The 70,519-nt window shown below is 52.5% G+C and overlaps 1 long non-coding RNA gene across 1 annotated transcript; it reads left to right on the forward strand.

Annotated features, from left to right (window-relative positions):
- The first annotated feature begins 21,357 nt into the window (after window positions 1–21,357).
- Window positions 21,358–38,743, forward strand: LOC131493585 (uncharacterized). Its single transcript, XR_009252765.1, has 2 exons — window positions 21,358–21,855; window positions 38,167–38,743. It is a non-coding gene; the product is annotated as an uncharacterized LOC131493585 (long non-coding RNA).
- Window positions 38,744–70,519: the final 31,776 nt, after the last annotated feature.

Raw genomic sequence — 70,519 nt, forward strand, 5'->3', positions numbered from 1 at the left:
TTTATATTTTATTTTTGAGAGACAGAGAGAAAGAAAGAGAGAGCACAAGCAGGGAAGGGGCAGAGAGAAAGGGGGACAGAGGATCTGAAGCAGGCTCCATACTAACCACGGAGAGCCTCAGGTGGGGCTCGGGGCGCCAACTCATAAGCCATGAGATCATGACCTGAGGCAAAGTCAGACAGATGCTCAACTGACTGAGCCCCCCCCCAGGCGCCCCTGTCCTTTGTTTTTTTTTTGAGGGGAACCTTTCAAAAAAAGGTTGATTCTTGGAACCAGGCATTTGTTGTTATCCAATTTGGAAAACAGTCAACCCCTCTTCCCTTAAATAATCTTTTCTGCCTTCTTCCTTCTTTTGCTCCTAAAATTACACATATCTTAGACCTCCTGATATTGTCCCATAGGTTCCTGGGGCTCAGTTCATTTTGTTTAATTTTTCTCTCCTGCATCAGTTTGTGTGGTTTCTACTGGTGTATGTTCAAGTTTACTGATAATCTCCTCTATACTCACTCCCCAATTTGCTTTTGAATTCAGGTAATCAGTCTTCCTTCCTTCCTTCCTTCCTTCCTTCCTTCCTTCCTTCCTTCCTTCCTCTGTATGTTTTAGGCTGGAGGTTTTATTTTGTTCATTTTTTTATTTGGTTCATTTTTCTATCTTCTTACTATGTTTATATTTTCATTTCAATGCTTGATCCTATTTATAATAGAACTTCTAGGTTTTACTGCTGATTCCACCATCTCTGTAATTTCTTGGTTGGTTTCTGTTCGCTGATCTGCTTTGTAATGGGTTACATTATTCTGCATTTTCACTGTCCAGTAACTCTTTGAATACCTGGCAATTAAAAAAAATTTTTTTTAAATGGTTATTTATTTTTGAGAGACAGAGAGAGACAGAGTGTGAACGGTGGAGGGATAGAAAGAGAAGGAAACACAGAATCCAAAGCAGGCTCCAGGCTCTGAGCTGTCAGCTGAGAGCCCGATGCCAGGCTCAAACTCACCAACCATGAGATCATGACCTGAGCTGAAGTCGGATGCTTAACCGACTGAGCCACCCAGGGGCACCTGAATAGCTGGCAATTTAAATATCACATTGTTGAGTGCGGATTTTGTTGTTTTCCTTTCAAGAGTGTTGGACTGTCTTCTGGCAAGCAATCAAGTTACTTTTCACCCAGTGTTATTCCTTTAGGGCTTGTTCTTAAGTACCGCTGGGGGTAGGTTTGGAGGGGCCTTGACTCCACGGCCAGGTGGGCCCTACAACTGAGGGGTCATGCCTCATGTCCAGTGAGGTCTCTCTGGCCCTTTAGAACTTGAGTGGTCCCTGTCGTCCAGGTGAACTCTGAGAATACTTCATTGTACAGATGCCCTGCCAAGTGGAGTTTTCCCTGCGTCTGTGCTGTTTGCTACTTTGTAGCGGTACCTGTGGCCCAGGAAACCTGTTCCACGTATTGTGTCCTGTTCTCCAGCTGTGTATGAGACGGCAGGTTCTGTATCCGCTTCCCCATCGTGGGAACAAGTGCAAGCCCTCATTCAGTGTTCTTAGCGGTCTCCTTCTCAACCTAACTGAGTTTCATGCCTTCCTACATCAATAATGGAAGGAATAAAGCACAAGACACACAAACAATTTAAAAACTAAGCTTTAAGAATCAGAAGGAATTCTAGAAAATGAGAGATTTTCAAATCCTATGATGCCCTTAAGCGTTACGTATTTTTGCCAAACTTGTTGACATGTATTTGGAAGCCTGGTTGGCGGCTTCATAGTAAAAGGACATGACTCACAATACTCTTGGGGAAGCTTTGTTCTTGCCACAGAGGTGAAAGGCCTGCAACGCTTCTCATAAAACAATGCAGCGGCAGCCAAGACGCATCTCTGTTGGCAAATACTGTTGGAAGATACATAGAAGACGCTGATGAATATTTGACCAAACAAGAATGGACCAGAGGAGACATTCTGTGGGAGGTGCCCTGTGCAGGTGCGTGAAACTCGGATGATTCTTGAGCTCTGATATTTATAACATTCAGCTTTAATTTAGACGTACATGAAGAACTCGTTCTCTTGAGTGAAGAAAAGAAAGATGTTCAGGAGAAGGTGTGTTTTCAGTAAGTGTCTTTCTAATGGAAATAATGTTTTGGGAAAGTCATTAGAATTCTAGCTCCAGATGGAGGGGTAGCTTGGACTAGTAACCAGCAGCAGGGGATCCTGGGCCAAGCTGTGGGGACTGGGCGGGGCATCTGGGGTGTTTGCCTTTTTGGTTAATGGGTGTCGGATCCCGTACCTCAGTTCGGCTCAAGCAGTTGACTCTTCATGTTTACCCCGTGAGCGTCTGGACTGCGTGGTGGAGAGGCACGTGGGGGGTGTGAGGAGCTCACAGAGGAACAGGGGCTTTGGGTAATCTGTGAGATGACGGCTCTGTAGACGGGTGGCCTGGGCCGCTGGCTTAACGTGGAGAGGGGCTTCTTACTCAGTCTGCCACCCTGGAACTGAAAGGGAGCAGGGGTGGGTCAAGGGGTGTGTGCTGGGGCCTGGGACTCACAGGCCAGGTGTGTTGGGGTACCTGGATGGTGGCAGGTCAGGTCACACACAGAAGAGATGAAACCAGGGAGGCCGTGGGTGGGCCAGGGCCCAAGGAGGCTCATTTGCTGCACAACGGGCTTTCTTCTGCCATCGGGGTGGTGGTGGGGGGGGGGAGGGTGTTGCTGACAGGAACATGTAGGAGTGGAGCAGATGTGTCTGTTCTAGAAGGATCTCTGTGTGAGTGAGTGTCGTTGCTGCAGGCTGGGAGCAGCTGTGGGACGCAGAGGGAGGGGGCAGGTGGGATATGGTTCGTGGGTCCTCAGGGATGGTATTATAGGTTAATTGTGTCTCCACAAAAGATGCTGAAGTCCTAACCCCAGAACCTGTGAATGGGATCTTATTTGGAAATAGGGTCTTTGTAGATGATCGGGTTAAGGTGAGGCCATCAGGCTGGGTCCCAACCCAGTCTCCCCCATACAAAGGAGGAAATCTGGTCACAGAGACAGAAGATGATGTGAAGGCAGCCATTTAGACACCACGGGATGTCTGAGGCCACCAGAGGCCAGGAGGGGGGCCTGAAACAGATTCTTGTCACAGCCCCAGAAGGAACCAGGCCTGCCAATGGCCTCCCCTCTGATGTCTGGCCTCTGACGTGTTTGCTGTTGAAGCCCCCAGTCTGTGGTCTTTGTTACAGCAGCTGAGCTGACTCATACTAGCATGTGAAGGGTGTGTGTGTGGTCAGAGCAGCCAGGCAGAGGGCTGTGGCCCTCGTGGAGGTGTGGACCAGGAAGAAGGAACAGGTTTGGGGGAGCCGCTGAGCTCCTTTTGGGGCAGTGCCAGTGTGAGGGGGTTACTGAGCAGAGAACCCCACTGGTGTTGGCTGTCCAGGTCTGGAAATGGGCCTGTGGCGTAATGAGGCTGGAGGGGCCCTGTGGGGTCCAGCCTTGGGGAGTGCGCATGGCGTGCACGGCGGGGGGGGGGGGGGGGGGGGGAGGGCCGCCTGGGACAAAGTGCGTGGCACCCTTGAGGGAGGGTTTGGGAGGGAGGGATGGGGGAGGGGGAGAGAATGAAGTTCTGAGAAGAGCGAGGGGTCAGGGGCATAGTCTGAGCGAAAAGCATCCAAGAGTCCACTGGCCGTGCACTTAGGGGGGGTGCTTTGTGAGCAGCTGAGTGAAGAGCTGGGACCCAGAGCAGCCTGCTGGCTAACAGTGACCTTTTCCTCAACTTGGACTCCCAGGACATGGGACCTGGAGCTCTCGGAGTCCAGGTGGCCCGCCTTGGTCTGTCCCGGTCTGTCTGGTCCCCTTGAGATGTGGTCTGAGAACCCAGCCAGGCCTCCTGCTGGACCCGCTCACACTGGACACTTGGTTTCAACATGCAAGTTTGTATACATACGATCAAACTTGTCCTGTCAGCCTGGATGGGGCGGGGGGGGGGGGGAGGGGGGCTGGACCTGCCCCAGAAACACCCAGAACCTGGGGGGCGTGGGGGGTGCCTAGCAAGTGTCACAGATGGGGCATCCCTGGGTGGAGATGTCCCCCCCTACGCCTAGTCTGGGCGGTAGATCCACGAGCTGTGGCCCTTCCTCAGCCCTGGGCCAGCCCTGTCGCTCCGGCTGCTTTGTGCCTTCCTGGGTCGAACCTGCTTGGACAGGCACGACCGCGGCGGTCCCGGCTCATTTTTCCGCCACACTTGTGTCTGGCCTGCGGCACCGGCACGGGGCTCGTCACAGGCAGAGAAAATTAGCTGGCGCTGCAACTGGGGTGTGAAACCCAGTCACAGAAATAATGGTGCCCCAAAGACAGGAGCCTGGAGACTGAGGGATACAGGAACATTCTTCAGCCACCAGTGCAAAGGGGAAAGGGGAGTTGAGGCAGGAGAGAGCGCTGAGCGTGGAGGGAGCCTGTTCGCCTCGCCAGAGGCTGCTCAGTTGGGGGCAGCAGAGCCCTCCTGTGGGGAGCCCCAGTGGGGGGGCTCTGCCAGTCCCCCCCCCCCCCCCCCACCATGTCCCATGCTCGCGTGCTCCTGGACATGGCCAGTGCTGGAGCAGCAGGAACGCCAGACCCTTCCCCGGCTCGGTGCTGCCCTCTGCCGGGGAGCCCTCCGGCCTGGCCACTGTCCCCTGAGTCCCTCGGGTTTTCTGTTTCAGAAACTGGCCCTCCCCCCCCCCCCCCCCCCACTTCCCAGCTGACAGAGCTCTGAGATTGTGGCCCCTGTGAGTCACTCAAAACGCTCATTTATTTTCTCCAATACAATAGCAGAATTTTAAAAATGTATTTAAGTTTAATATTTTTATCTGAAAAACAAAGATGTCTTCCTGGAAACCAAATTTCATTATGGCAGTGGAAAAAGCTATTTCAAAAGCATTTTGAAAACCCCGTTTTGTTTTATTTTATGTTACTTTCTCAACTGAGGATTAATTTATAATTAAAATGTTTTTGGAAGAGATGTAGCCTGGGTGGTTTTATGTTACTTAGAAGTGAGCAGAATTAGGGGAAAATGATTATTGATTTGGGGCTTCTGTGACCACATTATTATTTGATTAAATGACTAATGGCATGAACTTTAAAAATTGATTTATTGATGTTCTACCTTCTTTTGGATTCTGCAAATATTTTTGCGATCAATAGGTTGATACAAACTCTGGACACTTACATTTTTCATGTTTTGGTGGGAATTGTGCACGGCCACCCCAGGATTTGGGAGAAACCATTTTCTTTTGTGAAGAGTGTAGGTTCCAGTTGATGGGAGGCCCCCTGGCCCTGTATTTGTTTCAATTAATATTAACGAAGGTTGGTGATTAATACATGGCTTGGAATACAGAGGGACGTGAGTTACTTAGACTCGTGGAGTATTTACCAGTCTGTGAAGTCAATGGCATGGAAAACTGTGTGCTCTGGGAAAACAGAATGTGAAAGGCAACAGACAGTGCTGGGCTCCAAGCCAGCCCCTGGTGACGCGTCCCAGTTCCGGTTCCGTAGCTGTGTGCTGCCTGCACCTGCACCCCGGAGTGCCCTGGGACAGCCCGGCAGTTGCCTTCTTCCCTCCGGTGGGTGGGGGGGGGGGGGGGATGTTGGGAGAGCGAATGGTTTTCTTGATTTGCATCTCTTTCGTAGAGGGCTTAAATGGCTTGTGCAGGTGGGTAGTTGGGCTGCAGGGACAGCGAGGCGGGTGGTCCCGGCGACTCCCTCATTCATCCTTCACCCAGGGTCCAGCAGGTGCACCTTGTCTGCCCCTTCAGAAAGCCCACCATCTCCCTCCCCAGGGGTGAGCTTCAGAATTAGAATTGCATGCTTCTTGGGGCGCCCGGGTGGCTCAGTCAGTTGAGCGTCCTACTTCGGCTCAAGGTCATGATCTCACAGCTCGTGGGTTCGAGCCCCGCATCGGGCTCTGTGCTGACAGCTTGGAGCCTGGAGCCTACTTCAGATTCTGTTTCCCTTTCTCTCTGCCCCTAACCCACTCACATTCTGTCTCTGTCTCTCAAAACTAAATAAACATTAAAAAAAAAATTAAAAACAAAAAAAGAATTGCATGCTTCTGGCCCTCAGGCTAATGCCAGGAATTCTGAGGCATGGTGGACGACTCCAGGTTGATGGAAATAATTAGGTTTAATTAACAAATTTCAGGAATAACTATTGGAAAACCCTGAGGGCTCCAGAGGAAAGCGTGGCAGTTTCCCACGTGGAGCCCCCTCCTCCTGGCCTGTTTGTCGCAGGTAGATTATTAATGCCTTTTATCGCTTTGATAATAGAATCTTGTCTCCTTTGCTGTATTATCCTTTGATCATTGAAATGAAGCTTTGATCCTGTATTTCACTTATCACTGAAATGAGTCCTTGGACCTTTAGTGCCAGGAGGTAGATACCTTCAAAGAATCCTGCTTTTAGGGCAGGTTCCCCAAAGAAAGCTGAAGGTGAGTGGTGCTGTGGAGGAAGCCGCCCTCTGCACAGGGGAGTCCGGGTGTGGTGGGGGGCTGAGGGCTGTGGTGGGGGCCTGGGGCCACCTGCCTCCCGAGGCACCTTGCCTGTTTCCCTACAGTTTCCCAGCTGAGCTCGGCTCTGACTCCCTGGACTTTAGCACGGACCCCCCCAAGGTAGAGAGAAAGGTCCCCCATGACGGCCCTCTCCTGAATGCCACCCCCACATCTGTCCCACTTGGCTGTGAATCCCAGGGCTCTGATAATGCTCCTCGGCCTCCACTACAAGGACCCGTGGAGGTCGGGACAGCACGGTGCTCCCAATGGCCAGTGTATCTTGAAGGGTACAGTGATCAGCCAGATGTGGAAATGCCTAGGGCGAGGTCTGGAGGGGTCCCGGGTACACCACCTGTTCCCCAGCCAGGAAACAGGTTCCCAGAGAGTTTATGGGTGTCTCCGTGCAATGGGATTGGGTACACCATGGACCACATGACCGAAGCTCTGCCTCCACCCCTCCCCTCCTGATGACTGCAGAAAACTGGGTTCCTTTCCTGGAGCCCCGCCCCCGCCTGAAGCTCCCCGCTGAGCACACCCGAGTCACTCATTAGCATTACAAAGACTCCTATCACTCAAGATGTGTAAAGGAAGTTTGAAGCTGTGCACCAGAAATTGCTGGCACAGAACAAGAACTTTATTTATTTTTTATTTTTTGTTTTATTTTTGCGAGACAGAGTGCGGGCAGGGGAGGGGCAGAGAGAGAGCGAGATTCTCAAGCAGGCTCTGCACTGTCAGCGCTGAACCAGACTTGGGGCTCAACTCATGAACCATGAGCTCGTGACCTGAGCGGAAGTCAAGAGTCAGATGATCAACCAACAGAGCCACCCAGGCGCCCTCACATACCAAGTGCTTTCTTATCAAGCGGCGGGAACCCAGTCCCCCCTGTGCATTCATAGCTGATGGCCACGGCCAGCTCGAGTGACCCTGGCTGGGGGAGCGGCCCCCTTGATCTGGCTCAGTGCTGTGCTTCTGGGCGAGTCCCCGTTCCCCCTCCCCCACCCCCATCCCAGAATGTGGCTCTGGAGCTCAGAGTCTGGAGGCCGAGGTCTAGTCTGTGCCTGTTACCACAGTCTGCAGAGGTGGCTTCATGCTTCAGTTCACGCTTCCCACGCTTGGATGTAAAACACAGAACGAGCAAGAAACAGAAACATGGGAGTGACATTTCCTAGATATGACCTTGAAGGAGACTTTGGGGGAGGGGGAAATCTGTATTTGCTTCAAGATTTACACTTTGCTGTTGTAATCCGAACATCGCCAGGGAGTGTGCTTTGAGTTTCAAACGGAATTGTTGGACATCTCCCCCCCCCCCCCCACGGCACACGGCTGAGCACATGTGAGCCAGCGCGTCCCTACACACGCCCCTCCCCCGCCCACATTACCTCCTGTGGCCAAATGTGGCACCCCTCCCCCTCTCTCCAAGGCGGGGCCAGCACACCTGAGCCCACAGGTCAGATCCACTTGGTGCCTGTTTTTATGGGAAATAAATGGGAACACAGCCACGCACGCTGTTTGTGTGTGTGGAGGCTGCTTTTGTGATGTGAGGGCAGAGCCAGGCAGAGGGTGGGGGTGGTGAAACTGCCCTTCAGGGAAGAGATTGCCGGACGGCCCCCCACCCCCCACCCCACCGATGTCCTCTGCTGTCCCCCCGCAACCCCCAGCGCTGGCCGGCGAATCCCTTCACGTCACCGCGTCCCGCAGACCTAGCCTGTGGCCTCTCTCTCTAAAGCCAACGTGGCTCATCAAGGTGTTTTGCTTAAAAGCACAGACTGCTCTGAAGAGGGGCCGCGTTACTCCCTTAGGAGGAGGAGAAAGGCAGTCACTTTGGTTTTCAATTGCCTGTATTTCCTCTCCGTTACACTTGCAGTAAAGGCGAGCTCCTGGCAGGATTGGGCTGCCTCGGGAGAGTCTGATGAGGCAGGTGGCTCACCCAGAGTCGGGTTCAGCTGGGACACAGAAACGCCCGGCGATCTGCTGTCTTCTCCTTAAATGATACCGACGTGGAGGCAAGAGAACAAGGTTCAGGGAGCCACAGAGGCCTGGGGATCATTTAATCCTTAATTCACGTTGTCCCGTTTTCACGTTTGCCTGCTCTTTCTGCCACAGCTGTAATAACATTGCCTTTGGCACCCCCCCTCCACCGCCCAGCGTGTCCCCTCCCAGTGTGCCCCCCCTCCCAGCGTGCCCTCTCCCAGGGTGTCCTCTCCCAGCATGCCCCCCCTCCCAGGGTGTCCCCTCCTAGCATGTCCGCTCCCAGTGTATCTCCTCCCAGCATGCCCTCTCCCAGGCTGTCCCCTCTCCCAGCATGTCCCCTCTCAGGGTGTCCCCTCTCCCAGGGTGTCCCCTCCCAGCATGTCCCCTCCCAGTGTATCTCCTCCCAGTGTGCCCTCTCCCAGGGTGTCCCCTCTCCCAGCATGTCCCCTCTCAGGGTGTCCCTCCCAGGGTGTCCCCTCTCAGTGTGCCCCCCCCCAGGGTGTCCCCTCCCAGCATGTCCCCTCCCAGTGTATCTCCTCCCAGTGTGCCCTCTCCCAGGGTGTCCCCTCTCCCAGCATGTCCCCTCTCAGGGTGTCCCTCCCAGGGTGTCCCCTCCCAGCCTGCCCCCCTCCCAGGGTGTCCCCTCTCCCAGCGTGCCCCCCCTCAGCATGTCCCCTGGTCTTGGTCCTCTTTTGCTGACCATTTCTGAGGTCCTCAGACATGAGCCCTCTCTGCTCTGAGACACCAGTCACCACCCTGTGACTGTGCTTGGTGTCCCTCTCCCATCACCACAGAAGCCAGCGCAGGAAGGAGACATCACAGAGTCCATCCCTGTGTTTGCACGTGTGAAGCCCGTCCAGGCCTCGTTCTCGTGCTTTTGTTTTAGGTCTTGGACTTTGGAAACTATGGCTTAGTTTCCTTCTAATTTTATTGGGTTTTGGTTTTAGTTAGAACTTTAAGTTGGTCCCCCTCTTACCTTAATGGAGGGCCTTGATTTTCTCTGGCTGAAGGCATGGAGCATGAGCGCTCCTTCCGCCATTGCCACTGCCCGAGCTGGAGACCAGTGCCTGTTAGCGTGGGGGGCTTGAGCCGGGGGGGAGGGGTGAGCACCTGGGCTGTCCACGCTGGGGCACCCAGGACGGGAGGGCTCAGCAGGCAGGTACCAGCGAGCTCTCAGCCTCCCAGGCTGCGAGCATCACTCTGGACCCTTCACGCAAATCTCTGATCTCAGCCCACCTTGGCCAAGCTCCTCCCAACCCCCATCAGCTTCGTCCTTGTGGGGGGGGGGGTCATGCTGAGGGCCACACCTGTGCTGTCCCTCTGCCCTCATCCCTTCTGTCTCCAGGCATCTCGCCTGCCTTACTGCTGGGGGAGACCCGTCCACTTATTGTGTCAGGAGAGTGCGCTCCACTCCCGTCTAAACAGCAAACCAGAGTCCCGGCTGGCATGGCTCCTTACAGACTCTCCTCCAGGGCACGACGCCTTCCAGGTTAACATGACTCAACAGAATGCCTGTTTTAGAAGGATAAACTTCTCTCTGCCTAACACCACCCCTTAGAGTTTAAAATCAAACTGACCTTGGGGCACCTGGATGGCTCAGTTGGTTAAGTGTTCGACTTTGGCTCAGGTCATGATCTCACGGTCTGTGAGTTCGAGCCCCGTGTCAGGCTCTGTGCTGACAGCTCAGAGCCTGGAACTTGTTTTGGATTCTGTGTCTCCCTCTCTCTCTGCCCCTTCCCTGCTCATGCTCTGTCTCTCTCTCAAAAATAAATAAATGTTAAAAAAAAAAAACAAAAAAACTCCACCTTAACCTAACCCAAGACCACATTTAAAAGGAGCACAGTGAGATTTTTTGATGGACAGTGTTCCCATCGTCACAGAGCTCTTGACTCTGTGGTCCAGGATGGATCCTTGTGGTGGCCTTCGCTGAAGATGGGCCAGCAACGTCCTTCTGCAAGCTGACAGATCGTGCAGTCCCCTTCTCTGTCTTCTGCTTTCTCGTTGTTTCGTCCCCTTTCAGTGTCCAACCTCAGGCCTCACCTCCTTCCTGTGCTTCTGGGCCCGTGGCTCCGTCTGGCTAGGCCCCAACAGTGGCACCCTGAGACCAGACTGTACCTCGTGGTAGGCTTGGGGAGGTGAGGGCTGCCGCAGCCCGGGACCGCAGCCTCCCTCCCTGAAACATAGTTCTGCATTCTTCCCGGTGGGAGCGAGCGGGAGTGTGAGGCCGTGACAGAAGCTCGGAAGGAAGGGGAAGGGCGGAGGCGGCGGTAGGCTGCAGGGACCTCCACCCCACAGCGAGCTCCGATGAGGGAGCAGCCTGCAGTTGCCCTGAGCTGCGGCGTGGGGCTCGTTCCCCGTCGTGGATCCGTCGCTGGGTGTAGCCGTGGGGACGGGCGGCACAGTGGATGAAGCAGTTCTCTCTGAGGAGGGCGGTTTCTGCAGACCCTGGCTGCGAGGGCAGTCAGAGCTGTGCCATCCACGGCGCGAGCCGATGCTGTGCGCGCCCTGGGCGTCGCTTATTCCGTTCAGTCATGCCTTGATGTGGCGCCTGCTGTCTGCCCATCACCGAGCTCGGCCTTGGGAATACACGCGAGTGGCTGAGGTAGGACAGCTGCTGAGAGAGACAGAGGAGAAGGCAAAGGATGAAGAGGAAGGGGCGGGAAGGAAAGAGGGAGAGAGGAAATATGTACACCATCTAAACTGGATCGCCTTGCCAGCGTGCCAGGGAAGATGGAACTGTGTTGAAGCCCAGCCCGTCCTCCGCCGTGGGAGATCGGTTTTCAGGCAGTACTTTGTGTGCTATCTGTGCCTCTGAGTTTTTTGGTTTTTTTTAATTTTTTTAACGTTTTATTTATTTTTGAGACAGGGAGAAATAGAGCATGAACAGGGGAGGGTCAGAGAGAGGGAGACACAGAATCCGAAGCAGGCTCCAGGCTCTGTGCTGTCAGCACAGAGCCCGACGCGGGGCTTGAACCCACGGACCGCGAGATCATGACCTGAGCCAAAGTCGGCCGGTTAACCAACTGAGCCACCCAGGCACCGCCCCCCCCCCTTTTTTTTTTTTTTTACCAGCTCTTAGAGTTGCGCGCCAACCTTATGGAGAGGTGAAATATGTCATGTGTAGACATAAGCTTCATAACACGGCCTGGTCACCATCATGGGAAATCCACTCTGAGTGTGTGTGGGTCTGTTTTAAATGCCTGCTGGCTGGTTGCTGGCTTCTTGAATGAACAGACTGCCAAGTGCCTGGGTCTGTCTGGAGGCCAGAGGTAGCTCCAGCAGCCACAGGGAGCAGAGTGGGCTCTCGGTCATTAATAGTGACAGTGGGGAACGGAAGCAGACACAGGTCCTGTGGGGCATCAGACGAAGAGGGCAGGTGCGTGTGCCCTGCCTGAGCGGCCCGGCAGCCTCTGCATCCGTGGGGCTGTGCTCTCCCAGGCCCTAGGTTGATGTCCTCACAAGTGGCTCTTCCTACTTCCGGGCTCTGCAGGGCTACCCAGCGTCGATCACTGGATTCATGTGGCTCTCGGTGCAGACTCCACGGGTGACCTGGAGGGCCTGTCCCAGGCAGGGAACAGTACTGTCCTCAAGGGTGCTGCCCAGGCTGCTGGGTCTTCTGCCTTTGACTCGGTCTCCGGAAGCCGTGGGTCCTGGGAATGCAGTGGGGAAGCTGTTGCTGTGGCCATGGAGACGGGTCCTCACTCTGCCACCCGGGGTGAACATTAGGACCTGGCTGGCAGGGCTCCTCCTGGCACAGAGTGAGCAGAATTTGTCTGGTGTGGTTGGCATAGGCTTCTCATGACGTCAGTTCTTGGTTCCTGATGAAGCCTCTGCTCTGGGGCAGGCAGCACCTTGGTCGTGTCCTGCTCCTGGCGGGCCTGTTAGAACAGGTGCTCTCTGCCCCTCCTGACGGGCTGAGGTGCAGAGGCCGGCACAGGCATTGTTGGGGGCAGTGTCCATTCTGGGGTGGACTCCACCCTCCCTCCTTAGCCTTACTGAGCCGTGGTTGAGAGTTTGGAAAGCGGAGAGCATTTCTTCCCCCGGCTCTGCACAACACCCTGGTGGCTCCCAGAGGTGGCTCCCCTGCTCTCCCTGCTCTCCCTGCTCACAGGATTGGTGCCTGTGACAGGTGGTGGCCTGATCTAAGAGTGTTCTAGGGCCTTCTGGAAAAGCCTTTCTCCCCGATAAAAAGGCCAGAGCGGAAGGAGGAGAAGGTCCCTGTCATCCCTGGCTGCCTTCTGTGTGTCTCTGATTGTGGTCACATCACCTGGAGACGCATCCTATCCATACGTGAGGTCGGGTTTGCAGAGAGAGGCGTCCTGACAGTGCTCAGCAGACAGCTCAGGGGCCCAGGATTGGCTTTGAACCTGTGGCTACTACTGACCTCAGGTGAGTTCCTTGATTGCCGTGTGCCTCAGTCTCCCCAGCTGATAGGGTGGTGACTGTACCTGCCTTGTAGAGTTGTTGTAAGCATTCCCCAAGTGCTGGCATTTTATTACTTTGTAAGTAAAAAAAAAAAATTAACTGCATAGACAGTACACAAGTACGTGCTTGTTGTAAAAATTTGAACAAAATAGAAAGATGTGCAGAAAAAGTCAACCAGCTAGCCTCCACCCTGACCAGTGCCTTCCCTCCCCCACCTGCACTTGGGATCTCGTTCTTCTCCCAGAGGCAATTACTTTGAAGAGCTGGGCGTTTTTTCTTTCAGAATATTTTCTGGGCGGTCCATTTTGCATAGGGGGTCACGTTGTATGAGTAGTTGAGTATCTTGATGTTTTCACTCGATGGGCATATCAGGTTCCTCTTGCTGCTGTGACAAATTACCATAAATGTAGCAGCTTAAAGCAATACCCGTTGCTTACACCCAGTTCCCAGAGTCAGCACCCAACACAGCCTCTGCGTCTTGCCGGTTCCCTGCTGAGAGGCTCGCAGGACGAAATCGGTATCCGTAGGTTACCTGTGCTTCTTGCCGGAGGCTCTGGGATGAGTCACTTCCGAGGTCACTGGGTGGGATCCACGTTCCCGCACTGGCTATCGGCTGGGTGGCCCCCAGGTCTCGGCAGCTCCTCTCCTTGGCTCGTGGCCCCCGGTCCTCCAGCATCGGGCCAGCATCCGGGGGGCCCTCTCCGGTTTGGGTATCTGCGTGCTCCCCGCTGCCACATCTCTCTCACTGGTGCTCATGAGGGCTCATGGGACTGCCCTGGGCCACTCGACAATCCAGGATGCTCTCCTGTGTTGAGGGGAGCTGCTTCATAACCCCAATTCCATCTGCACAGTCCCTTCCCAGCTAGAGTGGGGTGAATAGCGTCTCCCCAAAATTCGTATCCACCCAGAACCTTGCAATGTGACCTTACTTGAAAAGGTCATTGTAGTTATAATTAGCTAAGGATTGAGATCGCACTGAATGAGGATGGGCCCTAAATCCAATGACTGATGTCCTTTAAGACCAGGAAAGGACACACCCCCCGGGACAGGGGGCAGACGATGCCGTGAGGTCTGACACAGAGGCTGGAGTGACATTATCTGCAGGCCCAGGAATTCTGAGCACTGCAGACGCCAGCAGAAGCCGGAAGAGCCCAGAAGGATTATTCCTGGGACTCTTCGGAAGGAGTGGCTGATGGCACTTTGATCTTGACTTCGAGTCTCTCGAACTAGGAGAAAGCAAATCTCTGGTGTGTGAAGAAACCGTCCACTATGTGGTACCTTGGTGTGCAGACAGAGGGCAGTGTCTGGGTCGGTGCTTGATGGGAAACCAGGGTGGGAATCTGGGGGCACCTGTGGACTTCTGCCTACCACAGTATATCGTGGACTTCTTTGTAAATGTCACGTGAACGTGTGTGAGTGCTTTCCACATCTACACAGACATTCTTTGCATGCACAAGGCCGACATTAGGACAAAATTTTATTTGACAGAAAGAGCTCTTCCAACTTTCAATTTACAGTTAACAGCGTGGGCATCAGAAAGCAGAACAAATGAATCAGACACTGATTTACGGCCATTGGATGATACGCAACAATGACGATTCATTCTGACATCAATCTGGACAGGCAGGGAGAGGTCGAGGCCGAGTTAAGGATTAAATCTAGTCATTAAATGAAGCCAGTGATTCTACAGAAAGAGAAGAAGGAAGGACATTACCCGTCATAAATGCCTTTAGACCTCTGACCCCCACAGAGTCTGCTGTTGTCCTGTCTCATTCAGTGTGAGGGCTTCTCCTGGATTTGTCTCCGACGTGAGGGTTAATGGCAGGTAAGAAAAGGTCATTATGGAGATCCTGAAGCTGGACTATGAAAGAGATGTGAACATTTCCCTCAAGCAGGACATTCCATCGAGGTAACAGTATCGAGGGCTTTTCAGTCATATTGCTTTATGTCATAAGGCTTCAGCCTGTTAATTAACTGTCACAATCCATAGATGCTTGCCTACGTCCCCTTAGTTGTATGTGTGGGTGTGCAAACATGTGCATCTCTGTTTTAGGGTCCAAAAACCCTGGATGTTGGAAAAAAAAGACCTGTTACTTCTTCCGTGGGACAAAGGAAAGAAAGCCAACCCAGGACATCAGAGCTTGGGTGCTGTCTTGTGGGGACATGGTAAGGCTAGGTGTCCCTACGGTGTAATGGCCTCCGAATATCGGTGGTTGAAAACCATAAAGGTTTTATCTTCCTCACTTACCCGACTTCTCCATCAGACATTGGTGGGCCTCTACTCCCCGTTATCCTCTCTCAAGGACCCGGACTCCACTTCTGCAGCGGCTGCTGTCACAGCAGCTGGGGAAGCCAGAGCAGGAGCCTTGGCTGAGAAGTGGCTCACATTTCACTGGCCAAACTGGACACATGATTGCCGCTAGCTTCGGAGGAAGGGGCACAGCGGGTCCTCGTGCCCTTACGTGTGGGACATTAGAGTGGTAGGCATCAGGAAGGCCCAGCGTGGGGGCCAGGGAAGGCACTGGCTCTCGTATTTCTGCAGGGATCCCCAAGCAGACACGGGCTGTAGTGGCTTTATCTATCAGGTCAATGGGTCATATCATCAACCAACACATGGGGCACACATGATGTTTGAGGGCCAGAGGGTGGACTGTCATTGGTTGGATGATGGCCCCCAAGAGATACATCTGCCGGGAACCTCAGAATATAAACTTATTTGGTGTAAGCACGAGATCATTGTGGATTCGGGTGGGTCCTTAATCCAAAGACAAGTCCTTCTAAGAAAAGAGAAGGGGAAACAGAAGCAGACACACGGAGGGAAAGGCCATGTGATGATGTAGGCAGAGACGGTCCTGATGTGGCCACAAACCAAGGATGGCCCGGAAGAGGCAAGCCAGGAGTCCCTCCCAGAGCCTTCAGGGGGAGTGCAGTCCTAGCGACACATTGGCTTTGGACCTCTGGCTTCTAGAGCTGTGAGAGAATTCATTTCTGGTGACTTTTTTAAAGTTTATTTATTTTTAGAGAGAAAGAGAGAGCAGAGAGAAGGGGAGAGAGAGAATCCCAAGCAGGCTCTGTGCTATCAGGGCTGAGTCGGACACGGGGCTTGATCCCACGCCTCTGGGATCATGAGCTGAGCTGAAATCAAGAGTCGGATGCTTAACTGACTGAGCCATCCAGGCGCCCCCAATTCTGGTGATTTATTATGGCGGCCCCAGGAAGCTGAGGCAGACTACCGCTGCAAGATAGTTTTTGAGAAATTACGTATTTCTCCCTTTGCTGTGCCTGTTCTCTTCTCTGGTTCAGGCCGGTAGGGTCCACGGTTCTTGACGCCTCTCTTCCCTTCTCCTGTTTCTCGTAAGGAGCTGACGACCACCTGTAGACTCATGGCACTTTCTGGCGATGGGGGAGGGTGCAGAGGCCATGGAGTGTGGGGGCCAGTGGGAGGTAGATGGGACGGATCCCCAGCTTGGTGCCTGAAGGGGGATGCTGTTGGCGGAGCAGGGATTCAGGAGAAGGAGTTGTCGATGGGACCAAGGGAGCTTCTGGCCAGGTTTTAGACAGGTAGGCGATCATGAATCTCTCTGTAGGGTTGGGCTGCAGGCGCCTGGAGATTTTGTTTCAAGCTGGGACCAACCTTATGGATCTGGGTAACTAACATCCAAATCTTGATGAAGCGCTGAAAGTCTGCCTTTTCAAATGGGCATCCAGGCTCAAAAATCTGCTTAAAACCAATTTATTTTGACTAGAAATTGATATTAAATTGATTTGTGTTGACTATGTGTTTAAGGGCCAAATATTGAGTAAAATCCATAGCAGAAAAGATCCTTTGGCAAATCCACCTGTCTATATGTGCTAAATACACTCGTGCCTGAGAAAGTTGGAGCCGGCTCTCGTTGATTTATTAGTTTCGCTCCAGAAGGTCAAACATCCGAAAAGGTAAATTTGATCTTAGATTCCTCATGTCGTGCGCTCATTCGTTCAGCAGATAGTTAGTGAGGCACTGTTGCAGGTGTTTGGAACACGTGCGTGAAGAAGCCCGTCTGGGCTCATGGCGTTCCCGAGCCAGCTGCGGGAGACAGACGCTAACGTGAGGGACGTGAACATGAGCCTTCAGGAAGGGGAAGAAAAACCAAAGCAGGAGCGGGGGCTCCTGGCATGGAGGGTGCCATTTGTAGTGTTCGAGAGCGTGGTCAGATAGGCACCTCTGACAAAATGACATCTGGGCCCGGACTAGGGGAGACGAGGAAGTCGCTACTTAGAGAACCGGGAAAAGGCTGTTCCGGAGGGGGAACCGCACTGCACAGCCTCTGGGTTCTGGCACGTTCTAGGAGCAGTGAGAGGTCAGGGTGGCGGAGGGAAGGGTGACCAGGTCCATGGGCCTCGCTGCTGCAGTGAGGATTTCGTGTTCCATTCTGTTGAGGGGCTGCTGAAGTGTGGGGCATCATGACCTCACAGTTTTAGGTGACCTCTGGGCTGCCGGGTGGAGAATGGATGGCACAGAGGTGGTGGGGAGCCACTTAGGGGGCCGCCACGCCAGTGAGGGGGCAGATATGGCCACATCCTGGGCAGGCGATGCGAGCATGGGAAAGACTAGGTGTAGGTGAGGGAGAAGAGAGAACCTAGCTGACCCAAGATGCCCCCATCACGCTGGGGGCCCGAGTGGTGGAGGGGAGGGTCCCAGGACGTGTCCTCGCTGAGGAGATCTCACTCACACAAATGAGGGTTGACCCCGGCCACAGACGTGATTCCGTGGTTCTTATGTCTCGTGGACCAGGGCTGAGATCCTGGCACTGTCCAGCAGCATGTGGCAGCATCTCAGCTCCTGGGAAGCCTGCCTCTGCCAGGCCCTCAGTCCACCCCCGCCCCGAGAAGGTCTGCCAGTGCCCACTCACTGTGGCTCCCGTGCTGGGAAGAGGGAGCGGGAAGAGCCACCGCATTTTCGACAACACATTAACGCCTGGAGGTGAGACGGGTGGGTCACAGTGGGTTATCTGGCTCTCCTGCACCTTGGATCTTGGAGCTTGGGGCCATCACACAGGTGGGCAGGGGCCTGGGAGGGGGGTGGAGGGGCCTTCAGAGCCCCACAAGGGCCTGGTGCTGAGATCTAGGATGCAGAGCTGAGTGGAGAGACAGCTGGGGGTGGGGGGGGGGGGTGTGGACCCCTGCCACGGGTCTCAGCCCTGGGTGCCTGGCGGGCCCGTTCTGGAAAATCACTCACCGCTGGGGTCTTGGTTCTCTCTCGTGTGAAATGGGGAGAGTCGCCATGGAGATGAGAAGGTGCAGATCCAGTGCCCCGTTGGGAGCCCTGTTGGGAGGCTGCCCCGAAGGGCCTCCTAAGAAGGGTGGAGGAGGAGGAGGGGGAGCCCTGGGGAGGGGTGGGGGTGGGGTTCCCAGGAGGAAGCAGGGGGCACACAGCCTCCTTCGCCTCCTGGGAGGTAGGCTGCCAGGCCCGGCCACAGCTTGTGGGGGGCGGGCCGGGCGGCACACGGAGGCCAGCTTTGCGGTCTCTTGAGCTGGAGGACGGTGCTCACCGGGCACAGGGCCGCTGGCATGGCTGGGGCGCGGTGCCCTGAGCTGCCCTGAAGATGACTTCTGCAGAGCCCACGGGCCTAAGGCTGCCTGAACGTGCGATGCAAATTTATGCAAATCACAGCAACCCAGATTCCCGGCTGCAGACACCTCTGCCTCCTCCGCCTCCTTCTCCCAGGAGAGCTTGGGTGGGGGGGCAGTGTTGGGCCCCGTGGGGCTCCAACAGGCCTCCTCTCTCCTGCGGCCCGAGGGGAGATTGACAGACTCAGGGCTCCAATCTCCCCTTGGCCTCCCGGCTTCCCGAGGCAGATCCCTGCCCGGTTTACAGACACGGAGAATAAACCTGTTCAGCAGGTTAAACCCTCTTTTTATTTCAAGGCTCTGCCAGTCTCTTAACAATTCGAGGGCTGATCTCAATTCTAGACGCAGAGTCAAGCAAGTTCTCAGTTGACTGTAGTTCAGCAAACAAAGTGGCTTCCCCGGAGGGGTCTCTGTTTGATTAATAACAGCGGTTCTTGGTCTTTTCACGGCGCCTCCCGGCGATGCTGCTGTCTAGCTGCTTATCAATTCTCAGGACACCCGTGCTGGGCAGATGGCGAGTCCTGGATTGTGGTCTGCAGGTGGGGGAGGGGCACCAAGGGGGCCGCCCTGTCCTCCTGGGGGAGCTGGAGGGCCCGGGGCTGCTCCCACAGCCTCCGTGCAGCTCTGATCTGCACTTTTGTCTCTAGCCAAAGTGGAGAGTGGCTCCTCCCGGAACCTGAAGGTGGGGAGCCAGGTCTGGGAAAAAGAACACCCCCCCCCCCATTTGTCATTGTCACTCAGAGTGTGTTGTCTTCTTCCTCCTTGGACGTGGGGCTGGTCTGCATTACACGTTGGACCACTCCCTCCAGGGTGTGCTGTAATTGGAGGTACCCCGTGCCTTCCCCCCAAGCCCAGGAATGATGAAGGCATATGGCTCTGCCTCCCTCTTCAACACTCAGCGGGGATGGCTGCCCTCTCTGTGTTCACACTGAGCCGCAGGCTTTGTGCTCTTCATTAAGGTGTTAATATGGACAGGAAGTAGAAATTTCAAGGGTTTGATGAAATTAAGACTTACCTGTTAGCTGGCAAAACTCAGGAGGGGGTAGAAATACATCAACCTACATGTTTGAAGACTAGGAAGCAGAAAAGCATGTGATCTGGGCTAAGGGGACTTTGAGGCATAATCTAATTTAAAATCAGCCAGTTTACTGTGATGTCTCTGCTAAAACACACTTCGCCCAGGCTGTGAAATCAGGGCTCCTGCTCTGACAAATGTCTGTGTTCTGATTAGAATATTCACGCAGTCTCCCCGGAAGCAGGTCAACCCCCCACTGTGACAGAGAACCGAAGCTGGGTCATACCACATGTTCGGGTCTGCCGGGGTCATCAGATCCGCGGAGCTCAGAGCCTTTGTTGTGACAAGGGCTGGGTGGAGCCTCCTTCTGCAGGGACATGGGGGACCCCGCACAGTGGCAGGAGACACGTGCTGCCAGCTCTCAGTCCTCTTCCCCAGGCTGCAGAGTGTACAACCTGCACGACGGGGCCAGAGTCCCGCTTGTTCCCTGTGGAATTGGTCTCGGCCCTGCAGAAACAACCAAGCCATGAAGCCTCACTTTGACTTCTGCTGGAGATTTGAGTGAACGGGCAGGACAGCCTTCATCATGACCCAGAGGGGGTCCCACAGGACCAGCCAAGAGGGCCCCTGGCGGAGGCCAGGGTAGAAATCAACCTCGAGCCAGCAGGAGGTGTCGAGAGTGCAGGTACAGACAGTGATGGGAGACTCCGAAAGGAAAGGAGAGAGAGTCCTGTCTTTGCTTTGGGGTCTGGGGTTTTTCTTGAGGACAGTGGTCTGGTGTAGAATGTCCTCTCAGTCCTCCAGGGACTGGTTAGAACAAAGGCGAGGGCCCAGGAGCTATTGCTTGGGGCCAGGGGGTCCTGGAGGTATCTAGCACCTGTGGTCTGGAATCTGCATATGACAGCTTCTCTTGGTCATTCTCACCTGGTCCTTCCTCAGATGCTACGGGTTCTAGAGAAGTCATTAACTCCTGGAGGGAGTGGTCCAACCCGTAATGCAGACCTTATGAGGAGGACCTATTTGCGTCACAAGACGTGTAGAAAGTGGGGGTACAGGTCCTGGCAAGAACAGACGCAGGAGGAGGAGCAAAACGCAGGTTTTTATGGGGTCTTCCAGTTTTCCTATCTCAGCCACAGAGGGGTCTGATCCAGAGATGAAACAACTAGGCCAGAAGCAAAGGAGCGAACGTTCCGAACTCGTCCAGGTGGGAACATTCGTTCAGGCGATAGTTACTGGGCATCACCTTGTGTTGCTGGGTGCTCTGCGCATGGCAGGAAGCCCTCAATGAGTGGGGGCCCGTCCATGAAGCCGGCCAGCGGAGAGCCCTGTGAAGGCACACGCAGGTGTCATTATAACACGAACGGGACCCAGGCTGCGCAGGCAGAAGAGCTCGGCCAGGGGTCAGGCAGTCTGGGCGGTACTGCCGCGGTTAGCCGGCTGCAAGGCCCGGCTCTTTCTCCAGGGCTGCTGTGAGTCCAGGCTCAGAGCGCTGTGCTGAGCTGTGGCCACCAGACCCAGCCCGTGGGGCATCCGCAACTGACCGGTCGGGAGCTTGGGCTTCTGGACGTCCCCGACCTGGCTCTGAACTCGGGCCCCAACACTCGCCAGTCCCGTTCCTCAACGTCATCACCTGCAAGGGCAGCCACACGTGCGTGTGTCACCTGTGTGAGTGCTGACGTGCACCAAATGTTTACCTTGGTGCTTGGTTCTACACGGCAGGGCCGATAGGGATTTGTGTCGTTGGCACGATGTGGTTCTGTGCGTGTTCTCGTGCTGTGTAGTAACACATCATCACGGTTTTAGCTGCTGAGCACAACACTGATTTAGTACCTTAGGGCGCCTGTGGGTCACGAGGCATCAGCAGGGCTCTGCTCCCTCCCGGAGCTCAACTTCCAGGACTTTCAGGAGATTGGCTGAATTCAGTTCCTTGGGTGGTAGGTTGAGGTCCTGTCTCCTGCTGGCTGTCAGCAGGGAGCTGCTTTAACTCCTGGAGGCCTCTCCTGGGCCCGTGTGCCTGGGTCCCGCCTCGGAGCCAGCCACAGCGCTCAGAATCCTCGTGCTTGGAGTGTCTCCGAACGACCTTTCTGCCACTTCTCTCTTGCCTCAGCCGGAGAAAGTTCTTTGCTCTTAAGAGCTCGCCTGAGTTGGTCGTGCAGGGTAGTCTCCCTACCTAAGATCCATAGCCTTACATCCGCACGGTCCCGTTCGCCATGTGATGTCACATATCTACAGATTCCTGGGGCCTTGTGGGGACTGTTCTGTCTCCTACAATGGCCTTTCGAGGGGCGTTCAGAGCACTCTGTTGCTTGCAGCGGAGGAGGCGTGGACTCCAGATGCCAGCACTGATCACCTGCGTTGAGTGCAGGGCTGACCTCTGGGCAGGACTTCCTAGGTGTCACGCACCGTCAGATGGTCTCATCTGACTACACGAGGGCTATGTGATGCCAGTACTGTTTAAAACCCCTCATTTAAAGATGCTTGAAATGGATGCTTAGCGAGGCCAGTGACTTGTCCGAGGACTTCACTGGTGGCTCCCGGAGCTGGCACCAAGCCCATGTGACCGGGCCCCAAAGTCAGAATTGGTGGTGGTGGTGTTATATTTTTAAAACGTCAGTATTAAGTTATAATTGTCAGAATTAAATAATAAAAGCGCCCTAGGTGCTGGGCTCACCCCAGGAGATGCTTTGAGGTGGCAAAACCCAGGCATGGGCGACAGATCAGACCAGTGTTCAGCAACCACTTCCTCCGTGTCCCCATCCCCCGTGTGCTTCCTCCTCCCCCTTCTCCTCCTCCTCCTCCTCCTCCTCCTCCTCCGGTCCTGCTTGGATGTTGGGCTCAGCTGCGTAACTTGCTTTGGCCGGTGGAATGTGGGAAGAGGTGGCCGTGCACCAGCTCTGAGCCCAGCTCCTGGGAGACATAGCCCTCAGGGAACTTCTGTCATTTGTCAGGAGCTCAAGCCCCGGGTGGCTGCCCCTCCAGAGGGAGACACGGAGAGTGGCCTGAGTGTGACCCCAGCACAGAGCCGCCCCAGCCGTGCCTTCCTCTTGTTAGTGAGAAATAAAGGCTTATTGCTGTTCTCCTTGGTGGCTGTTTGTTACACAGTAAAACCTGACTGATACACCTGGGAACCAAGTACTTGACAGAGTGGGAATTGAGTTGTGTCAGGGGCAGTGCATTAAAGCTCATCAGAAATTAATGTAATGATTTGTTCTAAACTTCATAAGTCCTGATCTTACATGGTACCTGATTATGGGTCTTCCTGGTCATTGTCGGTGCCCTGACTTCCCTACTGAGGGAGCCCTCTCGTGTTCCTGCTGGAGGAGTGATATCAGGGCCCGCCCTGCTCCTGGGCATGATCTGAGACAGGGTGGGGCCTGGGCTCGGGGTTCAGGCCCTGTGGTCACATCTTAACTCCCTGGAGAGACTTCCCTTATCACCAATCATAGCACCCTCTGGACTCTTTGTGACAGCTCCTGAGATGAGGGAGTGTATAAAAGTATTTGTGGCTTTATTCCTTCACTCTTGTGTCCATTCAGCAAAGTTTTCTGAGCACCTACTATTCTCAAGGACTCGATGAGGGACTCTTGTCTTCCCAGTTCTGATTGTTTGCAGGGTTCTGCTCAGACCCGATGCCAGGGAGAGTGTGCACGTGTGAAAGAGAGACTCCGAAGATGTCCCCAGATTCTGGAGGAGATTGAGTGCCTCCCCCTGGCAGTGCTGGGGCGGGCTGCATGCACGTGGTGCCATCTGAACCCGAGGAACGGGCCCCGTTCACTGGATCCCTCATCCAGAAACGTTTTACTGCCTGTCTACTAAGTGCCAGATACCGGGCTAGCTGCTAGAGGCGTGAGAGTGAACCAGTCAGACCATGTTGCTCTCTTTATGGGACACAGGGAGAGAGGAAGGAAGGATGCTTTAGGAAAGGGAACAGCACATAAAAAGGCATATTTTAAATAAGATTTGGGGAAGTCCTGGAAGACAAAAAATGGTTTGGTTTGAACCCATCCAGGACAAAGCAAGAAAGTCTCAAAGCGGTTAGTCCTTATCACCTCCGTAATGCTTGCTAAAAGTATCAATAGTGAGACACAACAGAAAAACCTATCCCATATAGGGAACAGCGGCAGTGAAAGTTAGTGTCAGCCAAGACTCTAGGGAAAATTCGGAGTGATTCTGTTCATTATAATGAGATGTGTGTGAAGTATGTGTAAGTTTCTGGTCATGTTAACACATGGCTCCTACGTGCCTGGATTGAACATGCTGTGTAGTGTTGGCCAAGTGGGATTTGGAGAGAGCCTTAGGGTTTGGAAAAATTGAAACTCACATGAAAGGTCCAGGCGTGGAAAGTCTCACTGATTCAGAGCAAAGCTTGCCTTTCAAAGGATCAGAGAACCTGCTTCACCCCCTGAAGGCACAGTGGGTCTCTGTCCTGGCCAAGAATCAGCTGACCAGCAGCCCAGAACTTGGCAGCCTTGGCAGGGCTGAGATGACTTTCCCCTTCTTCCTTTTGGGTCTTAAGTCGAGGAATGCAAAGAAATAAGAAATGAGATATTGTAACAGTGCCGAGACTCGGACCACAAACAACAAAGTAAATTGAATCCATGCTGTCATATTTAGAAGGAGATTGAGTGGATGTAGTAGTGACTTGTGTGATCATCTCATTTATTCATGTGTTTTGGGCCATTTCCATGCTTTGAAGGCTTCAGAGTTGTCCGCCATGTTGTATTTGTAGATATGGTGTAAATTATTTAAAGGAATTGAATTATTTACATTTGCAAACATCACTTAGAACAATTAAGTTTTATTGTAAGGTATTAAGTTCAGTACATTAAGAATTGCATTTTAAGGTGTGTGAGTTTGCCCTCTGGCTACAAAAGCAGCATTAAAGATTGTAGAGCACGGGTTTTTCTCTTCTATTATGATGATAAGTTATATTAAATTTCCTAATGTCATACTATTCATTTGCTTATTAATTCAACCAGTTACAGTGACTATGTCCTCATAGAGACCAGCTTCTGGCTGGCTCTCATGAGGCTTAGTGTCCAGACTGCCGGATCTTAAAATGTAGTCCTTGAGCCAGCAGCCCCAGTAGAAATTCAAAATTTTGGAAGCCCCCACCCGGACCCCACCTGCCCACAGACCTGTTGAATCAGACACACTGGGGCCAGGCCCAGCCATCTCTGTTTTAACCAGCCTTCCAGGTGGTTCTGATACTTACTAAAGTTGGAGAAACTCAAACCAGTTTGAGTTTCTATTTCTTCTTAGGTCAGTTTTATAATTTGTATTTGCTTAGAAAACTGCCCATTGAATCCAACCTCTAAACATATTATCATGGAGTTGTGAACATACTTATTAAGAATTTTAAAAAGTCGGTTTTTGCAGTTCTCTTCTGTTAGACTGTATATTGTCTTCCCACACTCCTGCTTTTTTCCAACTGATGAATCAGAATTTTGGAGCAGACGAAGCCTGTGCTGTCTTGTTTGAGAGACACCCTTACGGATGTGGTTTCAAGGATGTCAGTTTCACACATGCAGAGGTGAAAAATGGCAGGAGAATCCTGTGCCGCCCTACTGGTGGGATCTTCTTCTGATCTCATCCTGGAGATGGGTTTGTTGGCTGGGAATCTTGTGGCCCTCATCTTCTGGACAGACACCTGTAAATCCTGGTGAGGGCGTGCTGCCTTTCTACTCCTTTCTCCAACTTCTCTTGGTTCCAGAATGGTGCCAGGACAGAGTGAGCTGGGTCAGAGCAACATTGTTGGCAGGAGTGGTGGACTAAGTCACTTGGGCATGCTTTATCACATGACTTGTCTCAGCAGGGCTTCTGTCTTGGTTTTGCCAGATGCCCTTTATAGGGCCTTCTTCTGAGGCCCTGTGCTCCCACCAGGAATTGTGTGTCCTCTGTGTTCAGGAAAATCTCCTCTTAGGGCCTTGATGCATATCAAAGTGCAAGATGGATGTTCTAGATGTACTTATGTGAAATGGGGGACATGGGCCAAGAGATCAGTGCACTGCTTAGCACTTAGTAAGTACTGGGTTAATAATATGCTGGCAAAGGCATTTGCTGTGAGCAAAGTCTTCACCAAGGGGATGGGCATCTAATGGTGGAGTTCACGGTTGGCCCACCCTTGTCTTTGCCACCACATTTTTATAAATGCAGGCTGTAGTGGGTTAAAGAGTATCCCCTCAAAAGATATGCCAGAGTGTTAATCCCCACACCTGTAAGTGTGACCTTATTTGAAAATAGTCTTTGAAGATGTAGTCAAAGATCTCCAGATGAGATCATACTGGATTTGCTGTGGGTTCTACCTCCAATCGCCGGTGTCCTTGTGAGAGGCATTGGAGGGATGTGGCCATAAGTCTAGGGACACCACAGACTACTGGTGGCCACCAGGTGCTGGGAGAGTGCGTAGAACAGGCTCCGTCTCAGAGTTTCCAGAAGGAATGGTCTCTGTGGACACTTCGATTTCAGACTTCTGGCATTGGGAGGCCTGGTTTCTCCCTGACGCTGGACTCTGCCTGAGGTATAGCTGCTCAGACACCTTCGGGGGTCCCCGAGCGTGTGCCGGGCTGCAGGGAAACAGGCCTTCCCCACACATCCCCAGGCACCTCGGTCCTTCCCAGTGGAGAGGGGAGCCTCTTAAGGAAGGGACAACCTTACCAGCCTATTGGTAAGATTGGGGGTCTATTTTATTTTATATGTATTTCAAATATGTGCCATCCATTCGCTCTGCCCAAGAGACACATGGTATCTGGGTTACAGCCTACTGATGGTCATTCTGGAAACTTCTAGAATCTCAGTTTTTGCCATAAGCAAAATAGTAGAGCATGTGTTCACACTTAGGCATCTTCAGACTCCATAACTAGCACGCATGTCCTCACTTGTTACCTGCTCTCTGTGTAGAAGGAGTTCTATTTCCTGGGACTGCCTTGTTCTGTTTCTGCTGCCCTTGTCCTTCCTTCATTCATAGCTCTTAGCTCACACTGCAGTGAGCTCACACCCTCATGTCCTGGGCAGGGCTTTTGTGTTGTGTTCTTTGTGATCTGGACAGTCAGGTGCAGCCTCAGGAGGAGCCCGAGATGGGCTCAGGACAACAAAGACTATCATATCATGGGTCCCAGAGGCAGGAGGCACGCCAGGCCATGTGGGGCCCCATGAGGAAGCACCAGGGTGGCCAGGGGACAGAAGTCAGGAGCAAGGTAGCACCTAGGCATGGCCTTTGTTGGGAGTTTCCAGGGGAAAGGTGAGGCAGGGCAGGGCAGGGTCACACTTGGCCAGTGTGACCAGTTCTGCTGGTTTTGGGGTCTTCAGTTGTCTGGCGCCTGGCCCTGGGATGAGCGAGGCAGAGGAATGTGGCCTTCTGGGTGTGGGGGCCAGACAGGAGATGTGGCTCTGGGTAGTTGGCCTACATAACCCATGTGTGCCCTGCTGGGCTCATTGTGTCTCCAAGAACTGCCTAGCTCGGGGGGTGGGGGGGGGGGCAGTGTCTCCACGGCCAGAAGGGTTTTCTTAGAAGTCTAAACATCATAATATACAGAAATAGAAGTACATGTATTTACACAATAGAGCTTTCTTTTCCTCAAGCAATCCCCATATCCACCGCTCCCCGCTCTGCTCTTGTTCAGCTCCCCAGGGCTGCTGGCTTCCTCCCAGGGCGGGAACATGTTGTCTTCAGAAGGTGGCCCCATCTCTCAGGTGTACAATCTCTGCAGGATCATTTGGGCCCAGAAGCGCGACTGGCTTAAGTGCCACGGAGAGCATCGGCTGGAGCCAGGCGACCCTGCCCGGGGTCAGGTCTGACCTTCCTGGCGTCGGCTTTCTGTGGCTCCTGGAGCCTTGGCCTCCTTCTCTCCTGGAGGAAAGCGCTTTTCTCCAGGAGGCGGGAGACTGGCTCAGGAGGTCCGCCCTTGATCCTCCCAGCCCGGGCACTCCACAAGGAAAAGGTCCTCCTGGACTCCGTTTGAAGCACCAGGCAGGTTCCACGCGGTCCCGCTTAGCCTCGTAGCAGCTTCCTGAAGTCACGGTGACGAGTCACGGCACACTGGGCGGCTCAACACAGCAGTGTGTTCTCTGGTGGGTCTCGAGCCCGGAAGTCTGGAAACAGGGTGCGGGGGCCGCTCTCTCCCCGAGGCTCTTCCCGGGTTCTTTGGCTCGTGGTGGCGTTGTTCCAGCCTCTCGGCCCCATCGCCCTCTTCTCTGTGAGCCCCTCAGGTCTCTCTCTCTCCTAAGAACTGCTCCTAAGCAGCACAGCCCTCTCTCGCCTAAGAATGCTTGGGGTGGCGTTTGGGGTCCACCCACACCATCCAGGGTCATCTTCCCATAGGAAGGCCATGAACTCAATCACACCTGCAAAGTCTCTGTTAAGGTCACATTCACCAGCCCCAGGGCTTGTGACCGGGCATCTTTGGGGGCCTTTATGAGCTTACCCCTGGCCCCGTGCCCACCCTGGGACCGCAGAGCCCAGCGGCCAGAGCCTCAGCTTGGGTAAGAGGCCCACCTGTGGGGCCAGAGGAGCGGGCTGCACCCCTGCAGGAGGGCGTGCTCCCCTCGGCCCCATGGAGCCGCACTGTGACTCTCTGGTGATTGCTCGTCAAGTGTGCAGTTTCCATGTGTGTCTTCTCTCTTGACCGAGCTTGTCAGCAGCGTTGAGGGGTTTTCACTGATGCTGTTGTTATCTCCATGCTTCTGTGACCCTCGGGGGTCAGTCACTTGCTCAAGGCTTCACCATCCTGGCTGCCCAGCTCCTGGGGCCAGGCCGCCCTGGCAGGTGCCGGCTCACTGTGGGGGTGGGGGTGGCCAGGGAAGGGCTCCGGCCACCATCTGGCCGTCTCAGGGTCGTGGAGTTTCCTGGCCAGCTGCCCCGGATGTGCCGCCCAGGCCTGTCTGCTCTGAAGGCCTCATGGTGGCAGAGCACAGAGCAGGACGAAGGCCGGGCGTGTTGCCCTTTTGCCCATTTGGGAGCTGAGCCGCCTGTCGGCATCACCTGAGCAAACCTGAGCCACCAAGCTCCCTGTCGTGGTGGTCCCCACGTGTCTGCTCTGCTCTGCCTGACCGCCGGCAGGGTTGGTTCTCGGGGCGTCTGCTTGCCTCTGTTGACCCTGAGGGTGGGGGCTCCCGTGTCCCCAGGGCATTCGGGGGAAGCCTGCAGGACGCTGCTGCCTGCGGTGGCCCCGACGCGGGACAGCCCGGTGCTCTGGGCGTGCCATGGCCCAGACCAGTGCAGTGGGGGGGGGGGGGGGGGGGGGGGAGGGGGGCAGCTCGCAGCTCGCAGGAATGGCCACACTCCTCGTTGGTAAGAAAGTGACCATCTGTTTTTGCCCAACAGAGACCAGAGTGCAAGACAAAGCAGGGACCTTCCAGGCTCTGTATGTAGCTTTGACGGGCTTCCAAAGTGAAGCATGAGGTGAGGAGTTTCGTCAGATGTGACAAACAGATGATGGCAGTTGAGACGTTAGAATTTCACGGAGGCGTCCGAGTGGCTGGAGTGCCCGTCAGCAGAAAATCCCTGCGGGGTCCTGGTTGCCTTGGGAAAGCTGCTTCCCAAACCCCCAACCCAGCCTGCTGGGACCAGGGCTGGGCATTGCGCAGGGGTGTGTGAAGATACAGCCACAGGAGGAAAGCGTTCACATTACCATCTGGCTTTCCACTGTTAAATTATGAAGATTAAAAAAAAATTAATGTTTTTTTCTATTTGAGAGACAGAGAGCAAGCAAGTGAGCAGGAAGGGGCAGAGAGAGACAGAGGGAGAGAGAGAGAGCCAGCCAGCAGGGGAGGGGCAGAGAGAGAGAGAGAGATAGCCAGCCAGCAGGGGAGGGGCAGAGAGAGAAAGATAGCAAACCAGCAGGGGAGGGGCAGAGAGAGGGAGAGAGAGAGGAGCCAGCAGGGGAGGGGCAGAGGGAGGAAGAGGGAGAGAGAGAGCAAGCAAGCAGGGGAGGGACAGAGAGGGCTAGCCAGCAGGGTGGGGCAGAGAGAAGGAGAGAGAAGGAGAGAGCCAGCCAGTAGGGGAGGGGCAGAAAGGGAGAGGGAGAGAGAGCGAGCCAGCAGGGGAGGGTCAGAGAGAGGGAGAGGGAGAGAGAGCTAGCGAGCCAGCAGGAGAGGAGCAGAGAGAGAGCCAGCCAGCAGGGGAGGGGCAGAAAGAGAGGGAGAGGGAGAGAGAGAGCGAGCCAGCAGGGGAGGGGGAGAGAGAGAGAGAGCCAGCAGGGGAGGGTCAGAGAGAGAGAGAGAGAGAGAGAGAGAGAGAGAGCCAGCAGGAGAGGGGCAGAGAGAGAGCCAGCCAGCAGGGGAGGGGCAGAGAAAGAGGGAGAGGGAGGGAGAGAGTGAGCCAGCAGGGGAGGGGCAGAGAGAGAATCCTAAGCAGCCTCTGCACTGTCAGTGTGAAATCCAATCTGGGCCTCGAACCCACAAACTGTGACGACATGACCTGACCTGAAATCAAGAGCCAGACGCTCAACCGCCTGAGCCACCCAGGTGCCTTAAATTATGAAGATTGTGTTTTCCAGGTTGTTTTATTGTCGTGGAAAATATTTAGGGATGCAAATTCCATAGGTCCATCTTTGGAGAGGATGGCACGTGTGAGGCCGTTTTTGCCACATTGTGCCTAAAGTCAGACCCCATGGTGACCTGTGCTGCCTGGCCTGCAGGCCTTCTCAGAGGCTTTACAAAATGTGGGTATGCTTTGGAATTGCTAACAGGGAAGACATTTTCCAACTTCTAAGTTCTAGAATTCTTCCGACAGAATTCCTCCTTTGAGGTGAGCCTGTGAGTGGTCTGTCCGTAGGTCAGAGGGGGGCTCATTGCCACCCCCGGCGTCTGGGTGTGGGTGTGAGTGGACCCTTCCTCCCCCGCCCCCAGCCACAGGCCCAGGCGGTGGGGAACCGCGTCTTGCTTTGCCCTCCTGTCGCTGCAAAGTCTAGTTAGTGCCCAATCGTCTCCTTGGGGGAACTCGCAGTTGCAAAGCCTCCTCTCACTTTGACCTTGCACCTGCTTCCGTCCCCGGCTCTGTCACACAGTTGATGTCACACCCGCGTAACGTGGCTCCAACCCCCGCAGGGGAGCCGAGGCGGGGTGCTGACACCCACCTCTTCAGACTCTGTTCCACTTTTGCTGGAGCAGAGCAGCAGGCTCCCCTCCCGGAAAGCACCACCGCGGGGAGCCATCCGTGCCCCTCGTGTCCAGCTGGGAGTGGGGGCTCGCCTCTGCCCTTAGCAGGGCCCACAGAACCTTCCAGGCTTCGGCCTCCAGAGAAGGGGTCTAGGTTGGAGCTGCCTGCTTCTGCTTCTCTCTGCTCCACCCAAAATTTGAAAATGAAAACGAAGTCTGGGGGGTCTTGTCCTGTAGGGGTTCAGACAACTGACGATTAGGGTCCCTCAACTAACCTGAAAGCTTTACGCGATGCTGGGGCGCGGAGTCAGTGTCAGGGGCACAGCGTGGCTGCCTGGTGGGGCGGCGGAGGAGACGGGGGTCCTAGCCGGTCACCTTGGGGGCAAACGCAGATGATCTGCCTCCTGGAGGACTTTGCAGCCGGCCATCCACCCCAGACCCGGCGACTCCCTGCAGTCCGCAATCCGCTGTCCTTCCACGGGAGGACCGAGAGCGGTGCTTCTTGGCCGAACGAGGACAGCTTAGGAGCACATCCGGAAACTTGTAGACCATCTGTACCTCCGTGGTCCCTTCGTAAGCAAGGCCACTTGGATGCTTCAGGTCTCCGAATGCCGGCAGTGTGAATTCATCCGATGCTCCGCCTTGGCGCGTTGTGGGGTTTCTCTTCTGATATCCACGGAACTTTCGGCTGTCCCTCACAGTCCATCTAAATTGGAAATGAGGTTTTGTCTTAGGAGACATATTTCAGGAGAATCTGGTTCTGATTCCTGCGCAATTGAACACGGTTTTCTCCTCAACTGGGAAGCGGCCCATTTTCCCTGGTCTGTGTGGCTCAGTGTTCCCTGGCTTTGGTGCTGAGGCCGTTAGCAAATGTGGGGTGACCCTCCTCTTCCCATTATCCCAACGTCCTATAATTTGCCTTCCTCGGGAGGCAGCGAGACAATTTGGTTAAGTATCTCATTATCAGCTCCCTCCTTCCGGCGGGCTTTTCTTGTGCCTTGTGCGGGCCTCTGGGGCTCGATTTTCCGTCACGCAGGACTTCTTGTTGGCACATTTTAACCCCCCACGAATCTCGTGATTCATTGGAACTCAAAAGCCTTCCTTTCTCCGTTTGCCATAGCCTCTGCAGAGATCTCAGAAGAAATTGAAAATGGGCAGATGGGTTATTCTATGGCTGCTTTAAGCTTTCCCCCTAATGAAGTGTGTTCGTTGCGTTATGATTTCTGTTTCATGGCATCCAATTTCTTGTCGGATGTGATAAACAACGGAGCGGATAGGTTTTATATTAGCCTTTCATCACTCAGTGGACAATTTCAGTCTCTCATAGCCTCTGTTATGGCCTCTCGGTGTTTCATTTAGCTGAAATGTGACGACACGGAGGCTCTTTGTGGCCGACCGACACGATACAGAGCCATCGTGGAGATGAGTTTGCTTCTCAATTATTCGCCGGGCGCCACCAGGTAGTTTCCTCGCTTACTGGGCGCTTTGGCTAATTGCTGTTTTAACTTCGTCTGTCTGGCTTCCAGGAGGGTCCCACACTCCCGGTACTGTTCCAAATCCGCCCCCATTCTCGGTCGTCTGGCGGTTTCCACCGGCTTGTCATCTCTCGCCGTGTCTCCAGCCTCCAGCTGCCACCTTGTTCTCCTCCAGCGTCTGTTTCAGGCTTACTGGGCATCTCTACCTTAGGCACGTTTAGTTGTATTTCGGAGCCAAAGTGTTTGACCTCTCCGTAGTAGTTACACTCACAATCTTCACACCGACTTAAAAATCTCTGAAATATTTTCATGCCTAAAAACAACCTCCGCAAGATTTTTCAGGTCTGCTTTCTGAGTTTGTGGGGGTTTTGATTTCCCTCGACGCTGATGAAACGTCTGTGAGTCCGTCCCCTGGAGAGCTGAGTGAGAGTTGAATGGATGTGGGGTTCGGCGTCAGGGGAGTTGGCCTCGGATCCATTCTGATGTAATTGCTGGGAATATTGAACAAAGATAATTCAAAACGAATATTCTCACCACTTTTACCCTCTTTTCTATACCATGTCCCTTTTTATCAGGGACGCCTAGATATAATTTTTTTGACACTTAGACATCTCCTTCCTCTCCTGGAAATTGGTGTTGACATTTTTCTATAAAGACATTGAACTTTGATGCTCTTTATGCGAAACTCAATTGAACTCTTCAGAAAACTTATTCATTTTCTTTTGGCTTATGGATGGGAACACAGAGGTGAACTTACCAATTTCTCCGTGGAAAGTAGAACTTGGAGAGATTTCAGAAAAGCCAGGATTTGAAGATCCTGAATCTTTTCCTTTGCTGGACCTCAGTGAGGAAGTGACTTATTATGCCTGGTGTTAATGCATTTGAAATGGCTTCTTAAATACACTTGTGCAGGGCTAACAAGGGAGGTGTGCAGATGGGGTTAACAGCGTCGTACAGTCTGATATTTGCTGCGGACAGAGGCTTTGTGCAACACACTTTTACCAGGGGTGTTCTGGAGGAATTCAGATTGAGGTGGAGGTCATTTTCAAATAAAAATTGCTATGGCGTGGGGCGCCTGGGTGGCGCCGTCGGTGAAGCGTCCGACTTCGGCCGGGTCACGATCTCGCGGTCCGTGAGTTCGAGCCCCGCGTCGGGCTCTGGGCCGACGGCTCGGAGCCTGGAGCCTGCTTCCGGTTCTGTGTCTCCCTCTCTCTCTGCCCCTCCCCCGTTCGTGCTCTGTCTCTCTCTGTCCCAAAAATAAATAAATAAATAAAAAACGTTGAAAAAAAATTGCTATGACGTGTGAAAGGTAATTAAATGCTTTGTTTTGAAACTTGAATAGCAATTCTTAGGGCTTTTAGACAAACTTTGCCTCCATTGCCAGGTCTTAGTAGAACATACGTTAGAAAAAGTGATTTGTTTTCTTAAGAAAAATTTTTTTTTAACGTTTATTTATTTCCGAGTGAGGAAGAGACAGAGCATGAGCAGGGGAGGGGCAGAGAGAGAGAGAGGGAGACACAGAATCGGAAGCAGCCTCCAGGCTCTGAGCTGTCAGCGCTGAGCCCGACGCGGGGCTCGAACCCACAGACCGCAAGATCATGACCTGAGCCGAAGTCGGACGCTCAACTGACTGAGCCACCCAGGCACCCAGAAAAAGTGTTTTCTTCAGTCAGGCTCTTTACAGAGGAGAGTCTGCGGACCCCTAGACTGCCTCGCCTAGACTGCAGGCTCCTAGATGTCCAGCCAGAGCGCCCACGGAAGGGTCCAGACAAAAGGTTGCTCCCAGGGGTTGACAGCCCTCAGCCACGCCCTTCACATTCATTTTAGTGCAGTTGTCCTCCTCGTGCAGCCTGGTATTGTTTTCCCTCCGCAGCCTGGTGTTGTCCTCCCCGTGCAGCCCGTTGTTGTCCTCCCCCCACAGCCCTGTGTTGTCCTCTCATGCAGCCCTGAGTTATCTTCCCCCAGCAGCCCTGTGTGGTCCTCCTCCCGCAGCCCTGTGTGGTCCTCCCCCGCAGACCTGAGTTCTCTTCCCCCCGCAGTCCTGTGTTGTCCTCCCTGTGCAGCTCATTGTTGTCCTCCCCCCACAGCCCTGAGTTGTCCTCCCCGTGCAGCCCTGTGTTGTCCTCCCCCCCAGCCCTGAGTTGTCCTCCCCCCCGCAGCCCTGAGTTGTCCTCCCCCCGCAGCCCGGTGTTGTCCTCCCCCCGCAGCCTTGAGTTGTCTTCCCCCCGCAGCCCGGTGTTGTCCTCCCCCCAGACATTGAAGCCTCGGGCCTCATCACTTGTAAATGTGACCTGTTTGGAAATAAGGTCTTTACAGATGTCGTCAACATATAACTCACGAGGCGATCATCCTGGCATAGTGCCCTTGGTCTGGTGTGACATGTGTCCCCATAGCAAGAGGCGCACACAGCGCGTGGGGGGAGGCGGTCACAAGACGGTGCACGCAGAGGGTGCAGCCGTGTGGCACCAGCCACGAAACGCTGGCCGCTGCAGCGGCCAAGAGGCAGGAATCGTCCTCCTCTGGACCCGGCGGAGACAGCACGGCCTGCTGTGCCCCCTCTTTCAGACTTCCTGGACACACTCTGTTGTCTTAAAGCACCCGGTCTGTGCCATTTGTCACAGAAGCCACAGGAGCTCCCGTGCCTTCGCCCCCTCCTTCAAAGCCCATCGGTGTGTGGGGGGTGGTCCTGGCACCCTGACGGGAGGCCATGGTCCTTCCTATGCACATGACCCAATGAACTTGATGAGACCCAGAGAGGGACTCGTGCGTTCTCGCTCAAGTGCCCTGGCCGCGTGCAGGGGTGGACTGGCGGCTGACCGGCCCCCGGAAGCTTCCTCTCCCTTCCTCCCCCAGACACGTGTCTGACAGGTGTGGCTGACTGGCACAGAAGCTCTGAGCCCAGAGAGATCAGCATCTGAGGGCAGCCTGCCAGGCTGGGCTCACGTTTAGAGGACGGACACCCCCAGAGAAGAGGTGATAGCTGGATTCTCGACTCACCTGCGTTCCCTGTTCTTGACCTGGGCGGCCCTGTATCACAGGGGTCCTGGCGTGGGGTGTGTGTGTCTGCAAAGGACACAGCATCAGCCACTGAACGTGGGCAGGGGGCATCAGAACATCTGTGGATACTTACCTTTAACTTAAAGGAGTTACACTTAATATATATATATACGTATATATATATACATATATACGTATATATATATATATATATTTTTTTTTTTTGTACATTCACAATGTACATTTTATCAGTCAGAGTCCTGGCAGGAGGGAGGCAGCACACTCAATGTCAGCATGATCTGATGAGCCAGGAGTAAAGGCTGTGCTGGCTCCCTTCACCCCTTCAGATGCCCTCTCACTGCTCCTTTGTCCTGCGTGAGCTCTGTCATGCGCCCCTGCCCTTTTGGGATTGGGCAGTGGGGAGCCCTGGCTGGTTTTGGGAAGAGGGAGGAGCAGGAGGCTTGGCAGTCACCACCCCCTCTCGTGGGCTTGCCTTGGGTATCTGACTTCCTTCTCCTGAGGGCCCTGCTTCTCTCCAGGCCTCTCTGCAGGATTCTGCCCTTCTGGGTTTGGGGTCCACTTTTCCCCTCTTCCTGTGTGCCTGGGAAGGTGACTACACCTTGACAACTGGCCCTGAGTCACGTTTTTCTCCCACACCCCTGTAAAGGGTACTAAACTCTGTACATTTACTAAACGCTTATTGAGGTGTCCTAATTGCATGAGCCATATGCTTCTTGTTGGGACCCGGGACAAAGAGACCCTTTGGAAGATGTGGTCACGGTGTAGGGAAACCAGGAAGCACGGTCAGCACCCCAGGGCTCTATGGAGAGAGGAAGGGTTCAGTGAGGCCATGACACCGCCCCCCCCCCCCCCCCGCCCAGGGAGGGAGCTGGGAGTAAGCACCCTGACCTCACAAGGCTACATGAGGGCCAGACCCAACGGAAGGCAGAATATGAGGGGACTGTCGATGACGTCCGTGCTGGATAGTGTTCCGGGTGCAGAGCCAGGAGAAGGGCGGGGACGTAGGTCTGGCAGGGTCCGCTAATGACACTGAGCACATACGTTATGTGTTCATTTGGCCATTGATGTATATATTTAGAATGTAAATAAATAAACATGCACTAGGAGAGTATGCTCATTTCTTTTTAATGGATGGGAGTTAAACAGCAAAACGTTTTGGAAATCAGCAACTTGGAAGATGACTTCCAAACACTGAGGTCTCAGGACAGAATGCTGACACTTTACCAGTCGTTGGTAGTTATTGGCTGAAGACGCTTGAAGCCGCGGGGCCTAGAAATCAATTGCTTGCGTCCGCTGGAGTTGCTAGACCCCACGCCGGATCCAGTGAGACCCAGAGGCTGGAGGACAGAACCCGTGGCTCCGTCAGCAGCCGGCTCCGCGGAGCCGAGACGCTGGCTCTGGGACGGGCAGCCGGCACCACCCTGGTGGGGAGACTGGGAGCCTGCACCAGGGCGGTCACAGTGAGGGTCGCGAGATGTGGGCACGTTCTTGGTTCGCGGAGACGGTGGAGCCCACAGATCCTGCTGCCGGATGGACGCAAGACGTGAGTGGACAAGGGGAGTCGAGAGTGACACCAAGGGTGGGGCTTCACTGATGCGGGGGAGAGCTGCCGGAGGGGCGAGTGCCCGAGCTCGGGCATGGACACGTGAGAACGTGTGGGACACGTTTGAGGTGCTGTGGCTGCCTTCCCTGCCTCCAGGCCCCTCTTGCAGCGGGACTTGGCCGCTCCTTCCATCGAGAGATGGAGTCTTTTCCCCAACCCCAGACTGTGGCTCGTCTTGACACTTGCCTTGGCCAACAAAAGGCAGAAGTGATGTTGTGTGGCTTCTGAGCCTTGGCCTCCAGAGGCTTTGCTGCTCCTGCTCTCTGGATCTGAGGAACGTGCCCGGAGGCGGCCGTGTGGAGAGGAGCTGTCCTGGCCGAGCACGGGTTGCCCGGCACGAATGAGGCCATCTTGGGCCGGCCACTCGTTAGCTGCTGGACAATGACACCTGCAGGGATCTACCGCCCAGCTCAAATCATCTGGCCACAGGGTCTTTATTTAGGTTCTTAAGCTTTGGAGCGGGTTCAAAACAGCACAGACAATGAAGGTATCAACTTGACATTCAGAGCAGATGCTTTAAAAATACAGGTTTTGTTGTTATACAGGACTGGTGAGGCCAACAGGCCAGGTGATTGTCCATGAAAAGAGTGTGTGACTCACAGCTCCCAAGAGTGGGGGGCACATCAGGCCACAGGGGCCCACGGGAAGCACGGGGCTGCTCAGGAGGCAGGGCGGGGGTGTGGAGCCCTTTACTTTAGTAAAGGGCAGGAGCCTTTACTATGTTTGCACAGGAAAAGATGGGAGAGGCATAGGAAGCAGGCTCAGCCTGGCTCATTTGAATGATGTCGGTGGACTCTGGGTTGGGTTCTCTACCCTGAAGAGGTTAGGGCAGGGCAGGTGTGTGAGAGCCAGACAGAGGACATAGTTAGGGATTGGTGGGTTTTCATAAGAAAAATGCCTTTGAGTTGTTCACTGTCACTAGGCATGGGGCAGTCCTGGGAGGGGCGGTCCCTCCAGGGGCAGCAGGGAGGGCCACAGATGTCCGAGCGTCGGAACAAATAACCATGCTTAACACAGAGATGTCATAGAATCATCAGCTCTGGGGGTCTGGGGCTCCGGGGAGGGTCTGGGCTGCAATGCAGATGTGGGAGCTGTCAGAGCCTGGACAAGGCCACCCAGCTAGTGAGTGATGATGGAAGGGGGAGTGAGCAGCAGAGCCGGGAGGACCTCCAACACGCAGGTACCATGGAGCAGGGACTCGGAAAAAGACTCCCACCAAAGAGCCACCAGGACGAGGAGGGGGACGGACTGTCTGTGCTGAGGGCTGCGGATTGGCCCAGGAGAGCTGGGTTGGGGGTTGGCAGCAAGGAGGCTCCAGAGGGAGCTGCCCAGTCAGCCCGCACACCCCCGCCTCCTGGCTCCCTCCTTTCAAGCCTCTTCTTCCTCCTTGCTCTCCGAACATGCACCTGCTCCAATACGCCACCTGAGCCACGAGTTTCTCTTGTGTGTTGTCCACGCTCTCATTACACTAGGCTCTGGGAGGCGGTGGTTTCGGTCCCTCGGATGTGCTACTGAACCCCAGGAACCAAGAGCAGAGCCCAACACTGGGAAGAATGAATGAAAGAAGGAAAAGGAGCTTATGTGTCAGCAGACCTGCAGCTTCTCAGGTGCAGGTGAATAAACGGCGTGTCGGGGGGCGCCTGGGTGGCTCAGTCGGTTGAGTGTCCGACTTCAGCTCAGGTCACGATCTCACGATCCGGGAGTTCGAGCCCCGCGTCGGGCTCTGGGCTGATGGCTCAGAGCCTGGAGCCTGCTTCCGATTCTGTGTCTCCCTCTCTCTCTGCCCCTCCCCCGTTCATGCTCTGTCTCTCTCTGTCTCAAAAATAAATAAACGTTAAAAAAAAAAAATAAATAAACGGCGTGTCGGGACGGACGGCCGCCAAGGGGACCAGCTGTGCCCTCCCCCGCCCCTGCCCCGGGCACTCGTGCTCACCCCCGAACCCAGCTGCTACTCCGTATCGCCATCACCCTGACTCAGTCCAGGATAGCAGGCACTTACCAGTCACTGAACAGATAAAACGATAACCTATAAACATGATATTCAAAGAGCTTGAATTTTGTGTTAATTACTAATCCAAATCTGACATGTCTCACATCTGCCCCAGAAAAAAACCCAAATGTCCACTAATGAAAGCACTTAGTGCAATTTTGTCCCCCAGAAAAGTGAGCTATTTAAGGGAAAGCTTGTAGCAAATACCTCTCAAGATAGTAAAAATTAAAGTTTAATTTTTTTTTGCTATTGTTTGTAGTTTAATTATGCAGCATCCCTTTGCAAGAAAGGCTTTAGTCTAGGGCAATTTAACACTTATAAACATGTTCTCTCTTGATTCTGGAACAGAGATTTTAGACAGACAGTGTGATTATCAGTGATCAATCTTCAGGGAGGGAGCCAGGCTCCCCAAAATACCGGCTGAAATTCATGTTCAGAGGCATGATGGAGGAAAAGTGGAGGAGGGCTGGATGGGGAGCCTGGAGCCACCTGCTCTCGGCAGTCCCAGACAGACGGTCTCTGCCAGGGGTGGATATACTTGAAGGCAGGGATCGTTTGTGATCCTTGTCAGGCAAGTCTTCCCAGAAACACCAGAGCCCTTTTCATGATGATGGGCCGGCTCTCTGGGAGGGTGGTCTGCAGGCACATCTGTGCGGCCAGGGCAACTGCAGATGGTTACCACTGGGTCCTCGGACATCGCAGCCTCAACGCGAGACGGCGGCAGCAGGAGAACACGGGGTATCCAGCTCTTACATTTTCTGTCCAGACCTGGCCCTGTCCTTTGTCATGGTAGAAGCAAGTCAGTGGTCATGTCTGTGCCGGGGGCGTGGGGAAGAGGGAGCTTCCCTGGGCGGAAGGAGGGGGAACTGGAAATTCAGGGAGTAGCTGGACTTGAGGCCTGGGCCTGGCATCAGGGTCTTGCCCCGGGGCCTGAGATGCCCAGCTGGGGAACGGAGTGTCTGCATCTGCTGGGGGCAGGTGCGTGTGTATGGCAGGAGGGGGGGGGGGGCGCGGGGGGAGGCGCTGGAGGAGGCCGGTCATGCAGTGGTGCTGAGGGCCAGGGTCCACGGCCAGGCCTGGACGGGAGTGCTACCAGGCTTTCCAACAACGTGTGGCTTGTACAACTATTGGGGTCAGCAGGGTGGAGAACAGACCCTTCTCCTTCCTCTTCTCTCTCCTCCTCCATTGGAAAATCTGGTGTCTCTGTGCCCTCCTGCCTCAGGGGAGGCACGCGGGCAGGTGAGGTGTTTCCGGGGAGTGTCGGGTCAGGGCAGGGCTCCTTGCCTCCCTGGCCAGGCCCGGAGACACGGGCGGAGCCTCAAGGACAGAGGAATGCAGGGTGGGGGAGGAGCAGGCAGAGGACATGCTAGTCTCGGCCCTCCCTGCGGATTCCCTGGGAGCCTCGTGCTGGCAAATGAGGGACCCCAGGGCCCCATTAGATCTTCCACCAGCGCCCGGAGAGGCGCTTCCCTGTGCGGGACTAGTGCACCGTCCATTCCCTGGGACTCCACTCGGTTCCCCCAGCTTCTTCCATGTGAAGCTCCTGGTGTGGAATCCAGGACAGGTATGAGTCTGGGAGGAGGGTGGGGCCCTGGACACCTCGTGGGGATAGGGAGGCACACAGGAGGAAGCCCCTCACCACAGCACTCGAAGGAGGGGTGTGGTTGCCTGGATTCTCCCTGAACTTAATCCATGGAGTCAACCCTGGTTACAGAAGCATCTCTGCCTGTGTCCGCATGCACCTGCTGGGATGGTCCTAATGAAGTAGGAAATGTTGGGGTTGGAGCCGACGGCCAAGAAAGAATTCTTGAGACGTCCTCAGTGCAAAAAGGAAGTTTTATTAAAGCACAGGGACAGGACCTGTGGGCAGAAAGAGCTGCACTGGGGTTGTGACAGCTGACGGATTATAGACCTTCAGGTTGAGGGGGCATTAGGGACAGCAGAAGTCTTTAAGGAATTTTGGAAGCGAGGTCTCCAGGACCTCGAGGGGCTGGCTGCTGTTAGGGAACAGTCATTTATTACAGTCTAGTAAAAACTCTGTCATGAGACTCTTCAGATGTACATCATGGGGCCACATGCTTGGAAGATGATTGCCAACATCTGTCTGGGGAGATAAAAGAAGTTTCCAAAGGAATTTTTATATGTTAGAGGAGACTTACAGGATCCTGGAGGTTGGAATAATGTTAAGCTATGATTGCCTTTTACCCTGAGCAAAGCGTCAACATGCAGGCAGTTGAGTTCCTAGAGCAAGGACTTGTCAATGGGCTCTAAGTTGTGAGGAAATTCAGTTTTTTTCGGGGGGGGGGTGGTCTTCGTTTCCCACATCATTGCTCCCAGAGGAAACTCCATGGCAGCAAAGCAAGCAATGCCCAAAGCCAGGAGAATCCTTGCTGCCCGGAGGAGCTGGGTGCTTTCTCCTGCTAAAAACAAACAAGTAGACCAACATGTCCCTTTTCACGAGCTAGTAGGAAGCTCAGGGCAAAATAAATAAGGTAACGATAGTTATCAGGTTTTGTGGTTTTGTGTCCTGTCATACTGTGGAATTCCTTGAGTCTGTTTGTTAAAATTATTTTTGCGTTTTATCGTATGTATTGTTAATTTTTTAAACATTTATTTATTTTTGAAAGAGAGAGAGGAGAGACAGAGCGTGAGTGGGGGAGGGGCAGAGAGAGCGGGAGACACAGAATCCGAAGCGGGCTCCGGGCTCTGAGCTGTCAGCGCAGAGCCCCACGTGGGGCTCGAACTCACGGACTGCGAGATCAGGACCTGAGCGGAAGTCAGATGCTTAACCGACTGAGCCAGCCAGATGCCCCTCTTTATTTATTTTTGAGACAGAGAGAGAGACAGAGCGTGAGCAGGGGAGGGGCAGAGAGAGGAGGAGGCACAGAATCCGAAGCAGGCTCCGGGCTCTGAGCTGTCAGCACAGAGCCCAACGTGGGGCTCGAACTCATGAACCACGGGGTCATGACCTGAGCCGAAGTCAGATGCCTCACCACCTGAGCCACGGGGGCACCCCTGTGTGTGTGTATTATTAAGAGGTCACAGACACTTAGTACAGCACAGCACAATGACACAATACCATGCAGCAGAGCAGACTTGGTCCCTGAGGGAGGGAGGCATTGGAGTTGAAGGCAGAGAAGTCTGGTCATATTAACCAGTGGGTCTGGTACCTGTTCACCTCCTGGCAGATGTAAAGAGATTTGGCAGCTTTGTCTGTCTGCTGCCTGGGGGTGATGGGGTGGGGGTGGGGTCTTCTATTCACAGGCAGCTCTGCGCAGCAGGGGTCCTTGTAGCCTGATGCAGGACTAACTTTCTGGTGGGGGACCAGGCTGCTGGAGGTGGCCTTGCAGACAAGCTGCACCTGCCCAGGTGAGGGTGGGAGGCAGTCAGGCTTATCCTGCCAGGGCTTCTCAGCAGAGGCTGTGAACTAGAGTCACCTGAAAAGCTTCTAGAATGCCCCATGTGTGCGCCTACCCCAAACCTGATAAATCAGAACCTCTGGGGATGGGACTCCGCATCTGGAGTCTGGACTAGGTGATTCTAATGTGCAGCCAGGTGGAGAACCCTGGGCGTCTGCAGGGCAGTGGCATGGACGTTAGGTTCCCCCTTGCCCCATAGAGAGGAGCTTCACCCAGGGCGACCTGGTGGGGGTGACCCTGGTGTCCCGGACTAGGCATGGAACCTCTTGCCCCAGGCTGTCCCAGATGGCTGACATGGATCTGCTCTGCTCTGGGGCCAGTTGGCAGCCCCTGATCCTTCCAGAGAGCACGTGCACCTGCCCATGTGCACCTGCCCCGGGACCTCTTCCAGATGTTGCTAAAGGCTAGCCAAGACGTCTCCAACAGCCTGAAATCCACATTCAAAGGCTGTGTCATAACCGACACCCAGGGCACCCAGCTGCCCAGGCTTCCCTGACTTTCGGTGAGAGTCTGGTGACCCAAGTGGACTCTTTATCGAATGGTATTGATGCGGTTTTGGAGCAGTGTGTGTGTGGGTGGGTGGTCTGGAGCCAAAGGCCAAGAAAGAATTCTTGAGATGTCTTCTTGGGTGCACAAAAGTAATTTTATTAAAGTGTGGGGACAGGACCGGGGCGGGGGGTGGGGCAGAAAGATCTGCACTGGGGTTGTGCAGAGTGACTGGAGGTGAAGTCAAAAGGCGAGGCCCCGGAAGGACTTTCATGTGCTAAAGAGGACTCTCAGATGCCTGGGCCCTTGCTGTTGTCAAGGTTGTTTTTCCCTCTAGCAAAGCATTAACATAAAGACAGTAGGGAGTTCCTGGAGAAACCTTGCTGGTCTCAAGTATTTGCCCAAGGGCTGCAGGTTAGAAGGAAACGTAATGTTACCTGCCATCTCCTTTTGGCCTTTGTTCCCACATCACTCTGGAGGGAAGTACGACGTTGGGGCTCCAGGAAACTGAGTCTACAGGGGTCTGGAGGTTAGGCTGTTGACAAGATTGCCTTTTTCTTGTAATTTACCGAGACATGTACACTGAGGGAGACGCCTGTCCTGCAGGACTGTGACCTCTATCAGTTACCCTGGGTTTTTCCCTTTGCTTTGTTCTTGGGCAGCCCGAGAGCCCAGGGGAGTCCCGCAGATCCCACCTCGGGACGCAGGGCTGTGAGCTCGGGCTTTGCCCTCAGCCCGCCTTAATGCTCCCCCCTCAGGGTTGCTTGTGGGGGTCCAGGCTGATCCTTGCTAAGACAGGCCTTTTATTGTTTTGTTTTAATGAATGCAGAGTGTCTAAAGCATCGGATTCTATTTGATGGGGTGGGTGGGGTGGTGCAGGGACTTGCCAGGAGGCCCCCACATGGAGATCCTTTGGTATGTAGATGTCCTGGGACTCTTGTCCTGATCACTCCCTGAGCCCCAGGACTGTCGGACCTGGACCCAGGCCCCAAGCCTGCATCAACGCCCGAGGGCCCACGGACCACGCCTTGGAAGGAAGGGCCTTGGAGAGCTGTTGTTCTAAACAAGAAAAAGAACAAAAACAGAGCAAAAACAAAACCCCTAGGAAAGCAAATAAGAAGGTCGCGGGGAAACTTCCCCAAACCGCAAAAGGCAGGGGTCGGATTCCCTCAGGAACTAATTAAGGCTTCCTGTTTAAGTGTGAGGCACAAGCCTCAGCAGACCCTCCCCAGTGCTGGCCTAGGGCCTGCCAACTGGCCCTCCGAAAAGGGCTTGTGTCTTTCCTCCCTGACTAATTGCTGTTTAAGCTGAGTGTTGTCAGATAAGTGCTTTCTTATTCAAATCGCCAGCTTTCTCCCGGCTCCAGGGGGCCCTCACCTTGGGCTGCGAGCTCCGTGGTTTGGTTTCCCTTCTCCGCTTGGGCAATTTAGCAACTGCTGGTTGAGAGATGCTAAATTAATTAAAGAGGTAATGGTAACGTGGAACTGAGCATGGAAAATCAGCTTTTAATTGAAAAATGGAAGGCATCTTCCCAGCGTCAGACATTGGATCTGCAATACTGATGCTTCATTAGCACAGTGTTGGATTGTGGAGACTAATAAAATACACGAGGTGTGTGAGCACCAGAGAAGTGCCTTTACAGGACACCTCAGTTGTGCCCCTGTGTGATTATTGTATCCTTTTGCTTAAACGTGGCCTTGGGCCTTGGACGGCAGCCTCCAGGACGCACTGAACTTTCACACGCGGAAGGCAAGACTGTGAACTCCAGCCATTTCCTACTGACAGCCCTCGAACCCAGGCCCCGATTCCCAGTTGGGGTGGGAGCCCTGGTAGCAGGCCTGCTGATTGCTGACCGTTCGCTGGATGTCCACTCCGCCCTCCTTTGCAAGGAACTTGTTCTGCGAGTGTCTGCAAGATGGGCAAACATTTCTAATAAATTTTAACTTGGTAAATAAGTGATGTCTTACAATATGAGCAGTACGTGACCCTGAACATCACATGGTCACAACTGAGCCAATGGTTCTCTCTCTCTTCTCTCTCTCTCTCTCTCTCTCTCTCTCTCTCTCTCTCTGTGCGGGATTGTGGGTGATCGTCTTCGCTGCCCGGATGCTCAGTCTCAGGCCGTGGGTTTTGACAGAAATGAGTGCTTTTTCGGAACGTTGGAAGGTGCCCACAACTGGCGTTAGTGTATCTTTTTGTCTCTTCAAAGCACCTCCGGTCAGCCCTTTGCTTTTCCAGACCAGAGTGAGCTTAGGAATGCTTTGCTTCATTCTAGGTCAAGCTGCCTGCAGATATAGACCCTTTCCTCTGCTGTCTAATTGCCAGTTACATGAAATACAGTACATGACAACAGTTTATTAATACTGTACCGTAGTCAACATCCGTGTGAGCGTATACAGTGGCCCCCATGCAGGGAAAGATTCCATCGAGCCGACGGACAGCAGTGATCCTACACGATGACCCTCCTCCCTTGTCTCCCTCACACCAATCACCATGGTTTTCAAAGGTAGTGTAGGTTAATTTATTTTTCTTTATCTTCTGTATTTTCTTTATTATTTTGTATTATATCACAGTATTGTAATCATTTTTATATGAATATTTTTGGATTGTGGAACGAATCATCTAAGTTTCCATTATTTCTTATGGGGAAATTTGCTTTGATTCCAAGTGCTTTAGATTACAAGCGTGTTTCCAGGACAAATTATGCTCGGAAACCAAGATTTCGCTGTATTCCTTTTTGAGGAATCCACCAACCCCTTTGGACAAAGTCTGGTGGGGCCTGGCCAGAGGCGGCCAGAGCCTTCCTCTCTGAGGAGAAGGCAGCCCGCTGCAGCACGGCCATCAACGTTACTCCATAGACTGGCCCCTGAACAAGTGCCTGGAGTGGCCCAACCCTGGCGGGAGCACAGGTTATGTGAAGTCCCTGAGTTCCTGTGGAGCTGCCTGTGTTTCGGTCCTTTCTGAGCCTGGTTCCTTGGCCTTTTCTTCGATTCTGTGAGCTTCTTTCATCATCTTCTAATGAATTCTCCTGTGGCTTGGATTTTCCAGATTGATTTGTGTGCTAGCAACCAGAGGGCCCTCGTGGATGAGGAAATCAGGACACAGATCTGGAGCATCCGGCTGTGCTCTCCCAAGCCCCTGAATCACAGCACTGCTCTTTCCTGAATTAGGTGAGGGAGCCGATTAAAAGCTGCTGGAATGTAGCAGCGCAAGCAAACTCCGGGTCTCATTCTGAGCTGTGCTAGCCTCGGGTAGCAGAGACGAGAGATTTTCCCAGCCTGGTCACGGACCGTTTCTCAGGGTGAGCGTTGAGGGGTCTGGAGTGACCTTCCTTCAACCTGGCTAGCGGGTCCCCACTTCCTGTCACTGTCGTCCTTTGTGGTAGGTGCCTCTGGGCCCAGAGCCTCCCACCTGGTGGTGCCAGCCTGGGGAGCCGTCCTGATACAGGCCCCGAGGGCTCCGGCATCTCCTTCCAGAAGAGGAAGGAGCTTTTCTGCTGTCTGCCGGCTGGCTCAGCTAGGTACCCTGGTGAAAATGTTCCTTGTTTCCCCGAGGGTCTGTTACCTCCCAACTATTGTCAGGTAACAATGCTGTTTTATAGAAAGATGGGAACAAATTCAAGTGAAGGTAAGCAAGAGGAGAGTGTATTAGGAGCACAGTGTGGCTGACGCCAGGAGTACGATGGAACCATCCGGGGCAGGGGAACCACACTCCGGCGGCCCTGAGGATCCAAGGTGGGCGGTGTCGGGCCTGCAGCGGGGTAGAGTCAGGGCTTCGCCGTCTGGTTACAAGTAACGTTCCAGAGAGGGCACCTGACGGGCCTGGTGCCTGCCTGTGACCGGAACCTGGCCCTATCATCTGCTCTGGACGTGGGTTCTCACCTTGGGCTGGGGACACAAGACCCTGAGTCGCCTCATGGCTGCTGCCGAGCCCCACAGAGCAGGTGTCGGGCCTGCAGTGGGGTAGAGTCAGGGCTTCGCCGTCTGGTTACAAGTAACGTTCCAGAGAGGGCACCTGACGGGCCTGGTGCCTGCCTGTGACTGGAACCTGGCCCTATCATCTGCTCTGGACGTGGGTTCTCACCTTGGGCTGGGGACACAAGACCCCGAGTCGCCTCATGGCTGCTGCCGAGCCCCACAGAGCAGGGAGAGGACTCAAGTCTGCTCCAGACACTTGGAAGAACATTTGGGCACGACCTGGAGGGTTGCATTCTGGGATGCGTGGATGGCACCATTGTTGGAAAATCTTGGGGTTGGAGTTTTATCAGAATACTGGATGGACGGGTGGGTGTATAATTGAGAAGCAGAGCTTTTGAGGAGTCCACTCATCCTCTTAGATTTTCACAGCAGTGGATCATGTTCTTAATGAGACTGTGTCGGTGTGTTATCGATGCTCCGTTCCCTCTATTGTTAAGGGAAAGATATTTATTTTTAGCTGCTCTGTAGAGCTTCATGATTGCTCAGCGATCCCAGCAACAAAGAAGAAAGAACCTGCCTTTGTTGATTAATTGGAAGTTGGGAAATTATCTTTTTCCTTGTCTTTGAGAATTGTGTTCACCTTTTGAATACTCAGACCACGCGAGCATTGTTATGCAAGTCTGAGCTCCGCTCACTGACATTGGAAATGGAGAGAACTGGCCCGATTCATCCTTGAAGATTCTGCTGTGCAACAAAGCAGAACCCATTGCCCTCCCTGGGAGAGTGATGACGGATGCCCTGCTGCCTTGTGGGCAGAAATGGAGCAGCTAGGTGTTTCCCGTTGTGCTCGAGGCAGAAGCAGCAGAGGGGGGCAGAAGGGAGACCTTTCCTGTGGACCCGCTTCCCCTGGGTCCGGTCCAGCCTGCCGTGCGAGGCTGCCGCGTGGAGGGCCGGGCGAGGTGGACGGGCCGTGGCCAGCCCTGGAAACCTCACTGTGGCAGGGCCCCTTTGTCAATACGAATATGCCGCCTCCAGGCTGCAAAGCTGGTTGGCAATTTTACGTGCAAATTGGACCCTGCCACACACATTGGTGGAGGTGGTTAGGGCTTGGAATCCCTTGTGGATTCGCCCCCCAGAATAGAGGGTTTTGTCATAAGTGAACAGTTAGTGAACAGTTACTTCCACCTCCTCTTCTGGCAAATCTGGGTTCCTAGTCACTGAGTCTTCTTAAGGCACAACAATCCTCGAAGCAATTTAAAAAGTATAACTAATAGGCCAGTTGTAGAGGTAAAATGAAAGTATAAAGAACACTCAGTCCAGAAATAGAAAAAGAGAGAAAACAGAAAGAACAGAGGAGACAAAAAGCAAATAGCTAGCAAACGGATAGATTTACTCCAATCACATCATTATCTTAAGTATATTGAATATAATATAAAAGTTTATATATATGTATTTTAAAGTTTATTTATTTTGAGAGCGAGTGCACAAGCAGGGGAGGGGCAGAGAGAGAGAGAGAGACAGAGAGATTCCCAAGCAGGCTCCATACTGTCAGCACAGAGCCTGACACGAGGCTCAGACTCATGAACCATGAGATCATGACCTGAGCCAAAACCAAGAGTCGGACACTTGACCAACCAAGCCACCCAGGCACCCCTGAAGTTTATATTTTTGTACGTTGTGTTTTTATTTTCATTCAATGGAAAATAATTCTCATGCCCTTTGTGCTTTCCTCTTTGACCCCTAGGTTGTTGAGACGCACGCCTTTCAGTTTCCAAATTGGGGGACATTTTAAATATTTTGAGGTGTTGGGGCGCCTGGGTGGCGCAGTCGGTTAAGCATCCGACTTCAGCCAGGTCACGATCTCGCGGTCCGTTGAGTTCGAGCCCCGTGTCAGGCTCTGGGCTGATGGCTCGGAGCCTGGAGCCTGTTTCCGATTCTGTGTCTCCCTCTCTCTCTGCCCCTCCCCGTTCATGCTCTGTCTCTCTCTGTCCCAAAAAATAAATAAAAAACGTTGAAAAAAAAAATTTAATAAAAAAAAAAATATTTTGAGGTGTTGAAGTTCATTTTACGGGCCAGAATATGGTCTATCTTTTGGTGAATGTTTCATGTGCCCTTGAAAGGAATATATGTTCTGCTGTTATTGGGTGAACTGTTCTGTGTTAATTAAACCAGGCTGGTAGGGATTGCCGCTCCGTTCTTCTGTATCTTACTGATTTTCTGTTTACTCGTTCCATTGATTACAAAGAGAAAAGTGTTCTGGTTTCCAACTATAATTACGGATTTATCTATTTTTCTTTTCAACCCAATCAGCTTTCGCTTCACATATTTTACAGTTCTTTTATTAGCTGCATCCACATTCAGGATCATATCTCTTGAGTAATTGACCTCGTATCTTTGTGTAATGTCCTTCATCCCTGGCGAGACTCCTTGTTCTAAAGTCTGCTTTGCTACAAATACATTAATTCCAACTTCCGTTCAATTAGTGTTCGTACGGCCCATCTTTTTCCATCTCGGTATTTTTACCCTATTTCTGCCTTCATATTTAAGTGGGCTTCTTGGAATGGCACGTTGCTGGCTCTTGCTTCTTTATCTGGTATTGTGATACTCTGAATCAGATGTTCTCTGAGTTTAAATTGAATGTATTAACTTGCTCGATCACAAATTGTGAATAGCTTTCCATGCACAAAAAGTCTCCCAGAATATTATCTTTAATGCCTGAAGAATGTTCTATTTAATAGATGTTCTCAGACAGACCCTCAGTATCCTCCTGTTTTGGGACAATTTCTATTAAAAGTGAAGCATCAATTAATTTCCCCATAGCTAAATGCTTGGGCATAACTTTGATCATTTTCTGAAAGTACAGTTGCTGAGTCATAAGCAAAAATATGCCTATTTTTAAAATGTTGGTATTTATAGCCAACTCAGCTTCTTTTTTTTTTTTTTTTTTTAATTTTTTTTTCAACATTTTTTATTTTTTTATTTTTGGGACAGAGAGAGACAGAGCATGAACGGGGGAGGGGCAGAGAGAGAGGGAGACACAGAATCGGAAACAGGCTCCAGGCTCCGAGCCATCAGCCCAGAGCCTGACGCGGGGCTCTAACTCACGGACCGCGAGATCGTGACCTGGCTGAAGTCGGACGCTTAACCGACTGCGCCACCCAGGCGCCCCTAGCCAACTCAGCTTCTAAAATGATTGTGTAACAGTAAGCAGTAGCACTTTCTTCGAATCTCAGTGCCTAGAACTCTCTCTGGCTTGGGGACACAGGGCCACTCAGTAAGTGGTTTGGGGAAGGCATGACTTTAGCTCTGGGGGTCCGAGAGGACACGAGATGTTGTCCCAGTGAGGGGACATCTGCCTGAGGGGACCTGCTTCTGCCCCAGGACTGAGGGTCTCAGGGCCCCTGAGCACGGCTGGTCCTCCACACTCCACACTCCACCTCCACCTCCACACAGCTGTCTCCTTCTCAGTGCTCAGCTCTGTGTGCAAAGTCACCCCCTCGTGGGCCCCCTGGCTACATGATCTACAACCCCCCGTTCCTGTCGTAATTTAGACTCCCGGAGAGGCGGTGTCTCTGTTGGGACTGTGAGGAAACACGATGTCTGTCGCTCCCCAGCTGAAGCCCTTGGCTGCAGTCCCGCTCGCTCGTGTCTCTTCCCAGCCTCCACGGCCTCGGAGAACGTGGGTTCAGCTGGCGAGGGGTGCCTGGTCCTCGCTGAGTTTACCAGTGAGACGCAAACCGTGTCCGTAAAGCCATCGGGACTTGAGATCCGCCTGTTTTGAGAGTGAACCGTCCTCTCCTGACTGGTTTGGGTGGAGACCCTGACCTTGCTTGTGCACTAGACAAAGGCACCGTGTGGCGGGAACGTGGTGACCCAGGCAGGCGGCCCACGCTGGGGTCGTTTTGTTGGGGGGGTTGGGGGTGCGGTGGGAAGGCCTGGTTAGCGCAGGCGTTGGGATGACCCGAGAGGCGGTTGGGACGCTGCCGGCTGGGGCTTGGTGTGGCTGGAGGGGGAAGCAGCAGGTGGACCCACACGGGGTTTGGAGGCAGGGAAGACCACGCTTGATAAAAGGTTCACGGCTGGGAGGAGGCACAGAGGAGCCTGAGACCAGGGCTTCCAGGGCTGCCCCACCCACTGGATGAATGGTGGGGCCTGTCTTTGCCACGAGGCCTGGTGGAAAGCAACTTGGCGAGGAATCCCGGGTTCGGTTTGGGCATCTTAAGTTCGCCACGGCCGTCGGATTCAGGAGGGAGAGAGGAGGTGCCGTTTCAGAGTCCGTGTCCAGGAGTGGAGCAGGGGTCGTGCACCCTGGGCCCTGGGCCCTGCACGCATGCTGCGGGATGTGCGAGGCCTGCGGTGTCCTGGAAGGACAGCAAATGGCCGGTTCGTGTTCGGATCCCTAGAGCTGCCTGGCAGGTGGGGAACAGTGCCTCTGCCGTGTTTAGGAGGGTGTCTGTGCTGCCGTTTCCGCAGCATTTAAAGCACCCTGTGTGTTCCGCGTAATTGTTTGATGCGCACACGGTATAGTGCCAAGTGAGGCCTCCACGCTGTGCCTCGGGGATCAGAATTTCACTGTCCGCAGTTTGGCAGTGACGATGGAATGCTGTTCTCCGCAGACCCCACGGCGCCGAAGGCTTCGTTCGCCCTGTCCTTGAGAACAGCAGCCCAGGGCAGAAAGGGGGGCCAGTCTTGGCTGATTTGTCAGGAGCCCCCAGCTGTCCTGGTGCATCATCATTCTGTTTCCTTCTACCAGAGTTGCATTTAGTAGACATTTTTGCCCCTGTGAGCCAAGGCCAGCTGCTGGTGGTGGGGCAGGGGGTGAAAGGTGCACAAGGCACGGTCCAAGGGCAGGTTACACGAGGGCGGATAGACCTGCGAACCTGACCGCAGCCGAAGCCTTGTGAAGGGTGTTCTCGTCCAGTGAACGAGCCTCACGCTCTGGGAATGTCCGGGGAAACAGCACTGTCTGGGGATCAGAGGGGTGTCCTGGGGGGTGGAGTTTTAACTGAGTTCTAAAGGGCGGGCAGACAGAGTGCAGCTCGAAGGAGCCCTTGCACAAAAGCTGTAGAAGTGGGCGGCTACATTCCTCTTTATTGCCATCACAGACACCCACTGACTCAACACCTACTAACTCAAGCTCCTGGGGGGACGGCTGGCACATGTAACTGGTGTGGCCCGATCCAGGCATTGGAATGATGCCATCTACAACCTGTCCCCTGACTCCACTGTCTTCCTCCACGTTGTCCTCGTTCTCAGCAGACCCTCCCACCTGCGGACGGAAACAGCCACCCTGAGTCCCCATGCACACCCGCCAGCTGAGCTCCTTGCAGAAGGAGTCCGCATGGCCCTTCCTGAACCAACCGCTGCCCAGGGGGAAATGTGTTGTGATCTGACCACCCGGGGCCCTGGGGCCACTCTGACACTCATGTTGGCCTCTCCTGACGCCTGGATTGAAGATGATGGAAGGGCGGTTTCCCAGAGCCAAATCCAGGTGCCGCCACCAGAGGTGAAAGGAGTGGTACCCAGCCCTCCAGCCGCTCAGTGAATTGAATGTGTGAGTTTCCTGCCGCTGCTGTAACAAATCATCACACGTTCAGAGGCTTCAAACAAGACACACAGTTCTCTTACAGCTTTGGAGGTGAGTGGGTAACACGAAGGTGTCAGGGGGCTGGGTCCTTCTGAGCCCTGGGGGAGAACCTCTTTACGAGGCGCCCACCTTCCTGGGCTCGTGGCCCTTTCTCCATCTTCGAGCCGGCAGCGTCGGAATGGGTCTATCTCTCTGCTGTCTGGAGGGTTCGCTTTCGTCGGCCTGCCGCTTCCACGTTCAAGACCCTGTGATGACTTGGGTCCCCCCCGCGGCCCCCCGCACCGGGTGTGGTAGTGAGGTCCCGAGAGGTCGAGTAGAAGGTGCTGTTTATGCTGCTGTGACTTTCCACTGCGGGGTGTGTTTTGAAGGCTTGGGTTAGAAATCAGAGTGTGCCTGGGAGCGGGTGGGTAGAGGGAGGCCCTGCTCCTGCAATGCTTCTCCTGACTGACACTGTGGCCTTAGAGGGGCATCTGAGGTGCTCTGAGCGTCTTCCAGATGAAAGAAAGGGGGAAGGCTTCTCAGCCAGGGTGCGTGTGGCGGGGGCTGCAGAGGGGCAGGAGGGCTGCAGGCTGCGGGGCTCGGAGCCTGTCTAGGGCAGGGGGTGGGTACCTGGGCCAGACTCCGCCCCTCTTCAGGGCAGCCCGGCAGGCACTGACCTTGGCTTTGCAGACGCGTCTGGTCCACTTGGAGCTGCGTCCAGCAAGTTTCCTTCAGGAATGGAAGGAAGACGGGGGCGCCCACCGAGGTGCCGCTGTGATGGACATAAGTCTGCTCTGAGTGTCCCTAGAGGGAACAGAGTGTCAGGCCAGTGCACCCCGTGGGCGGTGTCGTGAGGCATGTCTCCTCTCCTTCAGACCTGGTAGCAGGCAGGTGGTTGCCCTGGGACCTGGATGTTGCTAGTGACCAATGAAGGGGGAGGCGCCCAGGCTTTCTCTTTCCAGGTGTTCCTGTTGTGCGGGGTCCCGTGGTGGGAGGCAGGCAGTCCCTGTCCCCGAAACTGCAGCCCAGCCCCAGAGGCCTGCTCCCTCTGTGTGGCTTCGGTGCAATGTCAGCAGGGGACCTCGTCTTTCAGAGTTATCTATTTACTCTTAAAAATTAGTTTTAAAGTTATTTTAAAGATTTGCATACAAAATGGACTTTTTTGGGGGTGTAGAGTCTTAGAAGTTGTTACACATGAGCAGATTCACAATCGGCTTACAGCTCAGCTCTTTTACCCCCTAGACTCCCTCCTGCTGCCTCCATGGCAGCCCCTGATCTGTTGTCTGTCCCCATAGAGTTCTTGAGAGTGTCAGAGACACAACGGTACAAGATGTGCCTTCTGAGTCTGGGGTTCACTCCACTCGGTGCCTCTCAGATTCACGCAGGTCATGAGCATTGTCAGAAATACCCAAAGTAGGGGCGCCTGGGTGGCTCATTCGGAGCGTCCAACTTTGTTCAGGTCATGATCTCGTGGTTTGTGAGTTCAAGCCCCATGTCGGGCTCTGTGCTGTCCTAACAGTCAGAGCCTGGAGCCTGCTTCAGATTCTGTGTGTCTCCCTCTCTGCTCCTCCCTCACTCACACTCTGTCTCCCTCTCTAAAATAAATAAACATTAAAAAATGAAAATACCCAAAATCAAACCAATGAGTCCCTGAAGTAGTGATTACAGAAATGTCTTGTGAGCACACCAAAAAAAGGAGACAGCTGGTGAAGCGGAGTGCTCAAATCAAACCACGGAACGGGACTTGGGGGGGGGGGGTGTGGTTCGAGAGCAGCTCATGCAGGGCGGAGGCAGGGGCTGCGTTCTTCACAGCGATTGCGCATCATATTTGAATTTGCCTGAACGAGAGGGCACCGGTTAGTGGTTACCTCCCATCAGCCTTGGAAGATGGTTTGTTCTTTGCTTATGATCTCCAGAGTCATAAGCGTGACGTGACTCAGGCCCAGATAGTCTTGCACAGTAAGTTAGCTAAATGACTCTTTGCTCATGTGGGTAAACTGGTTTTGTCTGCTCAGGGAATGTTCCAGCAGCTCTCCATTTGATTGTGTTATTGGTCTCCATTTGCTTTTGATTTTAACAGCTCAGGAGTTCACTGCGCCTTGGGGCAGAGGTGGACCCCTCGTGAGTGGATGGAACGCAGTTTTTATCCGCTCCCCTGGTGGAGGACGTTGGGGTTGTTCTCAGTTTTGGGTTGTTACAGAAAGAGCGGTATGACTATCCCTGTGTAGGTTTTGGTGTGAACCTGTGCTTTCATTACACGTGGGTCAGTCGCGGACGTGGGATTGCGGGCCGTATGTCATGTGCACGAGGAACTAGGAAGCTGCCAGGGCCGCTGTACGACTTAGCGTTCTTGCCAGCAGCGACTGAGAGCTCTGGGCTCCTCCCCGCCGCCGTTGCCCCCGCCGCTCTGGCCAAGCACCCCCGACTCTTCAGGTGCATTTCCTTATGGATTTTCAGAGTCCAGCTGGGTCTTTGTGAAGCATTTCGGCACTGGAGGAATCTCCCTTATCCTGCACCTCCCCACGTGCTTCTTTGTCCTCCACACTGGCCTGACGGCAGTGTCTTCCAGAACAGAGCTCAGATACAGGTCTGATTTGACTCCCTTATTCTGCCATCTTAGGTCATTTTGGTGTGGTTTTTGTTTTTTTTTTCTCAGGGAGACAGAAATTAAAATTCAGAAACAGTTCGTTTTCTGCATAGCCTATTTTGTTTTCCACTGGGATTAAAGGAAAATGGCCATGATATTGTGACTCATTTTCTGGGTCTCCTGGAGAGCTCTCCACCCAGTGTGGAGAGGTACCCACAAGTTCATGGGTATCTCCTACAGCAGGGGTCCTGGGCTTTGTGCTGGGGAGGAACTTGCCACTGGGAAGCTTGTCGTATGTATGGGGTTCCTATGGCAGCTTTAACAAATTCCCACAGACGTAGTGACTTAAAACAACACCCGTTAATTATCTTATGACTCTGGAGGTTACAACTCCTAAAATCGAGGTGTGGGCAGGGCTATGCATTCATTCAGGAGGCTTCGGGGAAAGCCTCGCCTCTTTTTCAGCTTGAAGATGCCACCCACACTCCTCGGCTTGGAGCCTCTTCCTTATATCCCTTCAACTGACTGGTTCCATTGTTACGTCTCTTACTACCGACTCTGATCCTCTTCCCTTTCTCTTAGAAGGACCCTAGTGATCACACCGGGCTCATGGCATAATCCAGAATAAACTCCCTAACTCACAAGGTAATTTGATCACATCGGCATCGTTCCTTCTGCCACGGTAGGTCACATGTTCACAGGTTCTGGGGTTTAGGGTCTGGACATCTAGGGCTATTAATCCACAAGCCAAGAGCAATGGTCAGTTTAGTGGTCAAATACTTGAGGATTTTCTAGGTATCTTTATTGTTGATTTGTAAGGTAATTTTATTCTGGACAGAGAGCAGACTAGATGTACGTATGAATCCTGTTCAGTTTTTTGAGACTTGTTTTACGGCCCCAGCTATAGTCTGTCTGAATGAATGTTTCATGTGGACCTAAGAAAAATATGAATTCTGCTGTTGTTGGGTGGGCTGTTGTATCAGTGTGAATTAGATGAACTTGCTTGGTGGTGGTGTTCAGGTCTCCCATATCTTTACTGATTTTTGATCGACTTTTTATGTCAGTCTGTGAGAGAGAGGCACTGAAATCTCTGACTGGAATTATGGGTTTGTTTATACTCTCCTTGCAAATCTGCTGGTTTTTGCTTTATGCACTTTCAGCTCTGCCATCAGATCAGAATACTTAGGATTTTTGTATCTTCTTATCTTATATTTTCAGGAGCTGACGTTTTCATCATCATGGAATGACCTTGCTACCTTTCTTTGCTTTGAAACCTTTGATATTAACGTATCTAGCTTTACTTTTGGTGAACTTGGAATGATATGTCTTTTCCCATCATTTTACCTTTAAACTATTTGTGTTTTTATATTTAAGATGGGTTTCTTGTAGGCAGCATATCATTCAGTCTTGCTTTTAAAAATCTATCCTGACAGGGGTGCCTGACTGGCTCAGTTGGAAGAGCATGTGACTCTTGATCTCAGGGTCATGAGTGCCAGCCCCGCATTGAGTGTAGAGATTATGAAAAAATAAAGTTTAAAATAAATAAAAATAAAAATCTATCCTGACCATCTCTGTCTTTTAACTGAGGTGTTTGGCCCATTTACATTTAATGAGATGCAGATACTGTTATTTTTAAGTCTGTCTTGCTATTTGTTTTCTATTTGTTCCTTTTGTCATTTGTTCATGTTTCTTCTTTTTCTTTTGGATTATTTGTATTTTTATGATTCCATTTTATATCTTGTATTAGCTATAGTTTTTTTATTGTTATTGTAATGGTTGTAATGGTTTATACATCTTTAATGTGTCACAGTCTACTTCCAAGTGATATCACCTGGCTGTGTATGTAGTGCAAGAGCCTTAAAATAATATACGTACATCTTTCCCTTCCTTGTTCTATTTCCATGCATTTTACTTCTACAGATGTTATAAACCAGACAATGCATTGTTACTAATTTTGGTTTAAAGAGTCAACTCTGTTTTAAAGTGATTTAAATAACTGTCTTCATATTTACCCCATATAGTTACCATTTCTGGTACTCTTTATTTTTTGTGTCTATACAGATTTCCATCTGTTCTCATTTTCCTTTTGACTTCCTTTCTCGTAGTGCAGTTTTGCTGATGATAATAGTTTTCAGCATATATGTGTCTGAAAAAATTGCCTTAGGTTTTGAAGCTATTTTTAGGGAGTACAGGATTCTAGGATTCTAGGTTGATAGTGGTTTTCAAAAATTTAAAGTTGAACCACTGTCCTTCAGCTGGAACTGTCCTCATTTACCATTATCCTGATCTCTTTTCCTCTGTAGCTAATGCAACACTTTTCTCTGGCTGCTTTTAAGATTTTTTCTTTCTCGTTGAACAATTTGACTATAATGTGCCTTTGTATGTTTTTCTTCATGTTTATTGTGCTTTCGTTTTATTCAGTATTCTTGACCTTTGGATTTATGTTTTCATCAAATTTAGGAGATTTTGGCTCAGCCTCTGCTTTCTTCTGGGAGCTCTTACTGTGGGTTTATTTGGCCACTGAAGTTGCCCCATCACACCTGATGCTCTTCATTTTTTTGAGCCATTTTCCCTCTGTTTAATTTCACCTATGTCTTCAATCTCAGTAATCTTTTCTTTTGTGATGTTTAATCTGCAATTAATTTCATCCATCATATTTAATTTTACTTAGAAATTTTTTTAATGTTTACTTATTTTTGAGAGAGAGAGAGAGAGAGGGAGAGACAGAGCATGGGCAGGGGAGGGTCAGAGAGAGAGAGGGAGACACAGAATCCGAAGCAGGCTCCAGGCTCTGAGCTGTCAGTGCAGAGCCCCATGCGGGGCTTGAATTCACAAACTGTGAGATCATGACCTGAGCCAAAGTTGGACACCCAACCGACTGAGCCACCCAGGCGCCCCATAACAGTATCTTTTTAAATGTTTATTTATTTTTTGAGAGAGAGAATGACAGAGACAGACAGAGCACAAGTGGGGGAGGGGCAGAGAAAGAGGGAGACACAGAATCTGAAGCAGGCTTCAGGCTCTGAGCTGTCAACACAGAGCCTGATGTGGGGCTCGAACTCACGGACCATGAGATCATACCTGAAGTCTGACGCTTAACTGACTGAGCCACCCAGGTGCCCCCCCACCCATCATATTTATTTTGATCTCATACCTTATAGTTTTCATTTCTAGAACTTCATTTTGGGTCTTTTTAAATGTCTTTCTTACACGCATAGTGCCTCTTCTATCTTCCAGAACAAAGAGACCAGTTACATCAACTCATTATGTCCTTTTCTACTAACTTTGCCCTCTGTGTCAATGCTGGGTCAGTTCTGATGGATCGCTTTTTCTCCTCATTACGGGTAATATTTTCTTATTTCTTTATATGCCTGATAGTCTTTGATTGAATGCCAGGCACTGTGAATCTTACCTTCTCATGTGCTGGGTACTTTTCTGTTCCTGTAAATATTCTCTAGCTTTGTTTGGTTCCATGGCTAAGTTCCATGGAAACAATTTGATCCCGTCAGATTTTGATTTTATGTTTCTTAGGTGGTTGCAGACCTAGGGTTAATTTATTCCACCACTCAAAGAAAACTCTTTTGGGGCTCCTGGGTGGCTCAGTCAGTTAAGCGTCCGACTTCAGCTCAGGTCACGATCTCACGGTCCATGAGTTCGAGCCCCATGTCGGGCTCTGGGCTAATGGCTCAGAGACTGGAGCCTGCTTCCGATTCTGTGTCTCCCTCTCTCTCTGCCCCTCCCCCGTTCATGTTCTGTCTCTCTCTGTCTCAAAAATAAATAAATGTTAAAAAAAAAAAAAAAAAAAAAGAAAACTCTTTTGAGTTCTCTGCCCTATACCCTGTAACTTAAAACTTTCCTGCTCTGGCTGCTGGGCATAGGCCCTGTTCAGGCTTTGTGTGAGCTCCATTGCTGTTCCCTCTAATCCTTTGGGGCGTCCCATTCCTGGCCTTGGGTAGCTTTTTCCCACGCATGCACAGACTGTACTCTGCTGGCTCCTTGAGGGGAGCCCTCTGTGGGTCTCTGGAGCTCTCAGTGTGTGCAACCCTGTCCCCACCAGCACTCTGTGACCTGTAGCCTCTTGTGGTCTCCCGCTTTATCTCTTCAGCTCAGGGAGACCATTGGGTTCTGCCTGGAGGATATTTTGGTGACATACGGACCTATTAAGGCAGACACAAGGAGCCCACTTGCTAGGCCTCCTCTCTATAGCTTTCCATCACTTTTGGACTTGGAACTACACGTAGCTGACCTGTTAAAGTGGTTTGTTCCATGCCAGAGCGGCTCTGTGTGCAGGGAGCTCCTCCCAGCTTGCCGTTTTTATTGATTAGTCCCCACACCAATGCTGTGACATGCGTCCAAGTCCTGTGACCAACCTTCCTCTTATCTCTCAGAGCCTCACTTCAGTCTCTAAACTATGTATGCTGTTCTCCCCTTATTTTCTCTTTTTCTTTCCAAGTGAGGGGCTCATATTTAAATATGACACTCCAGGCGAGTTCCAATTACAGGGTAAGGCTATTACCTCCTGCCTCCTTGATATTATGACTCTATTATTGTAGCTCAAGATTGCTTTGGCCTTTTTGATGTCTGCGTTATTCTCTTGTCTGACAGTGAGCTCACAGTTGATGGAAACCCCCAGAGCTCACAGTTGATGGAAACCTCCAATCCTGTTTACATACGTGATTGTTAAGGCACGATAAACGTGGTATTTCTTTGCTTCAGTATTGGCTTTCAAGGGACGACATTGGGCAAATATGCGTTAAAGATGTATCAGGAAAGAGTGAAAATACAGGTGCATGAGCCGGGGTTGTGGTGGGTGAGTCCTCAACATGCACACGCTCCCTTGTATCTTCAGTGAAACCACATTATGTGAGGGCTCATTGGAAGAGGATGCATGCTCAAAGTACAGTTCAACATTTGGTTACCTGAGGATTTTGATGTTTTACAGAACTCTTAAATTTGGCAGATTTCAGTATTTCAAGCCAGACCATCTTTTAAATTGGTTCTGATTCATTAAACCACACTTTAGAGAACACTTATTTAACCGATAACACTTATGGTATTGAAGTTTATGAAGTAACAAATGGCATGTGCTATTGACTTAATGCTGGAATCAAGATGAACCATTGCTATTTGATTAAGATAACAGCTGTTACGGAAGTGCTATACCCTAACGCAAAGAACACTGTTATTATACAGTAGGATAAAACAGTTACTGCAAAGCACCCCAATTTAGGAAATAAAGGTTACTTGAGAGCATGAAATTATTTCAAGTTAATTTTGCACTCTGCTCTTGAAGCTGATTAGTATAAAATGTAATGAAATGCTGTTTTTGCCAAACAGCTGAGCCGGGAGGGTACCCCAGAAACCTGCAATTAGCCCTGATTGGTACTGAGCCTTTTGTGTGTCAGAGAAGATCTGAGTGCACAGTGCTAGTTAACAAGGTGACCCCTACCAAAGCTGGTTACTCTGGCCTCTGGGAAGTGGACTGACATCAGGCTGTTATTTTTGCGACTGTCTTTTAGAGGCCATGGGAGGGTACAACAGTCAATTCCAATATCCCTGGGGCAGGAAGAACGTGATGCGGGAGGTCTTGAAGCCCTTGTCTGTGTGTGTGTCTGTGTGTGGGAAGGGTTGTTTCTGGAAGGGTACCGTTCAGGTCCTGCCCCTACCCCTAATCTCTGGCCAATGGTAATACAGTCCTAATGATGAACATCAGCCAACAGCCACACCACTAGGGTGTCAAGAAAGTAGTCCTTCCCCAAGGTCTTAGGAGGGGGATCTTTCTTGTCCAGAGGTGATGTGTGGCTTCTGACCCAGCCACCTGGCACTTTGAGCTGCTGTAAAAGTCGTGTGTGTGTGTGTGTGTGTGTAAATTAACAGAACTGTCCCCGAAGGAGTGGCCACTGGCCTGTGGTGGTAAAAGTGGTTGGAACTGAGCCTGATGCGGAGGGAGAGGTGTCCTTCCCCCAACATGGAGAAACTGTTTGAGAGCCATGGTGAGACCTGGCTTGTTGGCCTGCGCGGGGCAGGATTGTTGCGGAAGAATCGGGCCAGTGGCTGTGTCACGTGGCTGCATGGGCAACCACGGCCGTGAGCCAGGACCTCCTGGGCTTCTGACTTTCTTTGTAGCAGGTGGAGTGTGCCCGTGTGGGGACTGACGTTTGGGGAAGGGAAGGTCCCAAACTGAAGGAAGGAAAGCGTCCTTACGGGTGCAGTTTGGAAACAGGGAGTTATTAACTTGACTTTTAAAAGGTGTGTGAGCTCATTATGTAGTCTGAGCCGGTGGAGGGGGCCGTATTAGTCACACACCCGTGAAATTAAGTATGGGTTAGACGCTTGTGTCCTTGAAGACATCAGGCAGGCGTAAAGAGGATTTCAGCCTACTCTGGGCCTTCATTTTCTCTCTTCTGATTTTCACGGGTGCTCGTGTTGGATGGAGCAATTTCTTACATCGTGTTACGTCTGTGAAATGGGGGACAATACAAGAAGATCGGACTAAGAGCCTATAGGGAGCGGTGGTCATAGCTGGTATGCAGGACACATGTATTTTAGGATAAACAGGTTTGAAATAGCTTCCACTTTCTCTTAAAATTCAGTCGATCCAGTGGTCAGCGCCACTGTGTTCTTTATCTAGATCCCAGATGTTCCTCCGGCAATAGGTCTTCCTCTCCTCGGCATCTCCTCGCTCTGAGGGAGCCCACTCACTACCTGGGCCCGGGGGCTGCTTCCTGTTCTGCTCTGTGACCAAGAGCCGTCCACCTGACACCCACATGGCCTCCTTGTTTGAAGGGGACGGGGGTGGCTTCCAGTGTCTCCTGGTGCAGAATGGAAGGTCCGTTTGCCTTCTCCTTCGAAGTCAGCTCCATTCAGCCCACTGAAGGCCCACGGTGAAACATTTCTGAGCTCCCAGCACAAAGGTGGGGTTCTCTGCGTTGCAAGAGGCAGACGCCCCTCTCTCGGTGGCAAAGAGGACATAGAAAGGAAAGTGCCGGAGGGTCAGGGCCTCTGCTGACTCATCTCCGTGTGATCTCTGCTGCCGTCTGTGTTGCCTTGGCTCTTGGTGGGTTCCCCGGCCTGGCCCCCGTTGTCCTGCAGTGGCAGCATTCAGGCGAAATTCCAGTGGGAAGGAAGGGTCTCCTCCGATGGTTCCAAAATTGGGGTACTGGGATTTTCTGTGATTGGGTGATCTTGGGTCATGTGCCCAGGCCTAAACCAGTTGCTGTGGCCGCCAGATAGGCGGTGTGGATTTGCCAGGCCTGGGTCACGTGCTTACCCTGAACTGTGGCATACAAGGGAGGGAGGGTCAGTCCCAGCCAAGCCACACAGACTGAGAACAAGGAGCTGGCCTCCAGAGAAAACCGAGGTGCCATTTTTGAAGAATGCATAAAGAGTGTTAGATCTGAAAGTGACAGTCCTCCGTGGTGCTCAGTAAGTATTTGTTAACTCACTGAATGAATAATGGTGCAAAGGCCGTGGATCACTCAGCGTTCTGCACAGAACCAGAACCACCAGGATCGGGTCACGTGATAACGGAGGACGACAAGTCCTAAGGTCTCCTGTCGGAGCTGGAGACCCAGGAGAGTCAGTGTCAATGCCAGTAAATACCAGTCCGAAGCTGACAGGCTCAAGACCCAGGAAGAGCCAGTGTTTCAGTTCGAGGCAGGGGAAAACCAATGTCCCAGCCCAAGGCTGTCAGGCAGGAGAAAATGTCCTCTTATTTGTGGATGGGTAGGCCTTTCTGCTGTCTCAGGCCTTCACCTGATTAGAGGGGCCCCACCACAGTAGGGTGGGGACTCCGCTTTACTGGGGCTGTGGACTCAAATGTTAATGTCATCCACGAGCACCCTCACAGATATACCAAGAAGAGTCTGACCGAGAGTCAGGGCACACTGTGGCCCAGTCAGTTTGGCACATAAAACTTTGACATCCAGTCCTACCATGTTTAGTTGGGAAATGATTTTTCTTGAGGAGAATCTTTGTGTTTGCATGTGATCAGTGGTAACAGCCAACGAGTAACTTGCCTCCAAGAGTTGAGAGATTTGGGCTAATCAGGTACCATGGGCCTCTCTTTGGGTGTGGGCTATGAGAGTTGTAAGATTTATGAGTTGTAAATACCTTCTCTCGCCCACAAGACATCTGTCTGATGGGTTTCTTTCTCCCCCAGTGCCCAAGTTAATTGCATTTTTAATGTTGTATTCTATACCTGTCAAGAGTTAAATAAAGCCAGTAAACTCAGGTTAGTTTCTAATGACATTTATGCCATTTCTAAAGATGAAGATAATTTATTAGGTATGTGTTTTTAAACTAAAGGAGATGCAGGTGTGGTCTGGAAACTTCTGCATCTGAGGGGACTCTGATCCCAGACGTGTGAGGAGCCGTGTCCTTACACATCAGTGAGTATTTGTGGCATCTGGGGACTAACACACGTTCTGTGCTGTCGTGTCTCCTGACACCTGCTCTGATGGGTCCCCCAAAGCAGATGGGTAACAAGCAGTGCCCAGGGCTGGTCATGGCCACATGCCATCATTCACACTTTGTGTTCCCTGTGACTACTGAGGGTCCAGGCACAGCTGCGTCCAGGGGTTTCCAGTCTGATGGGGGGTGGGGTGTCTGAGCTGCCTCCTCCAGGTGCATGTGCTTGAACAGGTTGGTACAGGAGGGGCAGGGGTTGCAGACCCCCAGGGCGGGCAGGAGGCCCCCAGGCCCAGCCCATCTGAGAAGTGAAAGCTTTCAGGAAGCCGGCTCCACCTAAGCTGTAGAAGGTGTGGCTTCCCTCTGCTTCCCTCGCCCCCAATGAGGCAGGTGGCCTCCTCACAGTCCATCTGCCTTGAGCTGCCCGTGTTTGTTTGTTTGTTTGTTTTATTTTACATTTATTTATTTTTGAGAGAGAGAGACAGAGCACAAGTGGGGGAGGGGCAGAGAGAGAGGGAGACACAGAATCCGAAGCAGGCTCCGGGCTCCGAGCTGCCAGCACAGAGCCCGGCGTGGGGCTCAAACTCGCAGACTGCGAGATCGTGACCTGAGCCGAAGTCGGACACCTAACCGACTGAGCCACCCAGGAGACCCTAAAAGGGAGATATTTAGACACAGAGATAGACACAGAGGGGAGGCGACGTGCAGGCAGAGGGTTGGAGCGATGCGTCCACAAGTCAGGGAGCATCACGACTGCCACCACCACCACGGATAGGAGAGAGGCCCAGAGGAGGTTCTCGGCCTGCCATTTCTCCCACAGGGAAGGGAGAGCATGCATGAGCACCAGCTTCCCCGGCTTCCCCAGCGTAGACCCGCCCCGCCCAGAATACCGAAGGGAACGGCATGGCGGGGTAGTTGGGAGAAGCTGGTGACCCAGCACCCAGGGTTGGAGCTTGCCAAAGGGGTGCCCCTAACTCCTTCAGGGGTCATCCTGGTGACCAGGAAGCCCACCCTGGCCGCCAGGGCACCTCTCCTGCAGAACCCCCCACGGGCCCGAGGACACGGGGAACAAACACCACAACCGGCTCTGCGTTCCGTGTGCCTCACCCGAACCCTCCCGCCCCGTGGCTGGCTCCCCGTGTCATCCCGAGGACGGCAGGAGCAGGCATTGGCAGACGGCTCGTGAGCACACACAGAAAGCCAGCCCGGGGCTGCAGGATTGGGAGAAGGTTCACAAGCTTGAGCGTTTGAGGACACGGCATTGGGGAAACAAACAGGAGGCTCTCCACTCTGGGCCTGGCCTTTTGGGAAAGAGAGAAGGCCTACAATCTTACAGACTCCCCCCCCACCCCCCCACCCCCACCAAGATGGAATAAAGCATGTGGAGGGGAAGGTCTGAGAAAGCCTCAGCATCTACAGCTGGGTCGACCCAGCATCCTGTCTCTACCCCCTGCACACCCGTATTTTAGCCACTGGGACTCTTTCAGGGTTTCGTGTGTGTGCCCTGCACTTCCCCACCTACATTCGTGCAGTTCATCCTTCCAGAACGTTCTCCTCTCTCCCTGAAGTCTATTTCAAGCATTGCTCCTGTTGTGAGTCCTCCAGAGAACTCGGTGTGGGCTCTCCCCTCACCGTAGGGGCTGCTCAGGGTCATACAGTTCAGATCAGACACTGCTGTGGGGAGACCCGGACCGAACGGAGTGCATGGTGTTCCCGGTGTGGTGTTGGCCACATACCAGCGCCTTCTGGGATGAGGGCCATTTTACAGACTCACCGCCAGGAAGCCACCCTGCCTGGAAGAACGTAGCTATCAGCGATCCTGTGGGTGGAGAACACTCAGGCATGTCAGCCTTGTTCTGAGAGGGAAGGACAAGGACGGAGTAAGGTTCTGAGGACTGAGGGAGAATCCTGATGCCTGTTCCCTGAGCTCCCTACACCCTGTGAGCAGCCGTGAAGCTGCCTTGCGGGACCCATCATGGTTCTCTTAGCGCGGAGAGCACGTGGCTCTGGTTCCTCTGCTGGACCTTGAAGCTCTTGCTGCCTGTCCTGGGTTGAAGAGTGTCCTCAACCCCCCAAAATCCCTGTCCATCCAGAACCTCAGAATGTGACTTATTTGGAAATAGGGTTGTTGCAGGTGTGATTAGTTAAGATAAAGTTATACTGGATTAGGGTATGGCCTCGGGTGTGCCCTAAGCCGTGGTTGGCACCCTTAGTAGAAGATTTGAGGGCACAGAGGACAGCAGTGTGCGATGACAGATTGTCGGCAGCCCCCACCAGCTGGAGGAGGGGCACAGCTCAGGGGCTCTGTCGGAGCCTCCAGGAGAACCGGCCCAGACACACGCTGATTTTGGACTTCTGGTCTCCAGAACTTTGAGAGAATGTATTTCTGTTGTGTTAAGCCCATGAGTCCATGGGAGGTTGTCATGGCAGCCTCAGGAAGCTCGTGCACTGTGGGACTCGTCTTGTGCCACAAGTAGCTGAGCGTCCTGTATCCTCCTTGCCCGTCTCTACGACACCCCCACCCCGTGTTGCTCCTCTCGAATCCCCACACACCCTACCCTTTCCAGCACATCAGTGTGTCAGCCTATATGCCCTGGAAGGACTGATTGCAACCTGCAATTTGAAGTTCTTTAACCAGCAAAATGTTTGTGTTTGTATGCTTTTTTATTTTTAATAACTGTCTGGCACATAGCGTGCTTCCTAATGCTTTCAATTACCATGTATAATTATTTAGATATAAATTTTAGAAATGTCAAGTGACTGGTTTCTTGGCAGAGGTAGCTCGAGAGCTATAAACCTGCTGCGTCTGATACTCCGTTCCCGTCACACCGAGCCTTGCAGACCAGGGTGGGCACGGTCCAGGGTAGGCTGAGGGGCGGGTGATGGGGTCACAGGACCAACATCTGTGCTCTGTTTTACTGAGGAGCAGTAATTTAAATCATGTGTACATTAAACCCCCTCCCAGTCACTGAGCCTCTTATGGTGAGGATGCAGAATTCCCCTGGATTTTCATTCTGTTCGAGCCTTGCATCGGTAATCTCTGGGGATGTATTTTAGGGGGACAATTTAAGAAATATGTCCTTTCTATCCCTATATTTACCGTAGCATTATTTACAATAGCCAAACTATGGAAGCAGCCCAAGTGTCCATCGATACATGAATGGATAAAGAAGACACACACACACACAGTGGAATGTTACTCAGCCACGAAAAGGATGAGATCTTGCCATTTGCAACACCATGGATGGATGTAGAGGGCATTATGTTGAGTGAAGTAAGTCAGTCAGAGAAAGACAGATACCATATGATTTCACTCACAGGTGGGTGAAAATTTCACTCGTTTAGGAAAAATTTCACTCATTTAAGAAAAAAACAAATAAGCAAAGGGAAAGAGAGAGAGAGAGAACAAACTAATGGTTACCAGAGGGCAGGTGGGTGGGATGGAGATTAAAGAGTACACTTACCATGTTGAAAAAAATTGAAGAAAAAAAAAAAGATCTTCTGTCTGAGATGGGGCCATCTGTTCATTTGCTGACCTTGGGCACCTTCCGTGTTCTGGGTGGTACAGGAGCTGAGGACAGAGGGTGACTAGTTGTGTCTCTGGCCCTTGGGGAGCTTCCATTGGCTGGGAGAAGTTCCTGCCTAGGTGGGTGGTTGTTGGGGAGATAGCGTCTTTCTGCCATTAATGGAAATGATTAGGAAATAATTTCTTAACTCAGTACAGCCTCCCTTTTCTTTTTTATAAAAATGTTTTTTATTTATTTTTGAGAGAGAGACAGAGAGAGAGAGAGAGAGAGAGAGATTGCACAAGCAGGGGAGGGGCAGAAAGAAAGGGGAATGGAGGATCCGAAGCAGGCTCTGCACTGACAGCAGTGAGCCCGATGTGGGGCTCAAACCCACGAACTGTGAGATCATGACCTGGGCTGAAGTTGGACAGTTAACCGACTGAGCAAACCAGGTACCCCCCTTCCTCTGTTTTTTGGATACTATTTTGAAAATGAATGATTTATCAGACAAGTAGGATGCGATAAAACAATTAAAATCCTTCCATTTGAGAAGCCAAGGGAATGTTGATCTTTCATAGTCACAGATCTTGTTCCAAATGTCCTTTTGCTTTTTGTGCAAAGTAAGTGGATGATTCATTTTCAGAGATACCAAATAAAATCTGTGCTGTCTGCTTAACAATAGATTTACAACCTACTGGAAATATGTACGAATGCATGCAATGAGTATGTGCCAAAGATCTGAAATCTGAGTCACCTCAGGAAATGTACATTTGTTCCAGTCAGACTACTTTTTGCCTTACCTGGGCACAGGCAACTTCTGGAGAAGGCTGTAACCTTTGTAGCACTCAGCCAATGAGGAACCAGGGGAAGGACTTACCTCTGTAGCACTCAGCCAATGAGGAACCAGGGGAGGGACTTGCATACTAGGGGATAAATTGTCTGCTGTAACTGCTCCAAGTGTTCCTGTTCATCAGACACCTGCTTTTGCAAGAACGTTGATTAATGCCTTGCTTCACTGTCCTCTGAGTCTCTGCGTCCCTCCTTTGATTGGGTCAGTGGATTTATTTCTCACGTTTTTATTTTTATTTTTAAATTTTATTTTATTAAATTTAAAAGTGAAATAAGTGGCCCGCACTTGCTAGGGATTTCCTTTCCACTCAGAGGAGGTGCCTGGACCAGAGGCTTGGAGGCCAGTGAGCTGTCATGGTCCTGCTGCCAGCTGTGGGGTCACCCGACGGAGCCTTCAGCCTCCACTCCAGAAGGGGCTGTGGACGAGCCCCTGAGGCCCTGTGCTCAGGTGTTGGCAGAGGCTCCTACTGGGTACAGGGCTCATGGCTGTTCTTTCAAGACCTTAGCCAGAATAAGGATGAAAGGCTTCCTGGAAATGCCTCATTATCTGCCTTTGTCCCTGGAAGGCTGCCTCTGGGGAAGGGGTGGTGGCTCTGTGTCCACGTTTGGGGTCCTATCTGCAGGCAGTAGATGAGGTCCAGGCCTGTGGGCCGAAGCTTGGTTCCTCACCCCTTTGGGGGACCCTCTTAGCGTGTTTGGGACCTTGGCCTAACACTGCCTCTAGGGGTCCCTTTGGCAGACATGTCCAGGAGTAAATGTTATTCCCTGAGATCCAAATCTCAAGCCAACATGGTTTCTCCTAAACTCCAACTTTTTTTTTTTTTTTTTTAAGAGTCATTCTTGAAAGATAGCTTTGTAAACCAAGTATCACCTTCTAAGATCTTTTAAGCTGCATAGAATGTAGCGTATCCTGGTGGGGGGCTCAGAGAATTATAGTATCTGTCTCACCGGGGCATCCTGGGACAGTGATGCTTCCCAGTGGCCCAGACCAAGAGGGCTTTGGTTGGTTTTGCTTTTCTCATGGAATTCATGGAACAGTGAGGAGGATGTAGGAGAGGGTTTATCTACTATGTATGGGAGTTTCTCCACTGGGGAAAGTCCTGCTGAGCCAAGACTCTGTCTGCAGTTTCCCACAGAGTCCGTGATACGGGCCACGGGTGTGGTTGATGTTCAGTACCTCTTATGAACGAATGAGCGAGTGAGTGGATGAAATCCGCTGCCGTTAAATTTGGCCACTAGAGGAATATGGCTGTCACCATTAAGGGGATACCATATATCTTTTTTTGCCTGTGTTTTTCTGTGAGTTAAACATTCTTTAGTAGGTGATAATCGTCTGTGAAACAAAAATTGACCGGTCGACCAATTGTCTCATATTTTCCATCTGTTGTTTACTTGCTTTCGTAGATAGTGTGAAGTTTCAGAACTGGTGAGTTGACACGGTCCCGCTTGAACTGAGTTGAATTTAATTCTTGCCGTAATGATGTATTCACGTGGGAGGCCCGCTCAGCTCCAGGGCTGACGATCTGTACAGATGGAAGGAGGAGAGACAGGGGGGAAGAAGGTCTTGGTGCCAGTCAGACCCTGGCTGTGGCTTGGAGGAGGACGGCCGTGGTGGGCAGCACTGAGCCGTACATGGTAAGAAGGGTGTGGACGCAGCACCCCCGAGTTCCCAGAGGGAGAGAACTGATCTGGGGAGACGGTCCCAGGGGAACTGGGGGGTACTTCACAGAGGTGGCATTTGGACTGACGCTGGGGGAATGGGCGCATTCAGATCAGGTGGCAGGTGAGGGGGAGGAGGGAAAAAAGCAAGCACGGGTCTTCGTTCTGTTGGAATTCCTGCTCCGCTGAGTAGTCTGGGAACAGTGTCAGGCCTTAAAGGTCAGGCAAGGGGTCCTCATCCTAGGGAAAGGGGAGCATTTCATGGGGTGGAGTAGGACGAGAGGTGGCCACAGCCCACCCTCGGGAGGAGTCACCTGGAAGCCTGGTCCAGAGAAGAAGTGGAGCCACAGGGAGCAGGGAGGTCAGGCGAGGTCCCCAGGGAGGGAGGGAGACAGGGTGGTGGCATTTAGGGTGGGGAGGCGGGAACAGGTGCTGGAGAAGTAGGGAGTGCCAGTCATCCGTCGGCAATAGAGAGAAACCATGGCCTCCCTTCCAAAATGCTTCTATGACTCCACACTAAGTTTGGGGCCTCAGACAAAATTTTATCTCAGTGCATCAGGGCATGATACACTGGCCACAAAATGTGACTATTACTTAAGGTTCAACTTAGATTTTATTTTTAAAAAAATTTGAAGTCTATTTATTTATTTTGAAAGAGGGACAGAGAGAGCAGGGGAGGAGCTGAAAGAGAGGAGGAAAGAGAGTCCCAAGGAGTCCGATGTCGGGCTTGAACTCATGAACCATGAGATCATGACCTGAGCCAAAACCAAAAGGCGTAACTGACTGAGCCACCCTGGTGCCCCTCAACGTAGTACTTTCAATGTTAGCAGCACAAGCTGGTCTTGCCTCTGAATGTTTGTGCAGATTCAGGGTAGAATCTGCTGAACTGTAATAACCCGCCTCGCGTGGTGCTTTCTCTCACCGAACCATGGTCTGCAAGGCAGGGACCCCTGTCCTGGTCGTCCCTTGTTCCCGGCACCCGCAGAGCCTCTGTCACCATAGCGCTCGGTGCTCATCGGATGTTGGTGAGTATAAGCCATGAGACACACTGCATGTGAGATCTGCTCCAAATTAAGTTCAAGGACAAAAATTTGGAATTGGAGTATCGACTCTGCTTTGTATCTTTTGTATTTTGTTCACAGTATTGAACAAAGTTGTGTCCTACTTCAGTAAAAATAGAAGTTTTTCAGGGTATTGATTTTCTGGAAATCTGGTTCTGTCATTTTATGAAACAAATGAGATCACTCTCCTTTCCTCCCAGATGTGACGTGTTACAGCCTTAGTGGTGATGGCCGTAATCAGGGGTGAAAGTGGCCCAGTAATCTATAGCTTTACGACCAGTGTGTGAATAGCTGCTGTGATACTGTGGAAAGGTGTTCCAGCCAGACTGGAAGGTGAATCAGACCACGGAAGGGAGGATGTTAGCTGGAGGGAAGG

The sequence above is a fragment of the Neofelis nebulosa genome, chromosome 13 (assembly GCF_028018385.1).
Source record: "Neofelis nebulosa isolate mNeoNeb1 chromosome 13, mNeoNeb1.pri, whole genome shotgun sequence".
Classification (NCBI taxonomy): Eukaryota; Metazoa; Chordata; class Mammalia; order Carnivora; family Felidae; genus Neofelis; species Neofelis nebulosa.